This window comes from Salvia splendens, chromosome 13 (genome assembly GCF_004379255.2).
Source record: "Salvia splendens isolate huo1 chromosome 13, SspV2, whole genome shotgun sequence".
In the NCBI taxonomy this organism is placed as follows: Eukaryota; Viridiplantae; Streptophyta; class Magnoliopsida; order Lamiales; family Lamiaceae; genus Salvia; species Salvia splendens.
In genome coordinates, this window is record NC_056044.1 from 26,174,577 (window position 1) to 26,232,120 (window position 57,544).

Sequence of the window (57,544 nt, forward strand, 5' to 3'; positions counted from 1 at the left end):
GGTCGTTGATTAATATTTTATCTTCATGTTCACATGATTATTCATATTTAAATATTTAATCACCCTTACTTTTAGTCATTATTTACTAAGGTCATGTTTGGTTGCCAGGATTCTGTCTAGGAAAGTAATTTGATTCCTTAAATTTTAAATTCCTGTGTTTGTTTCCGTTTTTAATCAAACTGAGAAAGTAATCAAAATCCTGAAACAAGGAAAGTTAGTACAACTTTTCAGGATTCTGAATCCTAACTTTTCTTAGGTATTCTTTTTCCTAGTTTTAGGATTCTTACATATTTAATGCAATATAGTACAGTTGATTATTATTATTATTATTATTATCATTATTGTTATTATTTATTATAATGTTTTAAAAATAATTTAAAAGTATAAACCATACTTAATTTCAGGATAATAAATAACTATAATTCAAATTATCATAATTATAACTATATTATTAATATTTATTTTTATTTTTATTATCATAATAATAATAATTTATTAAATAATTAAATATAATTATAATTATATAATAATATAATAATTATTAATTTATAAATTAGTAATTAACAATAAAATTGTAGTGAAATTTTAAATTATAAAATTTATTCAATTAAAAATTAAGTAAATATAGTGATGATAATAATAATAATAATCTTATTTATTATTATATTATTATATATTATGATGTATAATCCATATTTAAACTATCCATCGTAATAATAAATAAAATAATATAATTATTATCATTTGTAATTAATAATTTATTAAATAATATGTATTATTATTTTTTATAAATAAAAAATGATAAGTATATTTTTAGTTTAGTGTTTAAATCAAATATATACTTTCAAATCGTGATATTTTCCAAACACAGGAAAGTAAAGTTATTAGAAATCATATTCCCGGGATTTATTTTCCCCGGAATCATTTTCCTTGCCAACTTTACTTTCCCGCCAGCCAAACATGGCCTAAGCGTCATTCGAATATAGTGAGATCCACAATATTGGATAAGTTACAATAATATCTGTCAATGATTGAATTAAATGTAATATGGATGAAGATGAGATGGTTAATAATAAGACACTACTCCCTCCGTCTCATAATAGATGTCACATTTTCGTTTTTAGTTTGTCACACAAAAGATGTCACATTTTCTTTTTTTTTTAGAAAAAGTTCTCTATCTCATTAATATAAATATATTATTTTTCTCTCCACCTAACATATAAAACAATATCTCCTAAAATCCCGTGACATTCTCCAACTATGCCATCTATTATGGAACAGAGGGAATACAATTTAACATTATTATCGTAACAAAGTTTTTGAGAAAAATGCAATTGAATTAAAAATAAGATTAGCCATAACTTTTAATCATAAATACTCATGATAATCAAATGACTCATAGTATTATTATACGAGAGTGCCCTTTGTCTAGATTTAATAATAATAAAAAAATTCAGTAGTTATTATTACTATCATTTATTCATTATCAATATTATGTCATTAGAGCATCCACAATAAACATAGGCTAGCAATAGCATATCCAAAAACTCCTTCGGCCACATCATCATGTCTTTCGCACAGCCTAGTACTAGTCTAACAAAACAACAACCTGGCATTAGGATAGTAATAGCATAGCCAACGCCCTAGCCCAACAAATAAATTGACAAATACGATTAATTCATTTTAATTATTGGTGTTTGTCAAATATTAAAAAATGAGTGCAGTGAATTATAAAGATAGAGTATAAATAAAAAAATAAAAAAAAATCGGCTAGCCGATCGCTTGCCTCGCAATAGGAGGCTGGTGATCGGCTAGCCGATTAGTCCACACCCTAGCTCTTGGGCGTTGGTTTTTCGTCCGTCGGACTAGCCAAACGCTCTAGCCGCACGCCAATGTCTAGGGCGTCGACTAGTCCGCTATTGTGGATGCTCTTAATACATTATCAAATACTACAAATTTATGGTCTAATTAAATGGACACTTTTTAAAACAGATATGGATCCGTTTCTACTATGAAAAGTGATAATTATCAACCATATTTTTTTAATAATAATATAATTATTATTCATCAAATTTGTGATCTATTTTAAATGGAGAGTTTCTAAAAGTGATATCGAAATAAAAAGTGATATCAACCACTTTTTAAAATTAATTTTTTTGTTAATTGAACTTTTTAAAATTAATTAATCGATCTTATGAAAGTTTTAATTAAACTCAAAGTAGATGGGCATTTTGGTCATATCAGTTGCACCGGTCATTCTAAACCCTAGCCCCCCGAGGTATAAAATGCTAATACTAACATGAGTTGAATACTCTCACTGCAATTCCCCACTAGGTTTTTTTTCCGGAGTTGTGAAGCAGCGAAGCCCAATTTCCCTTTCTCAGTAGCCGCAGCCATGGTAAATCCTTAGATTTATGATAGATTTATGATATTATGTTTCTGTGTTCTCTTTTTTTCAAAAATATATGTCACATCTATTATTGAAATTTTCTATCTATTTGTTTCGATATGTAAAATCGTATTGTTTTGTATGATTGCGATTCTGCTTACTTTTTCCTTTGGATTTGAATTCTCATGTATGATTGCGATTCTGCTTACTTTTTCCTTTGGATTTGAATTCTCATTCACCGCTTTGATGCATGTCCTGTTATTCAGTTTAATCTGGATTTTTGGCTGCATTACCTGAATTTTTGAAATAAGTGTTTATGGCAGATAACTTGGGTCGCTTTTCAATAGCATGCCTTTGATTGGATCATTCTGTTGTTTTACTATTGTCATTGCCTTTGCTAATTGGGGGAAGATACTATTAATGTATGCTTTCTAGATTAAAATAAATAAAAATAATGCGAATCTACACGTTAAACAATTTTTTGATTTAATCTGATTCTGCTGATGTTTTGTGCTCAGGAGTTTCCATTTTATTTGTGTACACGACTTTCTACTTTTCCTGTTTCCCAGCCTTAGTGGCCGATTGGAATTTAGGATTTTACCATCAATCCTTAAATCACTCTAAATGAGCATTTGTGTTTGAGTTACTGCTTGATGAAGTCGTTCTTGTTTTACTGTTACTATGTTGTTGATAAGAAATGTAAGTGTGTGACTAACTGTCTACTTAATCATTTATTTGAATTTTATAGTCGAAGAGAAAGACCAGGGAGCCAAAGGAAGATAATGTCACTCTTGGACCTGCCACTAGAGATGGGGAGCTTGTGTTTGGCGTGGCCCACATCTTTGCCTCTTTCAATGATACATTCATCGTGAGTGCAAAAATGTTTTATTAGCATATATTTACAATTGGGTGAAGGGCTACCGCCAACTACTGTAATTACTTTTAATTTTATTAATTGAAATGATATCAATTTATTCGTATTATTCTCCTTGTTTACATGATTATTTTTATTAAAATATTCAGTCACCCTTACTTTTGGTCACCCTTGTTTGCAGCATGTGACTGATTTGTCTGGGAGAGAAACCATGGTTCGTATAACAGGTATTGCTTAGTATTTATAGTGGCTCTTGGCTAACTTGTACTTACCTCTTGTTATATGTACTTTTGAAAATGTAGCCATCTGTAGTCTTTATAAAAAGAATAGCAAGTGAATTCAAATTTTTTTAATGCTCTTTTATAACTAATGACCCATAGCAATTAGCTTGATTTAAAATCTCCCAATAGTTCAGCACTTCAGCTACAAATGTTCAATAAGTTTCTATCAGAAGGATATAGATTGGAACTTTGGGGTGGAAAGTTTGAACAAATATCAAATTGCACACTGTACCTTGGCACCATTTTGGGGTGGAGATGCATGCTTTGTATAGAAAGCAAAGTTTGATCAGTGTTGCCAGTGAAAATTGTTGAAACACTCTTTTATTTGAAGCATTGATGTGTTTATATCTTATTCCATGTCTGCTTTGATGGCTTGGTCTCTAGGAACTTAGGATTGAGAACTTTCCATTTCAAGTAGCACCCACCTCAATTTCTTAGTACTACTTTATATCTTTGATTGATTAGATTTTCAAATTTCTCTTTTATATTTAGGTGGTATGAAGGTGAAGGCTGACAGGGATGAATCATCTCCCTATGCAGCTATGCTTGCTGCACAAGATATTTCTCAGAGATGCAAGGTTCTATGATATTCCATCCTAAACTTGCTATCCTTACAGAACATGCCATGAAACTATTAGTCTGCTTTCTGTATAACTGATCCATGGGCAACATATCAGGAACTTGGCATCAACGCCCTTCACATTAAGCTTCGTGCTACTGGTGGCAACAAAACTAAGACTCCTGGTCCTGGTGCTCAGTCTGCGCTCAGAGCTCTTGCCCGTTCTGGCATGAAGATTGGCCGTATAGGTATGGGAAAAATTTGTTGATGTCTGAATGTTTTGATGCCTTTTTTTAATCATGTTTCATTTCATTCAATGGAACTTTTCATAAACGGCACGGTTACACTTGCAGAGGATGTGACTCCAATTCCAACTGACAGCACTCGCAGAAAGGGTGGTAGAAGGGGAAGAAGGCTGTAATTTTGTCATTTTGGTCATTCTATCTGTGGTTCATTTCATTTTTATGGAGTTTCTTATTTCTACCCAGTGTTTGAAAATTTTATAGTTCTACCAAAAACCATTGATGTTTTCACTCTGCGACATCGACCAATTATGAAATACTACTACTAGTATTTTTGCTCGAACTAGCTTAACATTGCCCATCATTGCTTTATTGGCATTAATTTGGTTTTTAGTTATAAATTAGAATTGTTAATGGTTTCTACTCCTTTTATTTTCATCTATGCCTAGATCACAATCGATTACGAAGTTCATATATTGCAATTTTACATTCAAGATTTTCTAAAGATTTGATTGTTTTATGTACAATATTTTTTGGTCAACAAAACGAAGGTGGGGAGTACTGTTCATTTATTCAAGATTAACTTTCTCGAGCTTTTAACATTTTCTGTTCAGTGTAATGTGTTCTGAATATATGCTTAACATAATACGTGCTTGTTTGCTTGTCATAATAAACTCAAGATTTATCCTAATTTGCCTTTAATAAATGGTTCGATTGCTTAGATTCAATTTTAATATGACCCATGACTAACTAAAAGCCCTACACCTGCAACAATTTTAATCTCTCTTTTTTTCTCTTCATCCTCGTCCTTTGCAGTCTCTTCTCTCTTTCTCAGTCTCTTCTCACCCCATGCTTTTCTTTTCTCTTTAATCCATGGGGCGGATTAATCATTATCATTTGCTTAATTAAGAAATAAATTATTAGCTTAAATATTATCATTGGCAAAATATGTTAAATTTTTACTTGATCATTTCTTTTAAATTAAAATAAATATATAATTAATCTTAATTGCCAAACACCTTACTAAAAGTATTTTATACACAATCTATAGGTAACCAAACAATAATACAAAATCGAATACTAATTTAATCCTAGATAAAGTCCATCTTAATTTATTCCATATTTTATCTTATTATTTTGTCAGACGAACCAAACGCCACCTAAAGTTTTTCAAATTTTTTCATTTTACTATGTTCCTTAAAATTTTGCACTTTTCTATTTTGTGAAATTTTTGTTCTCTCTAATGGTGGAACCCATTATCCACTAAATATACTTCAACCACTTTTTCTTTATATTTTTTGTCTTATTTTACCAATTGCCCATTAAAATATGTATCATTTCAAAAGTTATTATTTTCAAAGGACACATGGAGTACTCCCAATTCTTAAGAATTCAAAATGTGGCCAAAATATAATTTTGTGGGAAATCAGCTATAAGGTCCAAGCTCATTTTTTAAACCAAGTTTTAAGTTCAACCAGATATGCCGAAATTTTATCTTAGTCCGTGATTTAGTTACCAATATTCCATCCATCCCAAAAAAAATAAGGACATTTTAGATGACACGAGAATTAATGCATAATTGGTAAAGTAAGAGAGATGAAAAGAAACGTAGTTGAAATAATGTTAGTGGATAGTGAGACCCACGTTATTATTGTAGCAGTGTTTAAGACCATCCGCAATAGCGGATATCAACACTGACTAGCCATAGGCTAGTGGGAAGGTCGTGGGGGACGTCCGCTATTGCGTTAGGCTAACGCGACGGACGTCCCGAAGACGGACGAGCTCTCATCTGCGGACTAGCACGGTTAGCCGATCGCTAGTCCGCTATTGTGCGGAGAAGCGATCGGTTAGTGGGTTTTTTATTTTTTATTTTAAATTTTTTTATTTATACTCTATATTTACAACTCATTGCACTTCATTTTTTAATATAATATTTGATAAATACCAACAATTAAAATGAATTAATCGTATTTGTCAATTTATTTGCTTGACTAGGGCGTCGACTAGTCCTAGTGCTAGCCTATTACTGGGCTGTGGGAAGTCCTGATGATGTGGCAGGCTGTGGGAAGTCCTAGTGACGTGGCATAATGTGTTTTTGGTTAGTCCTAGTGCTAGGCTATTGGCTAGTCCATTTATTGTGGATGCTCTAATGGAGGGCCATGGTATAAGTTATAAATAAATTGATATACATGAGTAATGAATTTGTGAGAACTTTTCATAAATACAAATGAGATATTTTTATGAAATATACGCAAAAGGAAAATGTCCTTTTTTTGGGTGAATCAAAGAATGGAATATAAAAGCGAAAAGTAAAGTACAACCAGGACACGGGCATACCCGAGGGGTACATGCCTAAAAGCCGAAGCTATGTAGGCCGGTGGGGGGGAAGTAAACTCTTGGGAAACGTAGCCCTAAGAGTTGGTATTACAAATCGAAGAGCAACACATACCATCAATACAACAACAAATACAACATAAGACTTTACTTCGGTTAAGGTCTTCAAGATGGGATCCACTCCAAAAGCTTCGGTATTTCATACCATGAAAGTGTGCTTGTACTCGTTACTTCCGTCCACGTTACCCCGATGGAGGTAGAGGTACGGCCTCGTTAAAACCTCCCAGAGATAAAACCTCGTGGGAAAAAATCCCTAGGAGGAAAAAGAGTACTCCCGTGGCCGATTGCAATGCTAGACTCCCAAGTGCTCGGTCACTTGATCATGCGGATAAAGGGAGTATAAGACTGCGTATGTTATTTTCTTCACTTCAAACACCAGGTGCTTAGGTTCGAATGCTGATCCGTCGAATATCAAGGCATTCCTGCCTCGCCAAATCAGGCTGACCATTGCAATGAGGGGCTAGTCTTCTAGCCTTGCGCATAACTGCCGCGCCGCTTCTTTCCTTGAGCATCCACTTGATGGCGCTCGGGATAGTAGTGATGTTCCTCCTAAGTCCCAGCCAGGCTTTGATCTCCTTCTAAACTGCCAAAGTCTTGTGGCATTTGAAGAAAAGATGGTCCACAGACTCCGTATGCGTCGTGCACAAGGGGCAGCGTTGGTCGATGTTCTTGTAGCCCAGTCTGTCCCTCGTTGGAAGTCATCCTCTGAGGGCTTGCAAAGTAGTGAAGGAGTACTTTGGCGGGACAAAGTCCTTCCACACGAATCGGTGCCACAATCGTCGTTCACCTTTTGGCCTGAACCACTCGTACGCCTCGACCGCTCCCTTGCTCCCGTACCACTGTCCCAGCGTCTTCTCCACTTCTCTTCTCAACCGGTCGGTTAGTAACTCGTCTCGGATTTCAAGCAGCCTCTTGAAGAGTGGTGAGTCCCTCGATCTCGCCGTCCATTCCCACAACGTTCGATTCTTGAGAAACTCATTATGGATCCATTTGATCCACAATGAATCCGTCTTCACGTGAATGTTCCACAAGTTCCTCACGAGTAGAGCCTTGTTCCACGCCCCAAGGTCCCGAAAACCGAGTCCCCCTTCATCCTTCGGTAGGCAGAGATCCTTGCAAGACACGGGGGGTATTTCGTATCCCAAAGGAACTCTCGGAAAATGGATATGACCCAGTCCCTCACGTTTGCCGGCAGGGGAAACTCTTGTAGCCAGTAGCACTCGACTCCCTGCAAAACAGAGTGCACAAGTTCAGATTTATCGGCATACGAAAGATTCTTACCTGTCCACTTTTTGGTGAGGGATGCAATCTTGTTGATCAGCGGCGTGTAGTGCATGATGTTGAGCTTGCTCGACGCGAGGGGCAGTCCCAAGTACTTCACCGGCAAGGAACCCAACAGGAAGCCAAAAATGCTCTTGATCTCCTCCAAGTCCCTTGTTGGCAGCTTGCCACCTGAAAAAAGGTTAGACTTGTCCTTGTTGATCTCCAATCCCGAGCAACCCGAGAACTCGTCCATAGCATCCGCCAAGATCTCCATGGACATGTAGTCGCCCCTACTAAAAAGTATAAGGTCATCTGTAAAGGCCAAGTGAGTAATCTTTTCTCCCGCACACTTTGCATGGAAATTAAAGTTAGTGTTCGTCGTTCTAGCTGCAAGCAGACGAGATAAATATTCCATGCAAAAGATAAAGAGAGTAGGGGACATAGGATCTCCCTGTCGAAGTCCCATTTTACCGGGGAAGAATCCGTGCGGGCTCCCGTTGATCGCGATCGAGAACCTAGGTGTCGTGACACACTGCATCACCCAATAGACGAACTTAGGGTGGAAGTTCAGCCCGTGTAGAATGGCCCTGGGGAAGTCCCAATCCACAGTGTCATACGCCGATCTTGACCGTACACTTAGGAGCATTCTTCTTGTCCGCATACCCTCGCATGAGCTCCTGGGCGAGGTGGATGTTGTCCATGATGTGTCTCCCCGGTATGAACGCCGATTGTGCTTTGTCCACAAGCTTGTTCAGTAACGACGCCATCCTCCTCGAAAGGATCTTCGTGATGATCTTGTAGAAAACATTACAGCTGGAGATAGGCCTGTAGTCGCCCACTATTGGGTTGATTGAAGTCTTTGGAATCAAAGAGATCACCGTTGTGTTGAAGTTCTTCAACAACTGGCCCGTCTCAAAGAATTCCTTGACTGCATCGACCACGTCTTTGCCAACTCTCTCCCCTTGCTTCTTGAAGAATGCCGAGGAGTAGCCATCGGGCCCCGGAGCCTTGTCGTTCCCTATGTCAAACAAGGCTTCTTTGATCTCCTCCACCGTGATGGCTCGCACCAAGTCCCTAATGTCCTTCTCGCTCACAAGGGGACCTTGCCTAATGATGTCGACGTTGATGGGCTCCGACTCCTTCTTGGTACCCAATAGAGTCGAGTAGAACTCCACGAACTCACTGATTATTTCCTTCTGATCCCTCGTGATAGTGTCATCTCTCCTGTAGAGAAATGCAATATAATTGCGTGAATTGTTCCTATTAACAAGAGAGTGGATGAAAGAAGTACTGCGGTCACTAAGGAGTAAGTGCTTGAATTTAGCTTTTTGCTTAAAATACTCCCTTTCAGAATTCTCAAGGTAGGCAGTCTTCTTCTTTTGATTGGTGATCTGGACCCGCAGTGCAAGGTCTGAAGTGTCCCTGTCCGCCTGTTTTTGCATCGCTTCGAGCTTATCCCAGGCTTCCTTGGCCCTCTTTGAGAGCTCACTGAATTCCTTGAAGTTGAACTCCTTGAGATGCTTCTTGAATTACTTCCCTCGTTCGACGAGTACGTATTGAGCCTTCCCTTGGATGTTAGTGGCCCAATTATCTTTCACGAGCTTATTGAAGCCTGCATGCTTGAGCCAGAAGTTAAAGAATTTAAATGGCTCAGGGTACGAGACGATATTACCAAAGAGGATAGTGACGGCCGGTGAGTTGTCCGTGTACGGTCCCGATGGCAAAAACTCTGTACTAGCCAAGTATCCTTTGGTGAACCAAGCGTCGTTGATCATGGCCCTATCCATCTTGCTCGATATAGCATGGTTCGTCCACGTGTACTTGCATCCCATAGACATGATGTCTTCCAAACCGAGCAAGGCACGCGTGTCCATCATGTTCTTTATCTCATATTCGGTTGGAACGGCGCCCCCTACTCTCTCATCATCTGCGAGCACGTTGTTGAAGTCCCCGCTAACAAGTGTCGGTTCATCCTGCATCACAAGCTCCACTAACAAGTCCCAAAGGGGTCTTCTATCCGCTATAGTGTGTAAACCATAAACCAAAACAAAATGAAACGAGTTATTGGAAGTCAAGCACCTGATTTTGGCGTAGATGGCTTGTTCTTCCACTCTGATCGGCTCGAGTTCCACTCTGCTTGGATTCCAGATTAGAAGCATTCGGCTATTTTCGATCATCTCAAAGTTGTCCACGGCTTTCCAATCTCTGAAGTTGTTCTTAAGGAAGAAAGTGTAGTTCTCCTCCGTGAACTTTGTTTCCAAAAGACCCATTACGTCGATCTTATGTGTTCTCACAAAGTCGACGATAGCAGCTTGGGTGGGGAGTTGCTGCAATCCCCTTATGTTCCATGTGGCGACGATCATTGGGACACCTCGGGATCAGCATCTAATCCATTCTCCCAATGGGGGGGGTTCCCCGTCCCTATCGGCACGGCTCTATCGGGTATCGGGTCGGTTCCGTCGGGTGCCGGTATCGGTGGGATGGCCTCGTCCGTCAGCCGAAGCCTTCGGTACGCAGTCAGTCTCGACCTCTGACACCAAGGCATTCTCGTCCGTGTCGTCCGTCGGTGGCTGGTCATCCGAAGCACCTCTAGGATGCTTCTTTTGTTTCTTCTTGTTCCCTGCCCCCCCTTTGGTTGTAACGATGTTCTGATCAGGTTGATACACCGGGGGTTCGACTTCCTCAACCTGACGTACAACTTCATTCACGTTGCACATGGCGAGCTTAGGATCGGCATCCACACCTGTGCCCCTGTCATCATCAAATACTGGCCCATTATCATTGTTATCCGTCTGAGCCTTCTCCTGCTGGATCCTCGGGTCACGGCTACGGCTTCTATGCCGTTGATCCACATTAACAAAGTGGTCGGCTGCTCCAAAGGTGCGCTCCCCGGTAAGGCTGCCAAGATAGGCGGAAAAACGACTGATAGGATGTCATTTTCCAGGATCTGGTGAGCTTCCGTCGAAGCCTCCGCATTCTCGCACGGGCCGGAGCTGGTCCCCTCGGCCAGGAGTGCAAACTTATTTGGGGATGCCGGGATCTTAGGAACGGCAGGCCTTCCCTCGGATCATCCCGCGTTTTGTCCCTAGGCCTCACTGTTCTCATATCAATCGGGTAGACTGTACCCGTTGGCTTCCATTGCTGCTGAGGACGCGTTCTGGACCTGGAGCGCTCCCGGCCGCCTGTACTGGCTGTCTGCCCCGTGCTCTGATCACGGTTAACTGGGGCATTCATCCTCGGCTGCTGAGCAGGGTGCTGCGGCCTGTTCGGTTGCTATCGTGGGTTCCTTGGGACGTTGCCCTCCCCTCCTCGGCTCATCGGTCGTTGAAAGGCTTCAAATCTCTGCGCCTGGTCCCCTGCCTCCTGTCTGCCCCGACATTCATCCGAAAAATGACCGTAAGTTTTGCATGCTTTGCAGAATTTCGGGATGAACTCGTACTCAATTTTCTGCTCGACATACTCACCGCTTGGAAGTCGAATTGTAAGGGACTCCTTTGGTCGTTTTGCTGTATCGATGATTACTTGGATGCGAGGGCCATCCAAAGTCTTGAACCTCAAGGTGCTGAAATCGGTAGAGAGCGGGGTCCCTATGCATGAGGCGATCTTGCTCACCGCCGTAAGATTCCATAGTTCTAGGGGCAAGTCCACCAGCCTCAGCCAGATTAGGACCATGACTTCGGGTTCCATGTCCGGATCAAACTTCTTCGGTAAAGGTTGAAGCACCAAGGGTATCCCGAAGATATCAAACGGACCTTGCTGGCGGATCTTTTCCATCGCTTCGTCACTTCCAAACTGAAAGCAGAGCCACCCCTTCCGGTGAAAAGTAACTCGTGATTTGCACTTCCATCGCCTCATTAGGTCGAATATAGCCTCCTTGCCGGGGAACCGACCAGCGAACCTGCAATTAAACAAGAGCCCCATCCGCGAGGGACGGGGGTGACATCAGGTTCGTCAAGAATGAGGAGGTCAGAGTTAATCATTTCATAATTGATAAGGGGTTAGATCCTCTTTTTGGAATCTCGGGTCCACATCGAACTGAGCGACCCTCTTGAGCCATGCGTGATACGCCGGGAGTACTTCCACGGATCGCTCGTCACCCGCTGTTGTCTCCCCCTCCTGGTAGTGCGCTTCGTCGGGTGCGATCAACGGCTGGTCAGGTGTCGCTGGTATACAGTCCGCTTCCTCATGGTCACTGATGTCGTCCGTCCCGCCTTTGTTCGTATGGAGGTAGTCGGCGTATTGTTGTCGCATAGCCGCTTTAATCACTTCATCGTTCTCCTTCTTCTTGTTTTTCTTGGAGACGACCTCGCTCCAGCTCTTGTCCTGCGGGGCCATAGGAAAAGTAAAGGGAAACAAAGGATAATCGAAAAAGTAAAGGGAACTTCCTGGGTAGCCGTGAAATGGCTAAGTGTAGGACGTCGGTTGACTAGAGACCGGCTTGCGCGTCTGGCCGAGGGGGACGGCCAAGGATGGGCGCTCGCCGGGTGGCGGTGACTCGGTATGGTGTGCGCAGAAGTTAGCCGAGATCCGGCTGACGTGGCGACCAAACACGGCCGACGTGGATGATGACAGAAGCTGATGTGGCAGCTGAATCACGTCCAACGTGAATGCTGAGTCAGGACCAACGTGGGGATGAGACAGGCTGACGTGTGTGCTGAGTCACGTCCGACGTGGATGATGAGTCACTGCATAATATTAGCAATTACAATCACCTAATAACTTGGGACGGAGGAAGGGAATAACATTTTATACATTGCTCTCCACTCCCAATTACAATCAGAGGAAGGGAGTAACATTTTATATATTGCTCTCCACTCCCAATTACAATCACCTAATAACTTTATTAAACCATGCAGAATATTAGCAAAAAGACCAAAAAACAATCTTGCATGCAATCAGTTTTATTAGGAGTCACCGAATAAAGAAGACCCTAACAATTAATTTAGTATGCAGTCAGACCGTATTGGACTTTTCTACCTATTTGTGGAATTAGGCAGACACGAAATCTAGGAGAAGTTTCGTAATTACTATCGATCATCATAGTGAATCTTAGTATTCTAAAGGAATATCTTGCTTTTTTCCTTTGCTTAAAGACTTTTACTTAGGAAATTAAAATTCATTACGTAACTGTACATACTTCTTATTTTAAAATTAGTTACATCTAAAGAGCTTCACTTTAATGACTAATTAATCCATGTTCCTTATTTAAAAAACTAGTGTTGTTCGGATAGTTGGACAGTAGACTGCGTGTATAAGAGAAAGTCATCATGTGAGAGTTACTACTTTTAGTATACCATTAAATATGATTTTAAAAAACATAATCAAACCATATCCTGGTTGTATGGAATGCGTTGAAAAATAATTTCATGATACTTAGAATCGTCGATCGAACTATCCAATTTTAATTCCATCGCAAAGTGTGGATAATTGATAAAAAAAACACAAAACAAAATCAGATTAATGGTTGTTTATTAAACACTTGACATGTCTAAAATATTGAACCCACAGTTTTAGTTACCAATTTACCTCTAACTAGTTTAATGGAGATGGTATTATCATGCGGTAATCTGTACGGCATATCCCTTTTAAAAACATTTTAGAAGGGAGACTAGCTAATTCACATAATCAACACTAATGATATATGTAAATAAATAAATAAACTATGTATCTTGACAATTACTCCATCTATCCACGATTAATTGACATAACTTCCTTTTTCATCGTTGACGGGGGAGTATAATTCTTCTAAGTATGTTGAATAAGGAAACTCAAAAGGAGATGCTTTGCCAGCTTGCAACTATGAAAACTTTTTCACTACAAATGAAAACTAATCTCAGTCTTCCTTAATGCAGAAAATGGAAACCTCTCCCTATAAATGTACCCTAAAGAATGAGTTTTTAACATGTCATTCATTGCCTCTTATATCTCCTCAATCGAATGAATGCATCATGTGTTTTTGATTGATATATACATATAACTTATATTTATAAATAAATACCAAGTAATATGGGTGATGAAGAAGTGGTTGTAGGTTTTAGGTTCTATCCCACTGAGGAAGAACTGCTCTCTTATTATCTCCCAAAGAAGCTGAATGGCCCCACACCCGCCATTGATAGGGTTATACCAATCCTCCCTATCTACGACTACAATCCTTGGGAGCTACCGCGTACTAATTCACATCAATTTTAATTTATTTTCTATTCTTGTAACTAACCTTTCAATTTTTCATGTAAATTATTTTAGTGTGAAGTTTATATAATTGGGTGTTGAGCAGAATTTGCTGGAGAAGTGTGTCGTTGTGACGGAGATCAGTGGTTCTTCTTCACCACGATGCAAGAAAGGGAAGCCCGCGGAGGAAGACCTAATCGCCTAACCGAGGCTGGATACTGGAAAGCTACTGGCTCTCCTTGTGATGTTTATACTTGTCAAAATATCCGAATCGGAAGGAAAAAAACCATGGTATTTTACGAGGGCCGAGCTCCCCACGGGTCTAAAACTAGCTGGAAAATGAACGAGTATAAACTTTATTATCAATCTTCTGCTGCTGCTATTCCTCAGGTCTGTTTCTAGGGCTTTACTAGTTCAGACTTGATTACAGGGTTTATAATGTGAGTATTCGATAATGAAGAATTAATTTGAATGTTTATTTGAATTAATTGTCATGCAAATTAAGCTGAAGGAAGAGCTCAGCTTGTGCCGAGTTTACAAGAGATCCAAATATCCGAGGGCGTTTGATAGGCGGCCGGTGGCGTTGCACCATCACCATCAAAGTAGTGATGAGGCTGTGATGATAACTGAAGATCAGCAGAATTCAGCTGTGGAAAATGAAGTTGATTTGGATATGGCAACGGAAATTGAACCCTTACAAGATTCGGAAATAGTCATGTTGCTCAACTGTTTTGACATATGAGAGATTTGTCAAAATACTGATTTAGAGTACTAGTATATCTGGATTAGCATAATCTTACATATGTAGCAGTATAACATTATTTGTAAGCAACATGGTTGATTAATGTTCTTTCGAAGAACAAATTAGCAGCTGGCTGGGGATTGATCTAGTTATCAATGAAGTGTTGGAATATTTATGTTTGGATTCTGTTGTCATGATCGAGTTTCATGTTTTTTTATACATATATTAGTATCAATGAAATGCATATTGTTACGTGTAGTGCAGGTTTAGTATGATAGTGCGAAAATTGTCAATTACTATGTTGGACGATTTGCGAGATTATACACTTTTTTAAAAATATGTGAGCATTGTTTAGACTGGACACGGACGGTTCAACCAGCCGACTATTCATGATCGAATTGGCCAATTTTCTCGGTTCAAAAGGGTTTCATTTATAAGGTTCCATCCTATAATCAATTGGTTATAAGAGAAGATATCCATGAAATTTATATAGTGGTCAGTTATCTTTTCATAGAGATGCATGATATTATATATTCAATTTTCTTTTAATTTTAGTAAAATTAGATAATGACCAACTCTGATATCATGATAGAAATATGAGTATATAGTTTCATTCTAAAACTAATTGGTTATAGAAGGAGACACTATAAGATTTAAATAATGATTTCAGTTTCATGTTTATACTGATGAAGGAGTAGTATTTAATTTTTAATTCATTTGCCAATTAACATACAAAAGGTAAGAGAATATGAACTCCTTTATCGATCCATGCAAATATTGCAAATGCCCATCAAATTTCAAAGTTTTTATCTTTTACAATCATAAATAGTGAATATTGTGTGAAGGTTCATTTTGTTTATAATTTTCATTGGCGTAATTAAACAAGACAAATATCACTAAAAAAAACTAATGGCAAACTATCTTAATCTTTTGTTTTTTTAAACACTAAATTTGTTTCCACTAATTTTAGTTGACACACTAACAATAAGAATATTTTATGAAGCGTTGGTAGTATAATGAGACACACAAATTAACATTCTTAATAGTACGTATTAAAATATGTCCTTATCCGATTTTTTTTATTGTAGTGTACTAGTCAATGTTATTTTCAAGAATTGGGAATAAGGAGTAGTACTAAAGAAGAGTTGAAACAGAGAAGTAAATGTTGCCGCGTGGAAGTAGGAACTGGTGATATATGCTAAATGTGAATATGTGATGTGACTCTTTGAATAAAGTTTCTGTAATTTGACCAATATTCAAACAAAACTCTACCAAATTACTGATTACTACAAAAAGATTCTGATTGATCCTAAGTCAATCGAAGGCAAATGTCACATTTGGATTGATTTTTAATCGAGTTTGATGGGATTGGATAGCGATCCAAGGTTTAGACATGCCAAAACCTAATAGGACTTTCACTTAATTATATTGTGTTCAATTTAATTATAACCCATTAGAAATATTTATTTCTACAACCATCATAATCAATATTGACTTAATTAATCTTCAATGTGTAACTTTATTTGCTATAATTGAGACATAATAGTATAACTAATTCTATTCTCGTCTCTTTCACTTAGAAGCAGTGTTGTTAGGTTCGCGGGGCGTACCGGGTCGACGAGGTGAAAATTCGGGTCGCGGGTCGACGAGGTCGAGATACCCACAAATCTAGGCTAATTTTTTGCCTTTTAATATAAAATAAAATTAAATAAATATATTGCTCTAATGTTTATTGATCTGTATGCTTTCGTAGTATTATTAATCTACCGATTAGGAGTTAGTTGCTATGTGTTTAACTAGAATTAATTCTGTAAGTCCTAGAATATGTTAGTACTTTCGGAATGATCGCTAAATATGATAATTTGATACCTTCAAAGTGTTAAAAGAACAATTATCTTGTTTGTGTGATTACATGCTTTTGTGTGTATTTATTTTGCATCTCATTTTTACTTAATTAATTGATCTTTATTGGAATATACTGCTTTAGTACTACTACAATAAGTAGTAATAGTACTATATTTTTTCGTGGTGATACTATTAGAAACATTTTGAAATGGAACCACATTTTGATTTAGATCTTCAAATTGAATTTTACGAATATTGATTTGATAAAGGTCTGTTTCTAATTTGTAAGATAATGGTAGGAATACAATTTTGAACTAAAATTTAGCAAAAGTCAATTTCCAAAAACCCTAAACCCTGAACTATAATCATATTGAAGAAAATCCATCAATTTTCTGATGTCTTAACTCAATGCGGGCAATCAGCAGAGCCATTGTGATCGGAAACGGCGTCGCCGGCGCCCAAAATCAGTGCATCGGCTTGCTTCGAGCTCTGGGTCTCTCCGATAGATACACACTCTATGTAAGCAAATTTTATCCTCAATTCACGAAAACTCGATTCAGCTCCTGAAATGTGCTACGTAGTTCTGCCAATTATTTCGCTCATCTTCTTGTGATGTCTGCTCATAAACTCTCCAATTGTTGCAGCGTGTTAATCGACCGAGAGGCGGGATCAATGATAAACTTCGTTGGTTGCCAATTAATGCGCATAAACAATTAGATAGTGCTGTGGAGTGGATTCGTGGAAAACCAGCTAAGAAATTGATGCCCTTTCCAGCTGAACAGAGAGGTATTTCATTAGCTCTGTAACTTTGTTTGTATATCTTCATCTGACAGAGGATTCATGAATGAATTTATTGTGCCTCTGTTGAATGGTATTGTGTCAGAAGTTTTGGAGGCAGATGCAAGACATATCGCCAAAGCTGCTCAGCAAACATTTGAGAGGTTCCTTTTCTTTTTTCAAGAAGTTGATTGTTCTTTTGAATCATATCCTATGTATATTGTTGGATAGGCATTGATTATTTTGAAATGCCAAAAGATGTTCAATTGTCATTTTTGCAATGCATTTAGAATCTCACCAGATATCTTTGGTTAATTCATTGAGCATCTTGCTACCAACCAGTCACATCTCAAGTTTCTTTTTTAATGGGTTTATTTGCCGTTGATGTAGTTTACTTAGTACCTCTTGGAACATCGCTTTGCTTGCAAACTTATCATGCTACCTTTTTAACTCGGTTTGAAACTTGGGTACACTATATGAAGCAATATCTATTTATGAAGAATGCTTCGATGCGTGTCTCTCTGCATTAATGTCATCTATTTGTTATGCTTGGCGATCAAGAACATGAAGAAACTTGATCGACATGTTTCATAGTTTAGAGTTTGACATAATTATAGGCTTATGACTATAAGGTGAGATATACATATAAGAAAAAGGGGAAATGCTTCTGTGTGTTCTCATGTTGCTTTCTCTTAGGGACGGCCCCATCTTGGTGGTTGCATCAGGTCATGATACCATCACTTTAGCAAGTTCCATCAAGAAGTTGGTTCCAGACAATGTCTTTCTTGTTCAGGTATGATGAGGTGCTATTGTGCTAAGTATTTATTCCTTTGACATGATCCTAGCTATTATGTTTTTCTGCAAATCCAAAATGGTTTTGATACCCTAACTAGAATCACATCATATTTGGAATGATAAAATCTAAAGGAACTTTAATTTCCATGGGTCCTGAGGTAGTAGTTCTTATAAAGTGAAAATAATACTAATGGGTGAAAATTGCATTACTACATTGATTGATCGACTCCAAGTGTACAAAGTTATATAAGCTCTTCTGGTTGTCTCTTTTTCTGTTCACAAGCAGAAATTTTTAGGGTTTGCCAATAACTTACTCTCACTGTGTGTCTCTCTCTCTCTCTATGGAGATAGTTTTACTAGTTCAACATCTTCATGGTTCTCACCAACCATGGTGAAGTTTTAACCTTATTATTTGATGTGCACGTGGAGTATGGTTAGTAAACCTGTGCTAGTTGGGAAGCGTAATATCACTCTTCAGGATTTAATATGTTTTGCTATTTGCTTTCAGATACAACATCCAAGGTCTCGTCTACACAGATTTGATCTAGTGATAACACCTCAGCATGATTATTACCCCTTATCGCCTGAGGCACGAGAACAAATCCCTTTATTTCTAAGAAGGTGGGTAACACCTCGAAAGCCTCCTGATAAACATGTGGTATGCTTACTCCTTGATTGGTCAAGGGATTTCATTGGCCACAGAAACTCTCGAATCTTTATCTGAAAATGGTTTCAGTTGTCGGCCATTATTTGACATTATTTATAAGATTTATATAGCTGAAACGTTACTCTTAGGTCCTTACAGTGGGAGCTCTACACCAGGCTGATTCTGATGCTTTGAGAAGTGCATCTTCTGTGTGGCATGATGAGATGGCACTCTTGCCTAAGCCCTTACTTGTTGTTTCCATTGGAGGCCCTACAAGTAGGTTATGCATTTAGTTCTTGTGGACCCTTAAATTTTTTGAGTGTTAGTAGGAATGATCAAACCATTACCGAGTGCTTACCTTGATGTCATCACATATAATATCAACACTGTGCTGGCACATTTACATGTAATCAGAAGACTAATTACAAACTAAGCATGATACGTTGCATGTACAATATGCAATCCTGAGATGCTTTCTTCAATTCTAAAAGTTTTTTATCCAAATTGCTTATGTGTTATGTTAGTTCTCATGTGCAACCTTCATCATACTGCCTCTGAATGCCGTATATTTGTTTTTTAGGTGGTTCTTTAGGCGATTAGTCAAACTTATTTTTCTTACTATCTAAACTCAATTCTCATGAAACATATTCATAAATACCATTTGTATGCTGCATTGCATGCTAATCTGCTAATAACTTGCTATGTTTCTTCTTCACTTTTCACTTCTATAAGGTTCGTCATTTATCTTCATGGAACCTCCTATTGGAAAATTCAATGTCATTAACCGTTTCTTGAATCTCTCGCTTCCACAGGACATTGCAGATATGGTGCTGATCTTGCAATGCAGCTTACAGCTTCAATAAAAAGTGTACTTCCCACTTGTGGAAGTATCAGAATATCGTTTTCTCGTCGAACTCCCATGATTGTGCGTACTCTCTTCAGAATTTATGTAATTACCTATCTTAAGCTAAATTCCTTTTTCATGGCTGCAACAAACAGGTATCTGAAATTATTTTGACTGAATTCTCAAACCATCCAAGAGTATACATTTGGAACGGTCAAGGTACTTAATTGAATATCATACCTCTTTCTGTGTCGCCACTTGCAAAATTTATGTTTTTATCAGATTTTGACAGACGTTATCATCTGACTGTCATATATTTCCTTAAAATTGAATAAAAGAGATTGCAGACCCCGTAGCACTGTATTCACATTGGCTGGTGGTTTCTCGTAGTTCTTTGACTGTGGAATTAATATTCTTCTCTCTTTCTGTTTCCCTTTTCCTTTTTTTTGTTCCTGATTTGCTCTCCTCTCAGAGAAAACGTTTTTTTCAATATTGCTTTGCTTGGTGCATTTGTTTACCATTGTTCTTTTCTACAGTAGTATCTATGAAGGTATAATTGTTGTAGTTTTGAAGAAAATTTTTTACTACATAAAGGCTCGGATCGTTCTAATGAATAATATCAGTAAATTCCCTCTTCAAGAGCTATTCTAAATTGCATCGTATGATATCGTTCAGATCCAAATCCACATATGGGACATCTAGCTTTAGCAGATGCTTTTGTAATTACAGCTGATTCAGTAAGCATGTTGAGTGAAGCTTGCAGCACAGGGTATGTAGAAGTGCAGAAACTGACTCCTTTCAGTCTTTATTTATCGTTTTAGCAAATTTGTTATCCCAATATCTGGATTGACACTGCAGGAAGCCTGTGTATGTAATCGGAGCAGAGCGGTGTACATGGAAGTTTTCACATTTTATCAGAACCCTGCATAGCAGAGGAGCAGTTCGACCATTCACCGGTACAGAAAATGTAAGCAACTACTACCTACTTCCTTTGAAGTTCTTTTTTTGCCCGTTAATCCCGATTTATCCGCTAATACTGACTGATAACTGAGGAAATGGTAATCTAACTGGTTTGTGCAGATTTGTGAGAAATGGGGGTATGCTCCACTTGATGATACCGAGAAGGCTGCTGCGGAAGTGATTAAGGCAGTTGCAGAGCGTGGATGGAGATTGCTGCCTTATTGTTAGAAGCAGCAGATTAATTGTACAAACTTTTACACTCTAATCTCTTGTATTTTCTTTTTTACCTAATTTAAAAATCATTTACCTTTACTATAATCCACATAATATAAACTTAATTATTTCAGCTTCATGCTTATTTTATTTGACTCTTTCTCTCTCTCATATGATTATATGGTCAAATAACTTTATAAGATTGTCTTAAATACACATAACAAATTGCCTCCTAGTGGATTAGGGAAGGTGCTCATTTACTTGTGATTGGTTGGAACATTTCTTATATCAGCCATGCATACATCTCTAAAATAAATCCCTTTTGACAAGTTGGTTTTTAACATAATTAATTCCAAAGTGGCAAATTGATATATATGTAAAGTTTCACACAAATGATTATATATTTGCACGATTCAATCTACTCCTTAATCTAATGTCAACCCCTCTACCCCAACAAAATATTCCAAGTGACAAATTCAAAAAGTAATGAAATTTATATTCTCCCTCAACTGAAAGTAAAGCAACAACTCTTCTTGCTCCATTATCTTTACACTTCATCAATTCATCCTTAATTTCAATTGAAATCAGTATATAAAGCCACATTTCCTGTTTGCAATGCATCACAAAAACAACTATCTTAATCTTAATTAATTAGTAATCCATCCATTCCAAGCAATGGAGAAGAGTGATGCCGCCACCATCGAAATGGGCAACACGAGCCGGGAAAGCAAAGGGAAGGCGCCTCTCCTTGCAGCTGCCGTCCACCACAACAGGCGGGCGGGTGGATACAAGAGGGGCGCTGCTGTGTTCGACCTCATCCTCCGTGTGTGCGCAGTGGCTGCGGCTATGGCGGCCACCATCACCATGGCGACCACCGAGCAGACGCTTCCCTTCTTCACACAGTTCTTCCAGTTCCAAGCCAGCTACGACGATCTCCCTACTTTCACGTCAGTTTCTAGCTCCGGAATCACACTTTTTTAATAGTAGATCAATATATATTGTATATAAAATGATATGACGTTGTTGGTGTGGTTCAGATTCTTCGTTATAGCGATGGCAGTGGTGACGGGCTACCTCATTCTCTCCGTGCCTTTCTCCATCGTGTGCATTGCTCGCCCCGCTGTTATCGGGGCCCGTCTCCTGCTCATTATCTGCGACACAGTAAGCTCTTTTTTTTCCTCTCTATCTCTCTCTGATGGCGATGGTGATGGGTTTGTTTTGAGTGGTGCAGTTGGCAGTTACACTGGCTACGTCAGCAGGGGGTGCGTCGGCCGCGATAGTGTACCTGGCCCACAACGGCAACTCGGACGCCAATTGGCTCGCTATTTGCCAGCAGTTCAATGACTTCTGCCAGAGGGTGAGCGGCGCCGTAGTCGCCTCCTTCGTCACGGTGGTGCTCATCATTTTCCTCGTCGTCATCTCCGCCGTCGCTCTCAGGAAGCATTAATCATATGATATCTCACCACATTTCGGATTTGCTTGTTACATATATGGAGCTGTCTCTTGTTAAGTTCCTCTTATTTTTATGTTGTTTCTCACCTAGTTAATTTGGTGTCTCCTTGTTCTTATGCAAATATTGTAATTGTAACTCAATCAAATTATACCACATTTGTTTGCAACATATTCATATCAATATGTCCAGACCATTTACTCTATGAACAACACTAAATCACAAAATATAAAACCAAAAATAGAAATAAATGGATACTACAATAGCTAAACACAAAATATCCCAATCTCCCTCCCTTCTCACCTCTCTCTCCCTTCTCTCACTCTTCATCTCCTCAAACTCTTCGTACCTCCGCCGCGCCTCGGCCGCCCTGTTCTTCCCGGTGCCCTTTTCGGCCTCCAACGCCCCTTGCAAAATGACCAAACTCTCCTCCCCATTCAAATGCTTCCCATCCATATCCTCCATCTCCATCCTCACTTCCCTCACCTCCATCTCGCCGCCGCACGTGACAACTATCCCGCACATCACGTGACCTCCATCTCTGCCGCTGAAGACCGAGCCAAACCGCACCTCCAACTCCCCCGTCAGCCAGTGCCGCCGCACGGAAACTGGCTCGTGCGACGACAGATTCGCCGCCCGCCGCCCCACCGGATCGACCACGATCCAGCTCAGCGTCATTAAACCTTCATGCATGCCGCCGTTTCCGACTCCGGCGGAGCTCTTGACGGCGGCGGGGGCCGCTTCCTTGAGCTCTATAAGGTCGGCACGGAACGGGGAGCAGCGGAACCAGTCGCTGCTGGTGTCGGTGGAGTGGAGTTTGGTGAAGATTAGTTTTCCGTCGTAGTGTATGTCGACGGCGGAGAGTATCTCCGGCGGGGATGAGGGAGGGTGGGTGAGGGGGAGTTTGGAGAAGAGGGGGAAGGCGTGAGAGAAGAAAGCGCGCGGGCCGCCGCCGGGGAAGGTGGAGATGAGTTGGGAGAGGCGCGGGGAGGCGGTGGCCGGCCAAGTTGAGTGGCATATGCTCAGCCATAGGCTTTGGTCGGAGGAGTGACGGCGGAGAGCGACGGAGCAGCAGGCGACGGAGGCCAGGGCTGGCCCGTCTAAACGGCCGAGAATGTGCGAATCGATGATTTCAGGGTGTAAGGTGGGGAATCCGGCGGTGGCGCCACCGGCCGACGGCGGAGGATTCATTTCTTTTGGTTGTGGGGTTTTACACTCTGTAAAAAGGTGTATTATAAGGTAGTAGGAAATACTTCTATATGATTATATAGTTGCAGTACTACTAGTAGTAATTGCAAATTCAGAAACCCCAAACGTCGTCGTTTTGGTGGGATTATGATTATTCTAGTTTTTGAAGCTAAATTATGAAATTTATCTGCAATGGTTAAATGAAAGTTAATTTGGAGAGTAATTAGTAATCATATGTAGGCGGTGTAATATTCAAGTTCAAAAGATTGCACACTGCGTGCAAACGTAACATATGATATTTTATTGTGAAATGTGATAGACCAAAATATAATGACTGGCCTTTTAACGCTAATCTTGTACAAACTTGGTGTTTCTATTACCCTAAAAGAAACTCATTAAGTCGTTGTCCACGAATTTGTTTAATGTTTATGTGCTTAATGTGGTGATAAGTAACATCATCTAATTTGCTACGTTTGAGCTTATTGTTGTTTAGACACATTTAATTAATTCAATTAATATATGCGAGTGTCGTATTGGATTTCTAGTGTCTTACTTTAAGAGGGACATTAATTTCGTGAATTCAAACTCAAAGTCAGCCCATATTACTTGAGACATTTCTTTTCAGTCTGGGATTTAAGAAAGTTGTGCTCAATAAGTTAAATAAAGTTAAATAAAGTGGATGAGAGAATTAAATAAGATAGTAAAGTAGAAGAAAGAATAAAGTAGGAGTGATTAAATGTTTTGTTTTTATTTAAAAAGAGAAATGATTCAAGTAACTTGAGACAATCCAAAATAAAATACGATTCAAGTAACTTGGGACGGAGAAAGTAGTATAACTTGTATAAGATAAAATTTGCCTAACCATATCTTACCATATGATGTAACACAATAATAGGCGTACACAAGATTTGACAGTGATCTCAACAAATTCAATTTGATTACACCCATAGCTAAATAACCTCAAACAGGATACTCCATCCGTCCAACAAGAATATGCACTATTTCTTTTTTAGTCCGTCCCACAAGAATATGCACTTTCTAATTTTAGAAGCCTTTTATATCTAATGAAGTAAGACTCATTCTCCACAAACAATACTTTAATTACTTTTTCTCTCTATTTCTCTTACTTTTACCAATTTTACATTAAAACTCGTACCGAACCCAAAGTGTATATTTTTTGGGGCGGGAGAGAGTATAATACTTACTCCTAAGAACAGACACAAGACGTCACAGACAAAAATATCCTCTACAAGTAACAAAGACAACGTCAATATCGGTTAGTAGTATAATTTAATTTGCCTTTTCACAAAATCACACTTCGATTTATATAATCCAAGAGATTCTTGATATGTCATTACTCTTGTCTGCACCAGTTGAATTTGAAAAGGAAGTAAATAAGTATTTTCACTATGAAAACTTTGATACGATACAGCTATTCTCTCTCTCTCTCTCTCTCTCGCCAGAAATACTAATCAAGAAAAATCTATAGAAGATTTAAGTTACCACCTTAGCTGCTGCAAACTGAATAAAAGATGTCATAGCTACATTTCTGCAGATGCTAATTTTTCCAATCTCAACAGCATGGATGGATAGAAGCTAATTTTCTCCAATCTCAACAGCAGAATTCACCTCCAAGTACCAAATCCTATTGATTGAAGTGATATGTTTCCAAGAAACAAGTCTTTCACATGCTTTTTACATAATCCTATTCTTCTCCTGTGTAAGCTGGGATGTATACAACTTGAAAATCCAGTCTTCCAAGCTGGAAATTTTTGTCTTTCCATTACATGAAGAGTATAAACACATGAGACTGAGGCTGAGCACCCTATGACAAAACAATAGCAAGGGCGTGACTCACTCACCATTCTGGCCAATGACAACGAACATAAACCACTGTATTGTATTCCATACATTAAGGCGCCATCAAAGTTATATTCTGGAGAAATCAGTTCCGTGATTGCTTCCTCAAGTTCGATATCTTCAGTTGAGGGGATTCTACTCAGCTCTGAATCAAATTTCTTCTCTATATCTGCCTCGTGAATCCTATACTTAACAGCTAGTGTTCGGATGCATGACATTCTTACTTGATCACAGATTAAGTGCTTCACTTCATTAAAGTTTTTGCACCCCCTGTACCATCTTAGCCAGCGGTGGAGTAACCCTGCAAACCAATCAATGATTTGATCGTGATCCAGTAAGATTAGCACGTAGCATGGCCGACCATATCCCTCCCTATTAGTCAATCCATAGCGATGAAGACGTTTCATTAAGACGTTTAGTGGGACAACAGTTTCTGTTGTAAAAAGAGGTTCGGGTGAAGAATTGGAGCCGGTTAAAAGTGCGAGTGTCAAAGATGTCTCGGAATCAACATATTCTTTAGCTCGTTTCTGAAACTCGAAGTAAGCATCTCTTAGTTCTTGTGGAAGAGCCGGTTCTACAACAAGCTTAGTTAACAGTTTATCTTCATTCCCTGCACTTCTAGCGTTTACATGTTGCATCCAAATTTTCAGCAGCACCTTGTACCAGTGGTCTGTTTTCATCCCAGATCTACGATAACAGGAAATCTTATGTAAAATGGAGCTACTATCAGCTAATTGTTTGATCTCTGACTCTTTAACCTTTTTGAGTCCATGAGCCAGCCACTTCTTCCCAATTCTGAGAGCTCCTGCATCCCAAGACTCTTGTTTCTGTTCAGCAAATATCTTGACTTTGTCCTTCAACTTGTGAACAGCTCGTAAAGCAGGAGTGTCTTTCACGCGCCTTCTGATCAAAGTACCAAGAAATTTAACACCACGTGGATCATTGGATGCTAAAATATCAGATTTATCATCTACCTCCAAGTAGAGAGAATTCTTTAAGAACCCTTCAATTTCAGACTTGAACGCCAACGCAACTTCTTTGGAACCGGAAAAGGCAAAAAAGACCTCATCCATAAAGCGACAACAATGAACCCTTACCCCTGAGTCCATTCCAGAATCGCATTGTTGCAAACTACTGCCGCTTATCTGTTTCCTAAACCAGCCACGGAGCTTTGAGTGCAACTTCTGTTCTTCAAACCCAAGAGTGTGCGAAGTCTCGTAGTGCATTGACATCCTGTACATCTCACGGTCAAAGAGATCAAGATATATGTTTATCAATATAGGCGAAAGGACCCCTTCTTGTGGAAGACCATGCCCTTTAGGAAAAGACCCAAACTCTACATTAAGCACCCTTGCTTTAAACATATCCTTTATAATATCACATAAAACAGGATCTTCTATCTTGTCCTCCATTGATGACAGGAGTTTTTGAAGGATGCAGTCATCAAGATTTTTGTTAATGGGCAAAGTGAACCACCAGTCCGGATCAGGTATCTCTTTGCAGATATACTTCAACGCTGACCAGTGATCCCTATTACTTCGAAGACTGTGCGAAATCCTAGAGAAGTGAGGGCGGTAAACAACTTCCAAGACTATTCTAATGGCCTCTTGAACAACCCTTAACTTCAGTTCTGGTAAAACAAGTTCCTCTTTCTTGACCTTTGGCCCTTTCGACCGCATTGAATACGTATGGGCCCCAACATCAAAGTTTCCATCAGCTAGTTCTTTTGCAATGGCCAAAAAGGGCAAGTCATCACCATCTAATGCCAAATCAACATTAGAGGTCAATCTTATACAATCATATGCATCCTTTAGAGTGCTGGGATCAGCAATCACTTTCATCATGAGGTCGTGGTACTTCCCATTCATGTACTGTGCTTTCACCTTCTTCTTTATTCGCATCTCAAGAAACCTTTTGATCTCCACACGGGTTTTTGGTTTTGATTCTTTGTTGGAAACTTCATAAGATTCTTGAACCAATGACGCCAAATTCTTAGCCAGGTCATTTTTTTCGTATCTTTCATCAACATGATAGCTTTGTAGCCCGGCTTTGTCAGTTGAGTTTAAGGACTCCTCCAACAAATTAGCCAAATTCTTGGCCAGTGGCACTTTCCTAATTCCATCACCACCTTCACAATACTCAGTAGGCAGTTGATTTGGATCCCGGGTTGAATAAAACGTAACAGGAAGAAGTCTTCGAGGAGAGCTCCCTGACACAAGATTCTTACAAAATTTATCACATAACCTCTCAGACGTGTATGACATAAAGGCAAAAGAATGAAAGCATAAAAAGCATATAGGAACAACTTGTAATAAGGTGTAATATAAGGATAATATCACAAAAGATAAACAAGTGCGTGGAAGCAGGTTTACCAATACTGGTCACAGGAAGCAAGAAGTTAGAGTCAGCATGGGAAAGCTTTCTCAGAAGTCGGTGAGATTTGGCGAGCATGGCTGTTTAACTAGCCTTCAGCACTCATTTCATAGACATTTTTTCGAATATAACTTCACTGTGAGGAAATTTTAAAGCTCTATCAGCATCAACACACATAAAATAGTGGGTTTGGCATGTGAACTTTGTCATAGACATTTTAACAAACAGGTGGCGGATTGCAAATTGGTTCCATCTTAAGTGAAAGCAGAGTTAGCCAGATTACCTATTTGGTTTCTAGAGGTCCAAAAAGCTTCGTTCTTGGTCCGTGAGTACCTCCGAGAAGCTCCCAGAATCCGTCGACCCAGGTCTGCTCCGGCCCCGACCCCACACTATGGCTGCTTCGTCGCCATGGAAAAGTAATGAGGAAGAAAATTAGAGTAATAGAGAGTAGAGGAGGTGAAATAGTTTCACAAAAAAAAAGATCTTCTCGAGAAAATTGAAAAATTAGGAAAATCTATAGATTGCAGAAGTTTGAAAAGACAATCTAGGGACCTTTTTTTTCTTCTAACAGTAGAATTATACTTCCTCCGGTCCTTCATAGGTGAGGCGAAATTTTTCGATACGAAGCTTAAGAAAGAAATGTTGATTGCGTTAAATAAATAGATAAAAGGGTAAGAAAGGGAAAAAAGTAGATAGAATAAAGTAAAAAGTGAATAAAGTTGAGAGAATAAAGTAAGAGTGCGTAAAGTAAGAAAGAGAAAAAAATTACTATATATGAAAATGACTCAACTATGAGGGAACTTTTCAAAATAGAAAAATGATTCAACTACGAGGAAACTGAGGGATTAATATTTTCTTTTTTAAATTTTGTACTACTTAATTGATTATATTTAACATGTGCTTGTTTACTTTAGTTATTAATAGAGTTTAAATAAAGTCAAAATGTATAAAATATAAATAAAATTATTAATTAGTATGACTATTAATTTGACTTGATTTTGAGTTTTATTTTTATTTGTAGATATATAATAATAATAATAATAATAATAATAATAATAATAATAATAATAATAATAATAATATTTGTAAAGTTACAAATAAAATTAAATGGTATAGTTAGAAGTTAACCAAAGTATAATTAATATAATAAAAGTGATAGTGAAAAAGTACAAAAAAATCACAAGTTAAAAATAAAATACTTTAAAATATTCAAATTTTTATCATAGCCTAAAGTGCCTAAACAATTAAATTATGGAGACACTCCTATGAATTAATTAATATCCCAAAAAACAATTAGTAAAATGAGCTTAACTTTCTCGTTGTTCATAAGCTAGGAAAATCATTTTTTGGCCTCAAAAGTGAAAACTAACTTGGCTAAACTTTCTGGTTTTACAGGGAATATATGAAATGGGTGCGTTATAATGCTAACTTGCTAATTTATTAACGCAATGTATAAAAGTTGTTAATATAATCACAATAAAATGTCAATTCAAATTTGAGTTGACATTTTAATACAATGGGTTGACAATGTCAACACAGTGTATTAAAATATCGACTAAGTTTATGTTGACATTTCAATGTCATCGTGTTGACATTTTCAATACACTGCATTGATAAGTTAACAGAGTTAGCAACTTAAGATAGTTAGCAACGAATCAGATATCCTCGTTAAATAGTATTGCCTTCGTCCCACTATAAGAGTCACACTTTGTCATTTTGATCCGCCCCACAATAAGTGCCACACTTCAATTTTACCATAAATAGTAAGTAGGTCTCGAATTCCACTAACTCACTTCACTCAAATTTTATTATAAAACCAATATAAAAAAGTGGGTCACATATTCCACTAACATTCCAATCCAGTATTCTTTATATTCTTTATAACAGTGACTCCTATTGTAGGATGAAGGGAGTATTATATACTCTCATCGTTCCATAGTAATGGAGACATTTCTTTTCTACACGGAGATTAAGAAAATGTGTGTAATGTGGAAAATAAAAAGATAATAAAGTAGGAGAGGGGAAAAGGTAGAGAGAATAAGGTAAGAGACATGGAAAAGTAAGTGAGGAGAAATGTGTTGACTTTTATTAAAAAAATGAAATGACTTCACTACTATGGAACGGAGGGAGTAGTATATTACTCCCCCGTCCCTCAAATTTTGCCACAGTTTGACCGGACACGGGTTTTAAGAAATGTAATGGAAAAGTGGGTTGAAAAAGTTGGTAGGATATATGTCCTACTTTTAAAGTATTAGTTTTATAATAAAATGTGAGTGAGAATAAAATAGTGGAATGTGGGGTCCACTACCAAAAAGGTAAAAGGTGAACTGTGACAAATTTTGTGGGACAGAAGAAAATATAAAAATGTCACAAAATTTTAGGGACGAAGAGAGTAGTATTTTTAACTCCAATTGTTTGGTTTTCTAAATCCGTCTGCCAACGATGTGGTGAAATCTAAGAAGTTCAACATGAAATCTAAGAAGTTCAACCTGACATTTTCATATGTCCTCAATCCTAATATATGTCTTGGTAATTGCATGGATAAAACCATTCGGGATTCACTAATTAACTGGACCTCTTTTACTGATATTGATCTAAGATGGCTAATCTCAGAGGTACAAGCCAAGTACAACTGTGGTATCAAGATTACATACTAATCTAAGTATTACACAGACCATCCCTAAGCTATCTCAAGAACATCTCTGATCTTGAGATTCTAGCTTTACTGAGTACCACGGATGGCTCAGGTTACAGCAATAACTGCACTAGGCCTCAGACCTCCCCAATCCTCACTGCAAGTCACAAAGGAGAACACCATTGAACAAACCACACAACCAGAGATCTGTGAAACACTAGATCTCACCGGTCATCGCACACCACGGCCTTCTCTATACACGGATCCACAAAACACCTCTCAGAACACAGCCTTACACCAAAGAAACTCTCGCACAACACTTTCAAGCACAAATGGTTGGTCACAGAAGAAGACCGAACTCTAGGGTTTGAGAAGGAAACCGAAGAAGTTGTCTAACACTCAAACTACACCAATAGATCTCTTAGAAACTGAGAATCATCGGTAGAATCAAAAGTTTGAAGGAAATCGCCGGCTAAAACCGCCAGAAATTTAGAGAGAAGGTAGAGAGAAGACGGAGCAAGTTTAGAGAGAGAGAAGAGTCTAGAATCAACAGAATTGGTGAAGTGAGGAATCGACTCCTCACTTAACAAACACACCCTAGATCCAACGGCTGAGAAGCGGGATCTGCGTGGAGGTGCCAGGCGGCAACCATCCAACGAGTCTGGTAAGTAACCCGGGCCAGCCTTTGTTTGGGCCACAATATAATTACATGGGCTCAACAAATTATCAGCCCAATCAATTAATATTAGAAGCCCAAAGCAAAGAGTCCAATATTCAACAGTAATTAAAAAAGTACTCCCTCTGCCATTAAATATCCCATTTTTTTTATCCGTTCATCAATTAATGTCTCATTTCATTTTTACTATATTTGATAAGTGGAACCTACATTCCACTAACTTATTCCACTCACATTTTATTACTATAAAACTAATATATAAAAATAGGCCTCACATTTCACTAACTTTTCTACTCACTTTACTTTATGAAGTCAAACAATTTTTTAAAACTAGGTCTCACATTCCACTAACTTTTCTACTCACTTTACTTTATGAAGTCAAACAATTTCTTAAAACCCGTGCCGGTCAAATATGAGACATTTAATCATGGACGGAGGAAGTATGCTTTAAAGCTATGTTTCAAGTAAAAAAAATAAAAGTAGTACTCCCTCCCGTTCCATAGTAGTGGAGTCATTTTTTTCATTTTGGGACGCTCTATAATAGTTGAGACATTTCGTATAATTGGCGTTTAAAGCCACTCCACGTTCCAAGTAAAAAATAAAATAAAATAAAATAATAGTCCTCTACAATTTGGGCCTTGATCAAATAATAGATAAAAGTGATACGATAATAGGATATATATGGACCCCCTAGGTTTTGGGCCTCGGCCACTGTAAGAGCAAGCAAAAATAAGAAAAAATATTATGACAGCTGTGGGATTTGAACCCACGCCCTTTCGGACCAGAGCCTAAATCTGGCGCCTTAGACCACTCGGCCAAACTGTCTGATGTATTATGTATTAACTAAATTAAAATTTATTATAAATATGTTATTTAAATTACTTTTGAGTGAATTTCGATATTTGCAGTACTTTTGAATATGGCCTTTTTAAATTTGGTATTGGTCATGCTTCAAAATTATTCTGCCGAAAGAAAATACGAATGATTCAATGAAGTACATAATTCCTCTTTAACGCGGAACCCCCATAAATTTGCACGTTTCATGTTTGAACTATGAGTGATTAGTTCATCGGAAGAGACGAAGAGTAACAAAATTTAGAGACGGGTAGCTCGTGTCGTTAACAAATGTGAATGAATCTTGAATTAATATCCCAAAAAACAATTGTTTTGTCATCTAAGAATATTAGTAGTTCATTTGAAATACTTTTTACCTTTCCTTAAAACAATAATACAATGCCAATCTTTACTTTCTTATACTAAACTTGGTGTTAAGTTAGCTCATACTACTATATTAGCAACACTGCAACAACAAAAAAGCAGTTTTTTTCATCCCTTTGATCTGAATCCCATTGCCAGCAGCTGAGCATAAAGAAGTTGGTTCCACGTGTCCGGCACTCCGGGCAGGCACCAGTGGCTGCAGTCCTGCGGCGCGCTGGCTGGAGTCCCCGGCTCCCGGTTGCTGGATGGGTGCCCATCTTTTCTCAGCTCTGTCATATATGTTATGTTCAAAATCTCAACTTTGTTTTCCTCTGTATTTCTCTGCCTAAACACCTCATAAATTATTTGATTGTTCAATGGCTCCCGCTCGAGTCTCGAGTAGTCCGTCTCCGGCTCGTTGCTCGTGTTACAGTACCCGCCTCTGTTCCATTCTCCATCCCTACCAACATCAACATTGCACTAAATTAAAGTCTACCAAATGACTTATAAAAGGACTTGACTTTCAATTTACCTGAAATGTACAGGGGAGTAACTCCTAAAGAAGACATGAGATTTCCTAGTGTCCAATTTTTGTGTCACCCAAAGCTTCAAAGTGTGGAGGGATCTTCGAAAAGCTTCCATCACATCCATTGTCATATTCACATGCTCCATCTCCTGAAAGTAGTGGCCCCTGTTGTATCACGAGGCGTTAGTAGTAAGCATGCATCCTCGAGTAATAGGCACGTGTGCATACGTACGAGTTTAATGTCTTGTCTTGATTCCACCAATGCCCCGCGCTGAAAATGAGGACATCCGCGCCCACCCACTTGGACGATAGCCAGTGCAGCTTATCGACCATGATGGTTCCACGAACCTGCTCCGGGGCACCTTTAGGTGGGCGACCCGTGGTCACGAGGTAAGGCACTCTGAAATATTCTACCGTGAGATTGTAATCTTGAAATTTGATGGAGAGGTACCCTTTGTGCTTTGTTATTGGGTTGCCGTTTTCTTCGTATATTGCGGACGCATTTGAGACGCCTTGCGCGAGCATGCACACTAGGGATTCCCATTGGTTTCGGCCTATCGAGTCGCCCACAAACACGACTCGTCTGCCTCGGCTCCGCTCTAGAAACTCCTTCTCATCAAACCTATATAGATGCTATATCTAATTTGTATCATTTCAAATAGAAATTAAAAAGTCAATTTGCAACAAAAGGACATATGTATGGGTAAAAGTTTGGCACTTAATAATTGCAATTATGAAATATCATATGACTGCTGCTTTATGGGCTAAAAAGGGGACAGAATCAACAAGCATGAAGCCTATGCACTTATGTCTCAACTTTATATTTACAGCACAAAAGGAACAACTAGTTGACATTTACTAAACACAACACAAAACATAAAAATTAAATGAACTTCATAAAATATGCCAATATCAAAATCTGCAGATCTCAGTAATCAAAGTAAAATATTGAAGCCAAAGCAACACGTGCATGGCCTCCAAAAGAGTGCAATAAAACAAATAAAATAGAATTAGTAACATGTTACATGCATGATCCACGCAACAAGCAAACGTTTAGTTACACAAAGAAAACATAGTAGTAGTAATTCTAATGATTACTCATCAAACCCCACAATTTTAATTTAATGATATCAAATTCTTTGAAATAAAAAAATAATAATAAATAAATACCCTGGAATATCACATTGATGGGGCTGCCAGCGCCATTTCTGGTAACCGGAATCGCGGCGGCCGTTACTTAGGCAGCGGAAACCCGGATCCAGAAACGGGCAATTTTCAGTGTAGGTCCGAACCGGTTGGGTTTCATCCCAAACCCACTTACCGTAGCTGTAATCGCAGGCTTTTTTGGCCGGGTTTCTGGGTAGGATCCGGGTGAAGAAGTCGATGTTGAAGGGAGAGAGAGGGTGTAGCTGTGTGAGGAGGTTGTAGCCGACTACGGCGGTGAGGATTAAGGAGGAGAGTATGAGGAAGTGGTTGTTTTCTTTCTTGAGGTGGTGAGAGAGAAAGTGGAGCTTTTGGTGCATGGAGGCAGATGAGAAAAAAGAGAGAGATGGGAGAATTTGGGTTGAAGAAGAAGTTGGTGAGAATTTATGGCTGTGATTTGGTCAAATTGTAGTATTTATTTATGTTTTCTAATAATTTGATAAATATTTATACTCTACTTATTTAATATGCAAAAATGAAGGTCAAATTAAACTTGCCTCGTTCCCCCAATAAAAGAGGAAAGATAAATATGGAAAGGATGTATATAGAAATTGACGTATTCATGATTTTTCTTCCAAAATTTTGAACGATAGAATTGGTATATATGTTCTTCATAAAGAATCTAAAAATTTGAATAACATTCTAGGTGAGATCATCTAAATTTCCTTCTATTTCTTTTTCAAAGAGATATATTTTTAATAATAAAAATAAATTTACATAAATTATAGTAATACCTTTTAATTTAGTTTTATTTTTAGTTTATAATATTATGACTAATTCATTCTTAGTATATACTTTTCCATATTTTTAAACCAATCAATTTATGAAAAAATCATTAATTTAGATATTAATTGATTATGGAATTTATGGCAAGTTTAATTAACATGCTACATAATTAAATTACTATATTAAATTATAAAATAATTTTATAACTTAATACTCTCTACATAGTTCACCTTCTATAGTAGAGGCATTTATTTTGACATGAAATCTAAGAGAATTAAGTAAAGTGAGCATAAAATAGAAAATTATATAACTTAGAGAAATAAAGAGAAAAAAATGTGTTGTATTTGGCCAAATAAGAAAATAACTCAACTAATATGGATAACCCCAAAAAGAATACGACTCGACTACAATAGGGACGGAGGGAGAACTATAATATTATATATATTTCAAATAAATTTATATTAGTTATTTTATAGGTTAACATCTAGTTTTTTCTTTTCTTTTGTAGTACAATATTATTTTTCCTAACTTGTTCCTTTTTTTCGTTAAATTTTTTACAACAAATTATCGTGAGGAATGAATCAATCCTATAGTAACAAATTAACAATGTATGAACAAATAAAAATATAATAAAGTATTTTTTTATTTATGTGAATTACGGAGTAAATTTTAAAATAATAGTATAGCCATGATGATTGAGCATTTTTCTTTTGCATTATCTTTTCGTTTTTTAGCTTGTTTCCTTTAAATATCCAAACACAACGTGAATGTTTTTAATTTTTAATTTATTTTTTTATGTGAGTATTTTTATATTAAAAACACATTAATTATTATCTCTTCAATTAAAATGAAGGATAATTAAGTAAATTAAAATTTTCAATTAAAATAAATAAATCCATTAATTTAGGAAATTATGAAATTAGTAAATTATTCTAATTATATAGAATTATGTAAATTTATCACTACCCTTTTATTTCTTATTTTAGAGACATTTAATGTATCTTATTTATTTAGTTTTTTAAAAAAATTTATTTCAGTGATTAATCACGGGCGGCTGGGAAGGAAACCACTTGAGATCACCTATACCATTTTCTACTTCATCTCCTACTACATACACACAACCATGATAAGTGATGGACACCATCACTTATCATGGTTGTGTGTATGTAGTAGGAGATGAAGTAGGAAATGACATTGGTGATCCACACCATCACTAATTATGGTTGTGTGTATGTAGTAGGAGATGAAGTAGGAAATGACATTGGTGATCCACACCATCACTAATTATGGTTGTGTGTATGTAGTAGGAGATGAAGTAGGAAATGACATTGGTGATCCTCATTGGGCTCTCCAACTAATCAACTCGATTTACTCTAATGATGCTTGTGTATCCATATTCCAGCTTAATTAAATTTATATTTTTATATTTAAATTGGATTCATTTTACCTATTGTAGGGGTAGATCATCCAGGAGTCCTCCAATGTCTAAGGGTGACAAAGTCCTCCAAGAGTAATGGGTTTCGGCCCTCTGGTGTCAAAGAGACAACCTAGTATTTCTCTGATTACTGAGCTTTAGTTCTTAGGTATCTAGGAATTCCTTCTAAGCGATGATGAAGCAACACGTAGACTAAGACTTTCCTCAGTTTTCTACAAACCAACTAATTACAGAACCAACACATACAACTTGAACTAATTTCTCAATAAATAGTGAATTCTAGATTATCTGATCCCTACACCAATTACATCTCAGAAATACTATATTGATGATGTTGCTTTATTTCGATCATTCTTAAACAATTTTGTTTAATTATTTTTTTATCTATAATTAAGAGGTCCTGGTTTTTTTCCAAATGATTCCTAAAATATGTACTCTTGAGTCATGATATCTTTATTAGTTGAAGTCACGAAGAAAGATTCTCTTTTTCTATTTTCATTCGTAGTCAACCCCTGATCGAGTTTTACCAATTTAGGAAGTAAAGCATAGATAAACAATCGACCCTATAATGAACTTATCATATAAAAACAAAAAATTAAGCATTGAATTTTTTCTAAAAAATGGTCAAAATTAAAGAGTAAGTTTATAATTAAATGGCGCTAATAGCTAAAAAATACATCAATTTTTGGCCAGTTTTTTAACACAAACTTTAAATGTCATGAAAAAAATATACTAACTTTGAACTTGTATAGTAAATTTACCACGACTAAAATTTCCGACCAATTAAAGTTTGTGTTATTATTTTTACAACACTACAAGTTTGTCCTATAAACTACATCTTTTAAGGGGATTGACAGCCAGATGACATAGACATCCCGGATGAGCCACCATGTAGGACTAAATTTGGGCAAAATTGAATTTTGTAGAAATTTACTAAAAGTTAAAAGTTGATATATTTTTTTCCACGTTTAAAGTTCATTGTAAAAAACTGAATTAACCAGAAGTTAGTGCAATTTTTTTTAGCTATCAGCTCTAATAAAATGTACTATCACGTTATTCATAAACTAGTTGAATTTTTACAGAGTGTGTTTGGTGAAACTTGTTAACTAAAAGAGAGTTAAAACTTGAAACAATAGTATCATGGTCGTTAGCAAGTCGTTTATTAAAACATTTTGAAAACAATGTGCAATGTATTCTTATAGATTAATTAAGGTAGAGATAATTTCTGGAAACAATTCATTCTTATTTTTCCAATTCTTTCACTGAATTAAATAGTAGGCACCTGGACCAGGTGGAATTATTGGGCATTAATGAGTAGTGAGCATGAAAAGTCAAGTCCCTATCTCCCACTCTCCTTCCTTGTCACAAATGCTATTTATTGTGAGTTGATAAAATGGATTACTAGTCTACAGTAGTGAATGGCAACATGCATGTATAATAGTATCTTATTTGCAGAGATTCCTTTTAGTCTTACCATTCATTCTTCCATCCACCTGGGGCTGGGGATCTCAGTGAGAAATCATATCTATTTGGACCCTGATGGTTTGGCGAATTTTTGATGGCGATGAATGCAGGAAAATGCAGATCACGACACAGAGATTTACGTGGTTCGATTTACTGAGGTAAATCTACGTCCACGGGAAGAAAAGAGGGCAGAGTTGTATTGCTTGATCTGTTTTCTACAGCTTACAATACAGACTTGCTATATGATCTTTTATGTCTAGAGAGCTCTTCTCCTATCTGATCTAAGTTCTATTTATACATTGAACTAAGATCGTGGCTTGCATCACCACTAACTAGGTCGTGGCTTACATCACCACTAACTAGGTCGTGGCTTACATCACCACTAACTAGGTCGTGGCTTACATCACCCCTAAGTATGTCGTGGATGTCGTGGAGGTCATGAGATCCAGTATGTCGTGGATGTCGTGGAGGTCGTGAGATCCTGCATGGGTCCACCACGAAATAGATCGCGTAGTGGAGGTCGTGGAGGTTCTGCATGGGTCCACTATCTCCCAGTTCGGTCGAATACTGAGACCGAACTGCTGAACTATTGCCGAACAGCTTTTGCCGATCTGAGAGTAGAGCTTGATTGGTCGGCTTTTACCGAGCCGTAGGCTGGGGCCGAACTCTTTGGTCGGCTTTTACCGAGCTGTAGGCTAGGGCCGAACTCTTCCTTGGTCTTTGGGCTGATGGGCCGTCACTGCTATTGGGCTTGTTTAGTACGTACCCCATCACTACCCCCCCCGAAAAGCGAAGTGAATCACTTCGGCGAAGCGAGTCACTTCGGCATTCTGGATAAAGGTACGGGGGAGGCTGACGTTAGGGGACGTGCCTTGCGCGTGACTGCATTAAATGCGACAGTAAAATCCGGCCGTTGAATCCTGAAAAGGTGGGATTCGAAACGGTGCGATGATTTTGAAATCTTCTCCGAATCTGATAAATACGTCTTTTCTTCATCAGTTGAACACTTTTGCTATTGCTTCTTCTGCATTCTCTCTCTTTTGCGAAAAAATTTCCTTCCGCTTTCAAGAATTTCTTCAGAATTTTTTCAGACTTTCAAAGAGTAAGAACTATGTCTTCTTCTTCTTCTTCTGAGTCAGGTAGCGGTAGGAAAGGGGATAAGGGGTCTTCTAGCCGGAAAGAATCCGGGGAGAAGACCGTAGAGTATTTTCACAGCATCTTGAGTAAGGATACTGTGATATCCTTACACGAAAAATATTTTTTTCCTGGGGGGAAGGTTGCGATTCCCGACGACCTTCATAGGGCTGACTCGCCGCCGGAGGGTTACGCCACCGTTTACGAAGCCGGCTTGGAATGCGGGCTTCGTTTCCCTCTTCCCCCTACCTTTGTAGAGCTGCTAGATTTTTTTCAACTCCCTTTAGGTCAGGTGACTCCGAACTCTTGGAGGCACTTATCGGCCTTTGCTGCCGAACTGCGTAGGCTAGATAAGGATCTGTCTCTGAGGGCAATCCTTAATTTCTTCCAGTTTAAGAGGAAGGGATCTTGGTTTTACTTGATCCCTTTACAGCCCTTTAGAGCCTTTTGTAAAACCAAATGGCCGAAATGGCAAAATCGCTTCTTTTTTTATAATAGGACTTCGGCTTCGGACTTTTCCTGGAGAGGGCCGAAGTCCGTTATTCCTCATCCTCGGGTAGAACCGTTGGACGAGCTCGAGGCCGAGCTCAATAAGATTCCTATGATTAGGAAGCAGTACCTGGAGTCTGAGCTCGTCAAGGGCGACTTCGTGTTCGACTCCTCGTCTTCGGACGAAGAGACTGAGGGTGAGGAATTCTTTTTTATGCATTACTGCCTTGACGACGAAAACTAACCTTGTTTTCTTGCTTTTTGGCAGTGTACATGCTGAATAAGATTAGCCGCAAATCCTCCGAATCTAAGGAACCGGAGAGGCCAAAAACCACCAGCTCGGCGTCTGATGCCGAGAAGAATCCGAAGAGGCAAAAGACCTCTTCGGATCCAAAGAAGCCGGAGTCGACTTCGGCAAGTAGGAAGGGGAAGACCCAGAAGCCCCCAAGAGCGCCAGAGAAAGACGTGGTCTTGGCGCCTCCTTCGGAACATATCTGTGAGCCATTTTTATGGCCCACGGACTTCGCCGAGGTGAATTCTCTTCTTGATTTTCTGGCCTTGCTTTTTTTCTCTGTATTTTTTGTAGCCCCTCTGTTGACTTTTTGCTTTTTTCATTTTCAGAGGAACGATATGCTCTCCAAGCTCGTCGCCGTCGAACTCTCCAAAGCGTCCAACGACTATGCTGAGATGCAGAGGAAGTTGGCGGCTGCTTGTCACCGGGCCGAGCAGGCTGAGGCAAACTTTGAGAAAGCCAGAGCTGCTAGGATTTCGGCCCAGGATGAAGCTCAGTTTGCCAAAAACCAGCTCGTCATCCAGCGAGAGCAGACGAAACGGAGGGATGCTGCTGCCGTGGTTGCCCAAGGAGAGGCTCTCCGTGCTTTCGCGGAGAAACTCTTTCTGAGCAACCAATTTTCGGCCTTTGTCGGTGATCTGCTGAAACTGATGACCGATAAAGCCGAGCAGGGTCCCGAAGTCATCCTGCCGCTGTACGGCCGAGAGATAGCAGCTCGGCTTCAGAGTCTGCCGGTGCTTGAGGAGCTTGCTTCGTCCTCGGTCCTGCTTTCTGCAGACCAAGTTCGTAGTTGCCGAGCTGACCGCGATGAGAACATGGAGGCTATCTTTGCCTCCATAGGGTCAGTTTCACCCGCTCCAATTTTCCATGGAGAGGGTGTGACCGAGCAGCATGAGCGGCAGACCGGCGATGAGCTGGCCGAGCAGGAGGCGCAGCAGATCGGCTACGGTGGCGCCGAGCAGGCTGGGGAGAGCAGGGAGGCGGAGGCTGAAGCTGAAGCAGACAAGGAGAAGGAAGCTGAACCTCACCGAGAAGGCGGAGACGAAGCTGGCGGAGTATGATTTCGTCTTCCTTCTCTTAGTTTAGTTTCTTCCTTCTTGTAAAACGGCCTTGAAGCCCTTGTGTAGAAAAAAAAAATTTTTTTCTTATGAATGAAAAAATTCTTCTTTCTGCTCTTGTGTCTTCGTATAGCCTTTCGTACTCTCTTTTACTCCTGTTGTGGTTTACTACCTGCTCAGTAATCTGAAATGCCGAACTGACATAGCTGCTCTATATTCTGAACTCTTAAGGAGCTGGAGGTACTTCACTGGAAGCGGCTGTACTCTTCGGCTTTAGACGAAGCTGAGAAAAGAGCCATAGCTGACCAGGTGAAGAATGACGAACTCTTGGCTCGTTCAGTGAAGCTGGAGGCCGACAATAAGGACTTAGAGTCCGAAAAGAAAGATCTGGAGGCCGAGCTGAATACCGCCGTCGCTGAGAGGACTGCGTATGAGGATTTCATCTGCAGGCGCGGGGGAATGACCATCTCTGAAGTTCAGGAACGAGTTGACGAACTGTGGGAGGAATATCATGTACTCCGGAGGAACAATGCGCTGGAGAGCTCGGCTTGCCAACAAGTCGTGAAATCATTGCGGCGCTATGCTTCTCGGTACGACATCATTCTTTCCCGGCGTCCTTCAATCGAGAGATTCCTTAGGCATTTCCCGCCAACAGATGCTCGCACTCCAGCTCAAACTTCTGATTCACTTGCTCAAAATCCTACTCCAAGTCAGCAACGAACTCAGGAACAACCGGAGACGTTAAGTCGAGGACGGACTGAAGTTCGCAGAGGAGCGGTGACTATGAGTGAGCAAGATCGGCAAATGATTCGTGAAGAGACTATTCGCCGCCGAGGTGCTAGAGCTTCTCGGGCTCAGGGAAGAGGCGGCAGGTCGATCAGAGCATCTCGTCAACCTGCTTATTCTTCAGTTGCCCGGAACGCCCGAACTCGGCTTCATGGGGATTTTGTGAATAGGTGGCTCAACTTTAGCAACCCTGGACAGTAGAATAGTCCTTTGTAATAGCGTAACGCCATTTTGTAGGGTAGCGGAGTTGTATGCCGAACAAGATTTAATAAATGAAATTTTCATTTCGCTTCTAACACTGCGTATTAACAGCTCAGCGAAATAATTTCATCGTACTTGTCCTCGGTCTTATGAAGTAAACTTCTTTGACCGGACATGGTCCTCGGTCTTATGAAATAAACTTCTTTGACCGGACTCGTCTTTGGTCTTATGAAGTAAATTTCTTTGACCGGACTAAGCTTGTGTCCTAATTTGGCGAGTTTTATCGCTTGGATCGGACTTTCCCTTGTCCTAATTCGGCGAGTTTTATCGCGTGGATCGGACTTTCCCTTTGTTGCAGTTCGTTTCAGACGAACTGCTTGTTTCTTAAGCCGAATTGTGGTCTTGTATCCTCCTTAGAAGCTTGGACTCACAATCGTTGGCTTATATATGTTCTAAAAAGGGGATCAGCCTTTGAAGAACAAGATACCTCAGTAACATTTGTAAGAGACGACACGCACATAGACAGACAAAACACACCTAGACAAGCAAGACGCACATAAACGAACGAGACGCACATAGACAAACAAAAAGCACATAGACAAAGTAAAAAAACAAAGAAAACACATACCTCTAGGACCGAACTAGACACAAGACGGACTGACCGGACTGTCTCTTACAAATGGAACTTCTTGAGGTTGGAAATGTGCCATGTTCGGGGTACTTGTTCTCCTGACATGTGAGTCAATTTGTAAGACCCTTTGCCGAGGACTTCTGACACCCGATATGGACCTTCCCATGTGGGTGCGAGTTTGCCCAGCTTTTCTGCTCGGCTTACTTCGTTGTTTCTCAAGACGAGATCTCCCACTTGAAATTGCAGCTTTTTCACCCTTTGGTTATAATACCGGGCTACTTGCTCCTTGTACTTGGCTGCTTTTATGCAGGCCAATTCTCTTCTTTCTTCGGCCAGATCTAGTTCGGCTCTCAGTCCATCATCATTCATTTCTGAAGAGAAATTTAGAGTTCGGGGACTGGGTACACCGATCTCAACCGGAATCACGGCTTCAGTGCCGTACACCAAACTGTACGGAGTTTCACCGTTGGATTTTTTGGGTGTAGTTCGGTAGGACCATAGGACTTGAGGGAGATTTTCTACCCATTGTCCTTTGGCTTGTTCTAACCGAGCTTTTAACCCTTTCACCAAGATACGGTTTGTTACCTCCGTTTGTCCGTTTGCTTGTGGGTGGGAGACCGAAGTGAACCGCTGTTGAATATTCAGCTCTTGGCACCAATTCTTGAATGTCTTGTCGGTGAACTGAGTCCCATTATCCGAAATGAGGATGTGGGGTATGCCAAATCGGCACACTATGTTCTTCCAGACGAAATCCAATGCCTTCGAGCTCGTTATCGTAGCTAATGGTTCAGCCTCCACCCACTTCGTGAAGTAATCCACGGCAACGATAAGGAATTTCATTTGCCGAGGAGCTTGTGGTAGTGGTCCTACTATGTCTATGCCCCATTGCATAAAAGGCCAAGGGCTTTGCATAGCACATAGATCGGTCTGCGGCATCCTTGGGATATTTGCATGGATTTGGCACTTCGTACATGTCTTGACGAGCTGCACTGCTTCTTGTACCAAAGTTGGCCAATAATATCCCCATCTCAGAACTTTTTTAGCTAAAGCTCTAGCTCCGATGTGGCTACCGCAAGATCCTTCATGGACTTCTCTAAGGATGTAGTCCGTCTCTTCTGGTCCTACACATCGCAATAACGGTTGAAGGTAGGACTTTCTGTATAGGACTCCTGCATGAAGTTCATACCGAAGTGCTCGGCATGTGATTTTCCGAGCTTCTCTCTTATCCTCGGGCAGTTGTCCTTGATCTAGATACTGTAAGATCGGCGTCATCCAGTTCGGCGAGCTGGTTACTGAATATACCTCAGCTTCATCAATGCTTCTGTGCATCAATTCCTCCACCTTTGAACTTGGATATGAGGCTAACTTACTTAAAATATCTGCTCGGCTGTTTTCCGCTCTGGGAATGCGGATTATCCGAAAATAAGAGAAACTTCGGCTAATGCTTTGCGCTTTGTCCCAATATTTCCTCATCCTCTCATCACGGGCTTCACTTGTACCCAACATGTGATTCACTACGACTTGTGAATCACAATGGATTTTGAGAGACTTGATAAATAGACTTTGCGCTAGCTTGAGTCCGGCAAGGAGAGCTTCGTATTCGGCTTCATTATTAGTAGTTGGGAATAAGAACCGAAGTGAGTAAGTTACCTCGTGTCCGTCGGGAGCGATAAGTAAAATACCAGCTCCACTTCCCGTTTTATTCGAAGCTCCATCTACGAATCCGCTCCAGCAGTCCGGTGGCTCTACTTCGGATTCCAGGGGCTGTGCTAGTTCGGCATTGGTAGAATTTTTCTGTTCGGCAATGACAGGGATTGCTTGATCGAACTTTGCTTCTGCAAGAAAATCTGCCAAGGCTTGTCCCTTGATGGCTTTCCGAGGTAGGTATTCGATTGAGTGTTCTCCCAACTCTATGGCCCATTTGGCGATTCTGCCTGATGCTTCTGGCTTGGTCAAAACTTGCCGAAGTGGAAGATCGGTTAAGACGCATACCTTGTGAGCATAGAAATATGGCCGCAGTCTCCTTGCTGCATTTACTAATGCCAGAGCAATTTTTTCCAGAGGTTGATACCTTGTTTCTGGACCTCTTAATGCTCGGCTTGTAAAGTAGATGGGAAGCTGCTTTAGGCCTTCTTCTCGTACAAGCACCGCGCTAATGGTCTGATCCGATGCCGCTAAGTATAAGAATATCACTTCAGCATCTGTTGGAGCAGAGAGAATAGGAAGCTCGGCTAAATAACTTTTGAGCTCGTCAAAAGCCTTTTTCTGCTCGACTCCCCACTCAAACTTTGGTGCCTTCTTTAACACTTTGAAGAATGGCATTTGCTTTTCGGCTGCTTGGGAAAGGAATCTATTCAGTGCGGCTAGACATCCAGTTAGCCTTTGCACATCATGTATGGACTTCGGCATTGCCATGTTCTGAACAACTTGAACTTTTAGCGGATTTGCCTTGAGTCCTTCCTTTGAAACCCAACAACCTAGAAACTTTCCCGAATCTACCAAAAAGGTACATTTTTGGGGATTGAGTTTGAGGTTGGCTTTTCGGAGCACGTCGAGAGTGGACTTGAGATTGTCTTCGTACTCCGAAGTGCTTCTGCTTTTAACGACTATGTCGTCAACATACACTTCAACCTCCTTTCCGATCAAATGCCGAAAAAGCTTATCTACCATCCTTTGATATGTGGCTCCGGCATTCTTTAAACCGAACGGCATCTTTTTATAAGCAAAGATGCCGAAGTCAGTAATGAAAGCCGTTTTTGGAGCATCATTCTCATCCATTAAGACTTGGTGGTAGCCTTTGTATAAATCAAGAAAACAGAAAATTTCGAAGCCGATCAAAGCTTCTACTTTTTTGTCTATGTTTGGAAGGGGATAGCAATCTTTAGGACAGTGCTTGTTTAGATCGGTAAAATCTATGCACATCCGCCATCCTCCTTCTTTTTTCTTGATCATCACAGGATTGGCCACCCAAGAGGGATATTTCACCTCGAATAATACATCCGCTTTCAGTAATTGGCGGACTTCGTCATGGATGACTTGATTTCTTTCTGCCGCAAAGAGTCTTTGCTTCTGTTTTATAGGCCGGACTGATGGATCAATATTTAACCGATGAGTGATTACCTCAGAGGGCACTCCGGTCATGTCCAACGGAGACCATGCAAAGACATCTTTGTACTCCTTGAGGAGCTGGATGGTCTTTTCCCGGAGTAGAGGCGTTCCCGCGAAACCGATCTTGACCGTTCTGGATGGATCATCTTCGTATAACTGAACGATCATTGAGTTCGGCTCTGGTGTGACTTCGGTCATTTCGCTTGCCTCTGACTCCGGCTGCTGTGATTGCTATGCTTGATGATGCCGATCTGATTGCTCGGCACTTTTAAGCGCAATCTGCAGACACTCTTTTGCTCTCTTTTGATCACCTCGGATGACCGCTATCCCCCCTTTAGTGGGGAGCTTGATGGTGAGATGATAAGTAGAGCAAACGGCCCGAACTGCGTTGAGCCAGTCTCTTCCCAGGATGATGTTGTACGGAGACCGAGCTTTTACCACAAAGAACTCGATCATCGTACTGGAGCTGGTAGGCGCTTTTCCCACCGTGATCGGAAGGCTGATAATACCTTCAGGGCGGGTGTCCTCCTGGGCGAAACTTTTCAGAGGAAGTGGTGCCGGACTAAGCCGAGCTGGATCCACTTCTAGTTTATCGAAACATTCTTTAAAAAGAATGCTGACTGACGCTCCTGTATCCACAAACACTCTGTGGATCAGTTTGTTTGCCACTCCGGCTTGGATGACAATAGCGTCTTGATGAGGAGAGATGGCCGGGACGGGATCTGCATCTGAAAATGTAATCACTTCGTCCTGCTTCAGCCTTTTATGCGTTGGCTCCTCTCGATTGAAGCCTCTGCGCTCTGACTTCAGGGACGATTTAGTCTTCCCGGCAGGGAGAGCATCAATAGTCAGGATTACTCCATCATATTGCTGCTCGTCATCGTCTTCGGGATCCTGTTGCCTTTTCGGATCCTGAGGAGCGCAGTTCGCACCTCTCTGCTTTTTGTTCTTTTTCGGCTGCTTGCTTTGGTATTTTTTTAATGTCCCTGCTTTCACAAGAGCATCAATACCTGCAGCCAAATGTCGGCACTCCTCGGTATCGTGACCGTGGTCTTGATGGAAGGAGCAATATTGATCCTGAGGTCGACGCGCGGCCGATTTCGTCATCCGCTTTGGTTTTTCGAACATATCGGAATGCAGTTCGAAAATTTCCGCTCTTGACTTGTTCAATGGTACGAACTGAGCGGGCGGCTTCTCAGGATTGAGACGTGGCCCCAATCGGTCTTGCACCGGAGTCCTTTGAATCCTTTCAAAAGGAGTTCGGCGAGGATGTCCCTGATCGCCAAAAGGAGTTCGGCGAGTTTGTCCCTGATCGCTGTGATCGGGCTTCCTCCTGTCTCCTCGGGATGAGCAGTCTAAAGACCGTTTGCGACGGTCTGCCTCATCGGCACGGGAGAACTGGTCCGCAATGTCCCACATCTGTTGAGCTGTTTGCGGACTGCATTCCACGAGCTTTCTGTAGAGAGCTCCGGGCAGGATTCCATTTTGGAATGCCGAAATGACAAGTAGATCATTGAGATCATCTACTTGTAGGCATTCCTTGTGGAATCTCGTCATAAAGTCGCTGATCTTTTCGTCGCGACCTTGACGTATAGAAAGCAGCTGAGCCGAAGTGATTCGGGCTTCCGCTTTCTGAAAGAACCTCCTGTGGAAAGCATCCATTAGATCTCGGTAAGATCTAATGCTGCCTTGGGGGAGGCTATCGAACCACCTTCTTGCGTTCCCGATAAGCAGCTCGGGAAACAGCTTGCACATGTGGACCTCATTGAGACCCTGGTTCGCCATGTTATACTGATAGCGTCCCAGGAAGTCATGAGGATTCACCAACCCGTCATAAGTCATCGACGGAGTTCGGTAGTTCTGTGGAAGGGGAGTTCGGGTGATATCGTCCGAGAACGGAGTCTTCAATGCTCCGTACATGGCGAACCCGACATCTCTTCGGTATGGAGGAGATGGAGATCTCCTGTGATTCCGGTACCGAGGAGGAACAGGAACATGTCGGGGTTGATGATTCTTCTTCCTGGAAGACACGGCACTACTGCGGTAGTGACTTTCATGTCTGGATGAGGAAGGAGAATCCACCGTTTTCGTCTTCGGCTCTTGGCTCTTTTGCAGGAAGGCTAAGAACTCATCCTGCTTCTCAGCCAAGAACAGCTTGACAGCCTCATTCAAATCAGGCTGCTGGGAAGACTCGGTGTGTGGACCTTTTGAGCGGCTTGTTCCTTCATCATGAAAACTGGAAGTAGATGTCTCCCGAGGCTGTTTTCCGGACCTGCGGGCTGGACTAGCTTCCTCATGGTTTTCACGAACGGTATTACGGGTAGTATGTGATCTGGTATGCATTTTTTTGGGGTGGAAAAAGGGTCAAAAATTCGCTTTATCACAAATTTGGTTCTCTGTTTCCCACAGACGGCGCCAGTGATGGTTTGGCGAATTTTTGATGGTGATGAATGCAGGAAAATGCAGATCACGACACAGAGATTTACGTGGTTCGATTTACTGAGGTAAATCTACGTCCACGGGAAGAAAAGAGGGCAGAGTTGTATTGCTTGATCTGTTTTCTACAGCTTACAATACAGACTTGCTATATGATCTTTTATGTCTAGAGAGCTCTTCTCCTATCTGATCTAAGTTCTATTTATACATTGAACTAAGATCGTGGCTTGCATCACAACTAACTAGGTCGTGGCTTACATCACCACTAACTAGGTCGTGGCTTACATCACCACTAACTAGGTCGTGGCTTACATCACCCCTAAGTATGTCGTGGATGTCGTGGAGGTCATGAGATCCAGTATGTCGTGGATGTCGTGGAGGTCGTGAGATCCTGCATGGGTCCACCACGAAATAGATCGCGTAGTGGAGGTCGTGGAGGTTCTGCATGGGTCCACTATCTCCCAGTTCGGTCGAATACTGAGACCGAACTGCTGAACTATTGCCGAGCAGCTTTTGCCGATCTGAGAGTAGAGCTTGATTGGTCGGCTTTTACCGAGCCGTAGGCTGGGGCCGAACTCTTTGGTCGGCTTTTACCGAGCTGTAGGCTAGGGCCGAACTCTTCCTTGGTCTTTGGGCTGATGGGCCGTCACTGCTATTGGGCTTGTTTAGTACGTACCCCATCAGACCCCATCCTCACTATTTAACCTCTCTTTCTTAACTTCATTTTCCACACAATACAGCTTCACTCACACCCCTCCTATACTCTTTAACAACTTTCCAAATCTGCATTCATATATGGAAAAAATCATTGCTTCCGCCCATTTTTTTTATATTTACGGACTAATAAATAAGTCTCTTGAACCGACATGGCTGCTAAATGGTCACATTGATCACTCACACATAACTATATTAGTAAATTTAAGTATTACTTACTAAGTGAAATATTAATTATAGTAGTTAGAATTTTTAGCCGCGCTAGCTTCTCACATTCTCACTCGGACATCATTTCCAATTTTAGGCATTGCAAATTGGAGATTTCGTGGAGGCTAGCTAGAATCTTAATTTCCGAACCAAGAATGGAATGAGAGAGAAGAGCAATAGGAGAAAAATGCGATTTAGGTCTTTGCAAATTGGAGATTTCGTGGAGGCTGGCTAGAATCTCTCTGAACCAAGAATGGGATATATACGAGGAAGAAGTGAAAAAAAAAAACGTGATTTAGGAGCCGCAATCTTCAAAGACAAAACGATAAATTCAAGTTGAACCTGAATTATAATTAAATTGATTTATTTTTATATTGAATCAGTTTATTGAAAGCCACACACTATGACTCCATTAATATTTTTATTTAACTTACATTTTTTTGACTCCATAGATTTATTGTTTTATCGGTAGTTCCTTTTCCAAGAATTTGATTGGCGAGACCGAGGACTTAATTTCATTCCTTTTAGATTTACTTTCTTATTAAGAAAATGAAGAATAGTTGGCAGTTTCTTGTTTATAGCATAGGATGTCACAATGCCAAGATCTTATCCATGCTGATCATGATAATGATGCACATTAACCAAACTATTATACAAACTTCACTTTATATTCCCTCTTTCCATAACAACATGCATTCTTTCTTTTTTTTTCTTTTTAGTCTGTCTTACAATAATATGCACTTTCTAATTTCAATTTTTTTTATCTCTAATGAGGTGAGACTCATTCTCCATTGATAATACTTTAATTATGCACTTTCTAATTTAAAATTTTTTTTATCTCTAATGAGGTGAGACTCATTCTCCATTGATAATACTTTAATTACTTTTTCTCTTTATCTTCCTCTTACTTTATCAATTTTACATTAAAATTCGTATTGAATTGAAAGGACATATTCTTTTTAGGACCGAAGAAGTATTATTTTGCACGTGCAATACAAATATTGTACTTGAGCTCCATTTATATACCAATGGAATCTTAATTATATCAATATGCCATTATATTTTAACTCTCGCTTAAATTCTTTTTATTTAAGTGGGACTGCGAAAGATGGGAAATGAAAATTCAACAATAGAATAGACCTCTTTGTCTATGAATATAGAAGAGAAAAATCAACGCTTGATGACCCAACTATAATATGTGTGGTGTTACTATCACCGCGTCTCATATTATAGTATTATAGTATAGCCTACCAACTTTGGGTGACGTGTGTAGCCTCATTTACAACACATAGCAGTCAAAACCTATATATAACATTATATACTACACCAAACCACAATATTAATATAATTGATGGACGAAGTAGTGAGACAAGTCAATTCCATCAATACTCTCTAATATAAATTCATTGCAATAAACAAGATTTTCACAAATATCATACGACTAACAAAATGGTTTATAGATGACAATTACATCATACATAGGCCATGTAAGATTTTTCATCATAAAGGAGAATTCTAACTCCACAACAGTTTTAATTTTTTAAACACATATAGTCATTATATTTACAATAAAAGACATTAAAATTAAAGTATGTAGTGAGTAGTGACCCCACTATGTTCTAAGTTCATATGTGAATATTTTTTGTCAGGCTATGTACCAAATAATCAAATACTGTTGGACCACATTCACCACACCACACAGATCAAAACGGTAAGATCAATAATATCTAAGGCAAATAAAATGATTTGCACGAAAATCTGTCACATGTACACACGCGTAGGATTAACTAAAAAAAATAAAAATTCGAAACTATTTCAAATAATTAAATCATAAAAATATACAATAAATTCCATTGTATTATATGAATTCGTATTAGACTCTGAATTTTATAGGAGCGAAATTTCAAATTTTGAATCCATTCATAAATTTTTTACAATGGATTTAATTTATTCATGTACCAAGAAGATTTCATGATTCATAACTCATATGAAAATGATTTTTTTGCTTAACACTAGTTTTTTTATATATATACATGTATAGTTGGTATATAAAAGCATATATAATACTCCCTCCGTCCCAGACTACTTGCACTTATTTCCTTTCTGGGCGTCTCAAGTTATTTGCACTATTTCCATTTTTAGTAAAAAATTTCACCTACAGCCGTAATATTTGACTTTGCTATACACTCATTCCTTAATCTCCGTGCCGAAAATGAAACGTGCGAGTAGTGCGGGACGGAGGGAGTATATATTTATAGATGATGATTTTATTTGATACGGGAAGAAATATTTTATACCAATATATATTTATAGTACATCAGAGAAGAAAAAAGAAAAGGTAATAAATACTCCTACTAGCTAGATATAAGTTGAATGTGTGTTTATTTCCTTGTTCAACGGAAGATTACTTGTTCAAGTTGACAACTAGCTAGTACCTTGATTGAGATCATGTTTGAGCAGAAATAATTGATCAGACTTGTCTAAATTAAAGGCAGTAATTATTCCACAATATATATAATTCCCATCTATATGTGCAGAAATCGTGACTGTTTGATTAAGGGAAACAACAACTAAATTAAACTATGAAATTGTACCAGTCACATCTCTACCACTACCAACTCTCATAACTTGTGCCTTAAATATTTGTCGAATCACACACGCCGTAGGCTCGACGATGGCTCGAGTAGTACTCATGGTATGCCTGTTCCTCGACTTGATGACCCTTCCCCGAACCCGAGGTCGATTCCTCCTCCTCCTCCCACTCTAGGTTCACCCCGAATAATCTCAACCTCTTCGAATTCCCATTTCTTTCTTTTACATTATTCTCTGCAAAATAATTTACTATCATGATCTGCTGAGATTTAATTTTTTGTTTTTCTTTTCAAATTAATTTACAATCTAAAATATGAATGAATATTCTTAATTAAAAAATATTACTAATTGAAAATAGTTTTTTTGGTTACCTGCATGAGAGCAACCCGTGTACGATGCAGAAGAATTAGAGGAGTGGTTGGCAAAGTAAAGCTGGCCGCTCCAACCACCGACACACGGTGGCGGAGGGGCAGCAGGCTCTTGCCCACTCCTCCGCCGCCATCCAATAAAGAGGCGGCCGAGGTCGTTGGGGTGGCGAGCGAAGAGGACGATGTCACCGGCATCGAGCCTCTTCTCTTTCACGAAGCGGCTCCACCCCTTGGTCAGCACGTAGCTCTGGCTACTATTCCAATACGAGTATCGGAACCGCCACGGTTTCCCCGCCTCGTCCTCGAAGCCAAGCAGCAGCCCCTTCTCCACGCCGCCGTTCAAGGGGAAGTACCTCTCCGCGTGCTGCTTCGGTATCACTAACCGGTTCAGCTTCCCGACGTCGCTCGGCGTCAAGGGCTTCTCGAACAACGGCTCTTTCGACACCTGGATTTTTGCACCGTCTTCCATCGCCACCGCCGCCGGATCCTCGATCACAAGCTCATCCTCGTCTTCATTTTTTAGGCTGAGGCAGAACGCCGTGCTCTGGCTGCGGAGCACGGCGTCTGGGAAGGCGGCGCTGGGCCAGAAACTTGCTGCGGTGGTAGGGATCGATTGGGCTTTTGGCTCCGGAGATAGCCAGTGGTTTATTGGCATTTTTTCAGATGTGTGATAAAAAATGGAAGGGAACAGTGGAATTTAAAGGTGTTATGAATTTTCTCAGCTATTATGTTTTGGATATAATTAATAATCCAAACAGTAAAAATCTCCTTTTTCTCTGGCAAATAATTTGAGTATTTTATTGACGTAGGAAACTGTGGGAGTATTTGAGAATGAACAGTTAGGCAGCTTGGCAAAAATAGAAACTGCAATTTTACAAAGAGAGAGAGTGTGTTTATGTGGGTGGGAAGTGTAGGTATATATAGTGATAATTCAGTTTTCTAACTATACATTTGGGGATTAAAAACTGTTTGTACAGTAGAAATTGGTTTGTAACTATGGGCTGGGCCTGATCGATCAGGTATGGTACGTTTATTTTTGTTTATTATTGGATAACAGGCTACACCTGTCTCTCACTTTATAACCAAATGCAATAAATGAACCATAATTTTGTCAATTACTACTATATATGATCAAGCTAATAATATCGTAATACAACTATACTTACTGTTTGTTTTTATAGGGGTTTATAACTCCTTCGAATTGGTTTTACAAACAATGAAACAATCCTCTCATAGTATAATACAGTAGTACTATTATAAATAGTGTATACTACTACTACTATATAATTAAAGCTTCTGCCTACTATTTTTCCTTACTTTTGATTTTCTGATTCTGGAAATATCTTTTATCAAAATTTATTGTGTCAGAATCCAGATTCTCAGACACCAGCTTGATGGTAGATATATATATATATATATATATATATATATATATATATATATATATACACGATTTATCATTATTTCGTTTACCATTAATTTGCCGGCCTTTGCCTTTAGGAAGTGTAGAGATGATATTTCATGTTATATTTTAATATTGCATTATATTTTCTAATTATTAATTGATTTATTAATTAATTCTCTATCTGTCTTTAAAACTAGTTTTATCTGTGGACGATACATATTTTTTTAATATCTAATTATTAAATAGGAGAGAGAATAAATGTGAGTGAAGTAGAAGAGGAAAAGAGAAAAATGGTGAGAAAATTTCCTTAGAAAAATATAATTAGTTTTGGTTAACAAATTGAAATTCAAAAACAGTATTATATTGACGGATAGAGTATTATTAACTTTTTTCGCAAAAAACTCTAATAATATTAACTTTATATACATAATGGTGGTGTTCGGTTTCAAAGATAAAATAACATCAAAGTACAATTTAGGATTGAGCTGTGAGATTATTTTAGTCATAGGGGGTTAGCTATGACTAATTATCCCATGATTATCCATTTAGAATTAAGTTGTGGGGTTGACTCATGAACCAAACACACTAAATGTGTATAAAGCAACTTATAACATAACTTAATTTGGTAACCTGATACGTGAATATCTCCAAGAATATCCCCAAATCTCTCTTATTTAGTTTAGTATTGATTTAGCATATCTTTTCATATCTTTTGTCTTGCTCAGTAAGTTAGAATCCTTATTATAAATAGGGCTATTGTTATTCTCTTTAATTAATCAATGAAATACATATTTTTTCCTATCTTTTTCGTCTCCTTTAATTTTCCGTTTTGCAAAACCTTAGTTCTTGGAGCTGATCTCGGGGCGAGCTCGAGACGTCCATCTTTATTCCTCATCGTTGATCACTCGTCGACGTCGCTATCATGTTAAGGGGGAAAACCCTTAACAATTGGTGCTTCCATTGATGAACTCATCGTCAGATTGCGCAGCAGGCGTCGGGCGAACAGACCCTATGTGTTCGCTGCCTTCATTCGCAGAGCCGGTGTTGTCGCCGGCAGGAGCAGATTCGCCACCGTTGGATCCAATTCGAACCATGTTCGAGCATCTGGTGGCTAGCATGGCCAGGATAGAAGCGAGGATGGATGATTATGATAGTCGGCCTCCTTCGTCGCGACAACCAGCACGCCCGGATCCGGATCCACCCTACAGCCGTCCTATCCCAAGATCATTGGACCTCGCCATGCCCTATGCTCCACCGTTCTCCGCGGTGACCGTCACTACTCCACACCTGCCGGCGACCGCCTCCCTTAAGAAGATTCCGGCGATGACGAGCGGTCGACGACGGAAGGATAAAGGTGGACGTCACGGGCTTTCCCCAGTATCAGCTCCAAGAACAATACGGAATTGAAATAGAAGCGTGAAAATAAAATAGAAGGATGATTGATATTTCTTGATTGAATGAAATGGATAACAATGTCCACTATTTATAATATTGGATACTAACTTAATGAGCAAGACAAAATATATGAAAAAGATATGCATCCCTAAATATCTAACTAAATAATGCAACTAAATAATAATGCAAGATATGAAAGATATATAAATAATAAACGTATCAACTCAATTGTTAAGGGTGCACTCCCTTAATAAGATTCCGGCGATGACGAGCGGTCGACGACGGAAGAATAAAGGTGGACGTCACGGGCTTTCCCCGGGATCAGCTCCAAGAACAATACGGAATTGAAATAAAAGTGTGAAAATAAAATAGAAGGATAATTGATATTTCTTGATTGAATGAAATGAATAACAATGTCCACTATTTATAATAGTGAATACTAACTTAATGAGCAAGACAAAAGATATGAAAAAGATATGCATCGCTAAATATCTAACTAAATAATGCAACTAAATAATAATGCAAGATATGAAAGATATATAAATAATAAACGTATCAACTCCCCCGCGGGTAAAATCCACCTTGTCCTCAAGGTGGGAACCACAACACAACGAAGAGCGACGCGAACATAAGCTTTGGCGAGCTCTCCCCTCCTGGATCAAACGCACACCAAATAAATATGCATCTTCCTTCATCATATCCCTCCAAAATCACCAATGGAGGACCGTGTTGGATACGAGTCACGGCAGACTTCGAAACAATATTGTGGTCATGATATTCCAGGGCTACAACGGGGAGCATGTCAACGCGTTCAAGAATACTCAAACAATGTGTGTCAATGCGCAGAGGGATCAACCGTGGATCAGCGTCGAGCGATGTTGATTGATGTTTCATACTTGCAACATCACCGACATGCAAATCTACATAGAGAACGACAATTTTCGTCAAACCTTTTGGAATGACATATGCAACTTCATCTCCTACAAATGCACCTAGTTCAGCACCTCCTTTCTGAACCAATTCTTCATATTCTACTCCAAGCTCATCTGTAAACAACCTTCTCCTATCTTCTATTCCTACTTCAAGCTCATGCTTTGTTGTCTCTGATGCAGCCTTGTGCTCATCAACATGGACTTGAATCTCCGTTCTCTCTTCACATTCATGCATATTTGTTTCTAACTCCTTTATTGAGCTCGGAACTGCAGCTTGTTGAGGCAGATCAGAGGCCAATGGTGGCGCTGTCACTGGCAGTGGTGACAGCTCAAAAGGCGGTGCTAGACTTGGCTGTCGTGGCGGGCAATCTGATCGCGATAGTGGTGGTGGCTGCTGGTGGTCTTGGTGGGGCTGGTTTCCAGCGATGGTTGCTGTTACTGGTGGTTCCCAACAATAAGTCTGTTAAGCCTGGGGCTGATCGTATAGCTGAAATCCGAGCTTTTGTTGCCGGATAGGCCGCGGATCCTAGCAAGTGGGTTGTCTGAGCGCGGTGTGGTGTGGCTGCTGAGGCGGTTGATAAGGCTGATCATATGGTGAGTATCCCTACTGCGTGCACAACCTTGGCGGGTCCCAACAAGAGGGTGGTGGCGAGTACAAATCTGGCCCATAGGACGATGGTTGCTAATACGCAATTTCTTGGCGCAGCCTTGGCGGGTCCCAGGAAGTGGGCTGACGGGCTTGGTAGGGATGGTGTTGTGGGTGGAGTCGCCCATCTTGTGGATGTGGATATGATGGCTGTTGATCGAACTCTCTGACCGGATGGTGCGGGGGATGATATACGGGCTGCTCAAGTTCTTCCATCGCGTCCAATCTCATGTTTAATCTATTGCAGAAAGCCGTCATCCGGTCACATAGGGAAACGATATCCTCGGTGGTGTAACGAGCCATGAGTACGACAATGAAGGCACCAATTGTTAAGGGTGCACTCCCTTAACAAGATTCCGGCGATGACGAGCGGTCGACGACAGAAGGATAAAGGTGGACGTCACGGGCTTTCCCCGGGATCAGCTCCAAGAACAATACGGAATTGAAATAAAAGCGTGAAAATAAAATAGAGGGATAATTGATATTTCTTGATTGAATGAAATGAATAACAATGTTCATTATTTATAATAGTGGATACTAACTTAATGAGCAAGACAAAAGATATGAAAAAGATATGCATCCCTAAATATCTAACTAAATAATGCAACTAAATAATAATGCAAGATATGAAAGATATATAAATAATAAACGTATCATAACCCGTACACTTATTTTCAATAATACTCTCCCTAAAATTTTCATAAGAACATAGATATAATTATAGAAAACAGGAGTATTGTATCTACAAAGTCTACTTATAATAATTACTACTACTATATGAACCTCTCGTATTTATGACTCAACTTTTATTAAGAGGATCACATATATAATTTAAACCTCCTCTTTTACTATCTAGACTGCAAATTACATAATCCCTCTGTCCCATAACAATACATGCAATTAAAATGACACGGGAAGAATTAATGCACAACTGGTAAAGTAAGAAAGAGAAAAATAAAAGTAGTTAAAGTAGTGTTAATGGATAGTAGGACCCACATTATTATTAGCATTTAATGAGTTGTAATGGTGAGTCATAGTGGTATAAGTTGTACTAAATTGATGTATATGGGTAATGAGTTGGGGACAACATCCATAAATAAAAATGTACATATTTTTATGGGACAGACGAAGATAGAGAGTGTAAATATTCTAATGGGGTTGAGTGAGTATTATGTAACTAGCTCTAGCATTATATAGTAGTAATTGACACAATAAATTTTGATAAAAGAGAGTGTAAACACATCCCATAACAATACCTGCAATTAAAATGACACGGGAATAATTAATGCACAACAGGTAAAGTAAGAAATAGAAAAATAAAAGTAGTTAAAGTAGTGTTAATGGATAGTAGGACCCACATTATTATTAGTATTTAATGAGTTGTAATGGTTAGTAATAGTGGTATAAGTTGTACTAAATTGATGT

General features: G+C 39.5%; 9 protein-coding genes and 1 non-coding gene across 11 annotated transcripts; 4 read left to right on the forward strand and 6 right to left on the reverse strand.

Annotated features, from left to right (window-relative positions):
• The first annotated feature begins 2,273 nt into the window (after positions 1-2,273).
• On the forward strand, positions 2,274-4,691 carry LOC121762734 (40S ribosomal protein S14-3). The gene is made up of 6 exons (XM_042158713.1): positions 2,274-2,398; positions 3,138-3,257; positions 3,445-3,490; positions 4,037-4,122; positions 4,222-4,351; positions 4,457-4,691. The coding sequence occupies exons 1-6, from the start codon at positions 2,396-2,398 to the stop codon at positions 4,522-4,524; spliced, it is 453 nt and encodes a 150-aa protein (XP_042014647.1). The 5' UTR covers positions 2,274-2,395; the 3' UTR covers positions 4,525-4,691.
• Positions 4,692-11,275: 6,584 nt separating this feature from the next.
• LOC121760788 lies at positions 11,276-11,923 on the reverse strand. Its single transcript, XM_042156406.1, has one exon. It carries the CDS (start codon positions 11,921-11,923, stop codon positions 11,276-11,278), a length of 648 nt encoding a protein of 215 aa, XP_042012340.1.
• A 1,978-nt stretch (positions 11,924-13,901) lies between these two features.
• On the forward strand, positions 13,902-15,093 carry LOC121761391 (NAC domain-containing protein 90-like). Its single transcript, XM_042157043.1, has 3 exons — positions 13,902-14,168; positions 14,277-14,560; positions 14,676-15,093. Exons 1-3 carry the CDS (start codon positions 14,009-14,011, stop codon positions 14,910-14,912), a joined length of 681 nt encoding a protein of 226 aa, XP_042012977.1. The 5' UTR covers positions 13,902-14,008; the 3' UTR covers positions 14,913-15,093.
• A 1,875-nt stretch (positions 15,094-16,968) lies between these two features.
• On the forward strand, positions 16,969-21,121 carry LOC121762737 (mitochondrial fission protein ELM1-like). 2 transcript variants are annotated; one of them, XM_042158715.1, is made up of 11 exons: positions 16,969-17,276; positions 17,402-17,543; positions 17,641-17,698; positions 18,231-18,327; positions 18,838-18,987; positions 19,125-19,251; positions 19,788-19,900; positions 19,975-20,038; positions 20,495-20,588; positions 20,678-20,786; positions 20,900-21,121. In XM_042158715.1, the coding sequence occupies exons 1-11, from the start codon at positions 17,166-17,168 to the stop codon at positions 21,005-21,007; spliced, it is 1,173 nt and encodes a 390-aa protein (XP_042014649.1). In that variant the 5' UTR covers positions 16,969-17,165; the 3' UTR covers positions 21,008-21,121. The 2 variants fall into 2 exon arrangements, with proteins under 2 accessions (XP_042014649.1, XP_042014650.1); XM_042158716.1 differs by having other exon boundaries at positions 17,644-17,698.
• Positions 21,122-21,544: 423 nt separating this feature from the next.
• Positions 21,545-22,571, forward strand: LOC121761341 (casparian strip membrane protein 1-like). Its single transcript, XM_042156996.1, has 3 exons — positions 21,545-21,939; positions 22,030-22,153; positions 22,224-22,571. The coding sequence occupies exons 1-3, from the start codon at positions 21,668-21,670 to the stop codon at positions 22,437-22,439; spliced, it is 612 nt and encodes a 203-aa protein (XP_042012930.1). The 5' UTR covers positions 21,545-21,667; the 3' UTR covers positions 22,440-22,571.
• Positions 22,572-22,591: 20 nt separating this feature from the next.
• LOC121761340 (probable F-box protein At2g36090) lies at positions 22,592-23,650 on the reverse strand. The gene has a single exon (XM_042156995.1). It carries the CDS (start codon positions 23,631-23,633, stop codon positions 22,662-22,664), a length of 972 nt encoding a protein of 323 aa, XP_042012929.1. The 5' UTR covers positions 23,634-23,650; the 3' UTR covers positions 22,592-22,661.
• A 1,358-nt stretch (positions 23,651-25,008) lies between these two features.
• LOC121761206 (nuclear intron maturase 4, mitochondrial-like) lies at positions 25,009-28,405 on the reverse strand. The gene is made up of 3 exons (XM_042156817.1): positions 28,147-28,405; positions 27,863-27,999; positions 25,009-27,699 (listed from the first exon to the last, which is right to left on the reverse strand). The coding sequence occupies exons 2-3, from the start codon at positions 27,939-27,941 to the stop codon at positions 25,256-25,258; spliced, it is 2,523 nt and encodes an 840-aa protein (XP_042012751.1). The 5' UTR covers positions 27,942-27,999; positions 28,147-28,405; the 3' UTR covers positions 25,009-25,255.
• A 3,514-nt stretch (positions 28,406-31,919) lies between these two features.
• On the reverse strand, positions 31,920-31,999 carry TRNAL-UAG. The gene has a single exon. It is a non-coding gene; the product is annotated as a tRNA-Leu (tRNA).
• A 293-nt stretch (positions 32,000-32,292) lies between these two features.
• On the reverse strand, positions 32,293-34,443 carry LOC121761308 (protein trichome birefringence-like 8). The gene is made up of 4 exons (XM_042156959.1): positions 34,068-34,443; positions 33,130-33,519; positions 32,904-33,062; positions 32,293-32,831 (listed from the first exon to the last, which is right to left on the reverse strand). Exons 1-4 carry the CDS (start codon positions 34,418-34,420, stop codon positions 32,501-32,503), a joined length of 1,233 nt encoding a protein of 410 aa, XP_042012893.1. The 5' UTR covers positions 34,421-34,443; the 3' UTR covers positions 32,293-32,500.
• Positions 34,444-51,311: 16,868 nt separating this feature from the next.
• On the reverse strand, positions 51,312-52,611 carry LOC121761281 (B3 domain-containing protein At2g36080-like). The gene is made up of 2 exons (XM_042156926.1): positions 51,745-52,611; positions 51,312-51,607 (listed from the first exon to the last, which is right to left on the reverse strand). Exons 1-2 carry the CDS (start codon positions 52,394-52,396, stop codon positions 51,417-51,419), a joined length of 843 nt encoding a protein of 280 aa, XP_042012860.1. The 5' UTR covers positions 52,397-52,611; the 3' UTR covers positions 51,312-51,416.
• Between the last annotated feature and the right edge of the window lie 4,933 nt (positions 52,612-57,544).

What these genes read in the sequence shown, in the direction of transcription:
- LOC121762734 (XM_042158713.1), top strand. An exon ending in AACCATGGTTCGTATAACAG is followed by an intron (nt 3,491 to 4,036) that starts GTATTGCTTAGT and finishes TTTTATATTTAG; the next exon opens with GTGGTATGAAGGTGAAGGCT. An exon ending in ATATTTCTCAGAGATGCAAG is followed by an intron (nt 4,123 to 4,221) that starts GTTCTATGATAT and finishes GCAACATATCAG; the next exon opens with GAACTTGGCATCAACGCCCT.
- LOC121760788 (XM_042156406.1), bottom strand. Translation starts at nt 11,923, where the DNA reads ATGGGGCTCTTGTTTAATTGCAGGTTCGCTGGTCGGTTCCCCGGCAAG.
- LOC121761391 (XM_042157043.1), top strand. Translation starts at nt 14,009, where the DNA reads ATGGGTGATGAAGAAGTGGTTGTAGGTTTTAGGTTCTATCCCACTGAG. An exon ending in CAATCCTTGGGAGCTACCGC is followed by an intron (nt 14,169 to 14,276) that starts GTACTAATTCAC and finishes GGTGTTGAGCAG; the next exon opens with AATTTGCTGGAGAAGTGTGT. An exon ending in CTGCTGCTGCTATTCCTCAG is followed by an intron (nt 14,561 to 14,675) that starts GTCTGTTTCTAG and finishes ATGCAAATTAAG; the next exon opens with CTGAAGGAAGAGCTCAGCTT.
- LOC121762737 (XM_042158715.1), top strand. Translation starts at nt 17,166, where the DNA reads ATGCGGGCAATCAGCAGAGCCATTGTGATCGGAAACGGCGTCGCCGGC. An exon ending in CTTTCCAGCTGAACAGAGAG is followed by an intron (nt 17,544 to 17,640) that starts GTATTTCATTAG and finishes GTATTGTGTCAG; the next exon opens with AAGTTTTGGAGGCAGATGCA. An exon ending in AGCCTCCTGATAAACATGTG is followed by an intron (nt 18,988 to 19,124) that starts GTATGCTTACTC and finishes CGTTACTCTTAG; the next exon opens with GTCCTTACAGTGGGAGCTCT.
- LOC121761341 (XM_042156996.1), top strand. Translation starts at nt 21,668, where the DNA reads ATGGAGAAGAGTGATGCCGCCACCATCGAAATGGGCAACACGAGCCGG. An exon ending in GACGATCTCCCTACTTTCAC is followed by an intron (nt 21,940 to 22,029) that starts GTCAGTTTCTAG and finishes GGTGTGGTTCAG; the next exon opens with ATTCTTCGTTATAGCGATGG. An exon ending in TGCTCATTATCTGCGACACA is followed by an intron (nt 22,154 to 22,223) that starts GTAAGCTCTTTT and finishes TGAGTGGTGCAG; the next exon opens with TTGGCAGTTACACTGGCTAC.
- LOC121761340 (XM_042156995.1), bottom strand. Translation starts at nt 23,633, where the DNA reads ATGAATCCTCCGCCGTCGGCCGGTGGCGCCACCGCCGGATTCCCCACC.
- LOC121761206 (XM_042156817.1), bottom strand. Translation starts at nt 27,941, where the DNA reads ATGCTCGCCAAATCTCACCGACTTCTGAGAAAGCTTTCCCATGCTGAC. An exon ending in GCTTCCTGTGACCAGTATTG is followed by an intron (nt 27,700 to 27,862) that starts GTAAACCTGCTT and finishes ATCTTGTGTCAG; the next exon opens with GGAGCTCTCCTCGAAGACTT.
- LOC121761308 (XM_042156959.1), bottom strand. Translation starts at nt 34,420, where the DNA reads ATGCACCAAAAGCTCCACTTTCTCTCTCACCACCTCAAGAAAGAAAAC. An exon ending in CAAGACAAGACATTAAACTC is followed by an intron (nt 33,063 to 33,129) that starts GTACGTATGCAC and finishes GTGATACAACAG; the next exon opens with GGGCCACTACTTTCAGGAGA. An exon ending in TACTCCCCTGTACATTTCAG is followed by an intron (nt 32,832 to 32,903) that starts GTAAATTGAAAG and finishes TGATGTTGGTAG; the next exon opens with GGATGGAGAATGGAACAGAG.
- LOC121761281 (XM_042156926.1), bottom strand. Translation starts at nt 52,396, where the DNA reads ATGCCAATAAACCACTGGCTATCTCCGGAGCCAAAAGCCCAATCGATC. An exon ending in CACGGGTTGCTCTCATGCAG is followed by an intron (nt 51,608 to 51,744) that starts GTAACCAAAAAA and finishes ATTATTTTGCAG; the next exon opens with AGAATAATGTAAAAGAAAGA.